General features: G+C 37.1%; 6 protein-coding genes and 1 pseudogene across 16 annotated transcripts in view; 2 read left to right on the top strand and 5 right to left on the bottom strand.

Annotated features, from left to right (window-relative positions):
* Window positions 1-37, bottom strand: part of LOC103710700 (protein REVEILLE 8-like) — a 15,334-nt gene extending 15,297 nt beyond the window's left edge. Inside the window, exon 1 of one of the 3 annotated variants that reach the window (XM_008796563.6) lies at window positions 1-37. This exon is cut by the window's left edge and continues 344 nt beyond it. The gene's annotated coding sequence lies outside the window, so the exon portion shown is untranslated. The other 2 variants (XM_008796562.6, XM_008796564.6) reach the window with 2 other exon arrangements.
* A 4,879-nt stretch (window positions 38-4,916) lies between these two features.
* On the bottom strand, window positions 4,917-20,743 carry LOC103710699 (uncharacterized). Of its 6 annotated transcripts, XM_088705697.2 has the most exons (13): window positions 20,458-20,743; window positions 19,917-20,205; window positions 19,723-19,821; window positions 19,408-19,631; window positions 14,918-15,090; window positions 14,565-14,670; window positions 14,096-14,409; window positions 10,175-10,567; window positions 7,580-7,664; window positions 6,568-7,493; window positions 5,970-6,339; window positions 5,396-5,512; window positions 4,917-5,240 (listed from the first exon to the last, which is right to left on the bottom strand). In XM_088705697.2, exons 2-13 carry the CDS (start codon window positions 19,982-19,984, stop codon window positions 5,224-5,226), a joined length of 2,892 nt encoding a protein of 963 aa, XP_088561823.2. In that variant the 5' UTR covers window positions 19,985-20,205; window positions 20,458-20,743; the 3' UTR covers window positions 4,917-5,223. The 6 variants fall into 6 exon arrangements, with proteins under 6 accessions (XP_088561823.2, XP_088561821.2, XP_088561824.2 ...); XM_088705695.2 differs by having other exon boundaries at window positions 5,970-7,493; XM_017843701.5 differs by having other exon boundaries at window positions 5,160-5,512.
* A 3,670-nt stretch (window positions 20,744-24,413) lies between these two features.
* On the bottom strand, window positions 24,414-33,073 carry SPO11-2 (sporulation 11-2). The gene is made up of 11 exons (XM_088705699.2): window positions 32,958-33,073; window positions 32,744-32,827; window positions 31,588-31,717; window positions 31,330-31,467; window positions 31,155-31,243; window positions 30,780-30,908; window positions 30,609-30,703; window positions 27,034-27,096; window positions 26,876-26,952; window positions 26,670-26,797; window positions 24,414-24,668 (listed from the first exon to the last, which is right to left on the bottom strand). Exons 1-11 carry the CDS (start codon window positions 33,036-33,038, stop codon window positions 24,534-24,536), a joined length of 1,149 nt encoding a protein of 382 aa, XP_088561825.2. The 5' UTR covers window positions 33,039-33,073; the 3' UTR covers window positions 24,414-24,533.
* A 2,248-nt stretch (window positions 33,074-35,321) lies between these two features.
* Window positions 35,322-36,456, top strand: LOC103710738 (septum site-determining protein minD homolog, chloroplastic pseudogene; annotated as a pseudogene).
* A 5,555-nt stretch (window positions 36,457-42,011) lies between these two features.
* LOC103710737 (mitogen-activated protein kinase 2-like) lies at window positions 42,012-51,399 on the top strand. Its single transcript, XM_017843699.5, has 6 exons — window positions 42,012-42,512; window positions 44,716-44,845; window positions 45,984-46,121; window positions 48,818-49,150; window positions 50,667-50,850; window positions 50,924-51,399. The coding sequence occupies exons 1-6, from the start codon at window positions 42,352-42,354 to the stop codon at window positions 51,094-51,096; spliced, it is 1,119 nt and encodes a 372-aa protein (XP_017699188.4). The 5' UTR covers window positions 42,012-42,351; the 3' UTR covers window positions 51,097-51,399.
* Window positions 51,400-52,751: 1,352 nt separating this feature from the next.
* LOC103710697 (putative polygalacturonase) lies at window positions 52,752-57,609 on the bottom strand. Of its 4 annotated transcripts, none has more exons than XM_089925848.1 (6): window positions 57,373-57,609; window positions 56,453-56,839; window positions 54,583-54,703; window positions 54,263-54,437; window positions 54,102-54,172; window positions 52,752-53,621 (listed from the first exon to the last, which is right to left on the bottom strand). In XM_089925848.1, exons 1-6 carry the CDS (start codon window positions 57,406-57,408, stop codon window positions 52,924-52,926), a joined length of 1,488 nt encoding a protein of 495 aa, XP_089781974.1. In that variant the 5' UTR covers window positions 57,409-57,609; the 3' UTR covers window positions 52,752-52,923. The 4 variants fall into 4 exon arrangements, with proteins under 4 accessions (XP_089781974.1, XP_008794778.4, XP_089781975.1 ...); XM_008796556.6 differs by having other exon boundaries at window positions 56,453-56,812; window positions 57,373-57,530; XM_089925849.1 differs by having other exon boundaries at window positions 57,249-57,456.
* A 10,567-nt stretch (window positions 57,610-68,176) lies between these two features.
* LOC103710695 (uncharacterized) overlaps window positions 68,177-71,705 on the bottom strand; it is a 4,025-nt gene continuing 496 nt past the window's right edge. The window contains exon 2 of the mRNA XM_008796553.5: window positions 68,177-69,521. Coding sequence (XP_008794775.1) covers window positions 68,442-69,113 — 672 coding nt within the window. The 5' untranslated portion in view covers window positions 69,114-69,521 and the 3' untranslated portion in view covers window positions 68,177-68,441. The remainder of the gene's footprint in view (window positions 69,522-71,705) is intronic.

Below are 71,705 nucleotides of genomic sequence, written 5' to 3' on the forward strand. Positions count from 1 at the left end.
CCTTCTCTTGGCTTCTACGGTTCACTGATTTATTAATATTTAGTTTATAAGTCCTCAATGTAGACTGTTGGACTGGTGGTGGAGTGGATGTGGATGCCCGAGGCTACCTTGTGGCGATGCAATCTCATGGTCCCACCACTACTGGGGACCATTTCTTTTTCCTTTTTCTTTTCTAGTTTTTGTTTTTATGCCTGCCTGGGGAAACGCTTTCTTCAAGGCATGGGATGCAAGTTTCGGTGTATAAAACTTCCAGCCCTGCAAATCATAACTAAACTAACCATATATTATGTATTTTTATTAACCATATTTTTATATGAGATGTTATATTTTGATAAATAATTGTGATTATGAGATTGAATTTTTAATAAACTATCTTATTATCCGATCTCCGTATCTACATTATACTAGAGTATAGGATATGAGATTGAAGGAAGAAATCCAATACTGAATTATGGATCGTTCGTTCACATATTATCTGTTGTGGTTCAAATTTGGCCCGAGGGTGACCACGCCGGAGGAGTCGAGAAAGCCGCCGTTGGTTGGAAGGAGAAGACGGAAGCCACCTCATGTACGACGGCCGCGGACCTGCACAAAGCTTCACCGGTGTTTTCCGGTGAAGGCCTTCCGACGATCAAGTTAGAGTGGGATCGATTTAGTTCAGTCCAAAAGAGGGTTCCTTAGAAGTTATCTGACCGAACTATTTATAGTTCTGGTGTAGAGGCTCAGGTGGCAGAGGCATTGTCGGCCCTCATCATGAGGGAGCGTGGCTCTGAGTCGGATGGTGCGCAGCTTTGGTTGGTTGGTGGCGTATAGTACTACCTGTTCTTGAGAACGGTAGGGTGTTGACAATCACAGCAGGGTATGGCCAAAGTAGTCAAGATGTCGTCTGACTGTTGAAAGCCGGCTATGGAGACGTTGCACGGTAGTGTCGTAATTACGGCCATATAGGTGGGCGTAGGCGCGCACATGGGTGCGGTCGTTGGCGAGGCCGAACTCGTTGAGAGGTCGCATCATGCGTTTAGCGAGGTCGGCTTGACGGTGCTGAGAGTAGCTCGACTTTCCGAGTTCCGAGCTGTGCTCGGTGGAGCGCTCCGAGCTCGAAGGTCGAGGCGTACTGCTGAGGTAGGCGCCCCAAGTTCGAAGGTCGAGGCGTACTGCTGAGGTAGGCGCCCCAAACTTGGTCGGGGCGGGTTGACGAATGTCTGAAGATGCCCCGAGCTTGGTCGGAGGAGTCGGCAAATATCTGAAGGCACCCCGAGCTTGGTCAGGGGAGTCAGCAAATATCCGAAGTTGGTGAAGCTTTTGGCGGAGTCCCGAAGTCGAGCTGACTCTGGACCGAAGTAAAAATTCAGCCGATTAGCGTTGACGTTTACTGGGCCGAAACTGGATAACCTTTTAGTTATGGGCTAGACGATCCATTTTTCCCCTATCATTATCTATTACGCAATATATGGGTAGCGTGTTTCATTTAATTATAAATCATTTATAATATTGTAATTGTTATGGAGATATACTTTTTTTTTGTTCCAAAATATCAACGAACCGATCCTTTGAATGTAATCTACAATTTTCGCACTGCTTGCATGCTGAAAATTATATTATTTAGAGACTAGGAATCTCTAAATTATATAATTTTTGAGTTATAAATAGTTTAGTGATACTAGATCGCTTCCAACAAGATACGAAAAAAGTTTCTCTCTCTATATATAGATACATACATGCATTTGCCCTCCAATCCTTCTCTTTCTCCTTTCAAAAAAGAAAAAAAAATTCTCTATCATCTTATCCTTTTCCAGGAATATAATGCATACCCCTTCTTTTGAACCTTCCTCCTAAAGGCGCCTAATTTCATCCAAACAAAGGTTCACTGAGTAATCATGTATGTGAGGATATCAATGCAACACAGCAGACATATAGATCGTATCGAGCTGTGTGCACTTTACTAGTGCCTTTATGAACAAATCATTCAATCAGGTGCATTCATATATTCTACTATAAGCTTTCAAGAGTGAAGCATGGGTATGGATGTGTGCATGCATACACGTGTGGGCTGCGGGCTCACATGTGTTTACTGGCCTCTATGTACGTGCACATGCATGTTTTAGAGGTATATCTAAAGCATTTATTTTGTATAATTTAATAAAATTTCAAAAATATAACGATGACCATTAAATCTTTATTTATAATATGTGCTTCTTCTCCCCTATTGATTAATGTATATCAATAAATGTTTAAGGATGCAGGTTCGATCTTGAGTGGCATCCCTCATTTCAATTCCTGAGCTATGGAGTCCCGATTCCGTGAGCTCTAATTCGATGTATCTCGAGGCCCAAGCTGCAACCTAGGAAGGGAGAGATGAATATGGGTAGTGGGTGGAGATTAGCCCCTATTACTATAAAGAAATCTAATATTAAGTTTGTATAATCATTATATTATCTAATGTAATTAAATGCATCTTATAGAATATCGATGGATGAATAGGTGTGGCAATTGGTTGGGTCGGTTTCAGGTTGGGTCGAATGAGAAAGTCGATAAAACTCAACACAAACCCTACCCATTTATAATTGGATTGAAAAATATAAACTAACACCCAACCTATTTATTTTACATAAACCCAAGGCTGCCCACCAACCTATTTAAATTTTCACTCATCAATCGTATCTATGACTAAAAAATTAACCAAAACATTGTGTTTAGAAATCAGAAACAATAATAATTACAATAAATTCAAGAATTTATAATCATGTAGGAAATTCTAAACCCCTATGCAATCCATGTATCTTATATAAATCTATACCCACCCACCAACCCACTTGAATTTTCACTCATCAAATATATATAGAACTAAAAAATAAAGCAAAATATAGTATTCAAAGACCATGTACAATAAAATCAAATTTTACTTCAAATATAGCATCATAGTTATAATAAAGTTAAAATTTAAAATATATTAAATTATAATAAAGCTCATAGCAGGGTTGCAACTTGGAAAGCACTAAGTCGGGTGCTCGAGTTGATGGCAAACTAAACCTGACCCAACCCGATGTTCGATTGGAATTTCTCTAATCTAACCCAGCTCAAAACCATTTTAAGCTAAATATTTGTTGGATCAAGTTAGTTGGATCGGATTTGGTTGTACCATATTAATCATCTTAATTAAATTAAATAGGAATTCTAAGATAAAAGAAATGTTTGAAATATTTTTGTTGCATTGATATTTGTTCAGTTAAGATCTGAAACATTTATCGGTTTTGATGGTACACTTACACATAATTTAATATAATTAATGTAAATGAAACATAAATGTAAATATAAATATAATTATTTATTTATTTATATATATCAAGTTGGGTTAGCTCTGGTTAGGTTTGAATTAGATCAAGGTCAGGCTTAAGTTGGGCCGACGGTCAACCCTAACCAAACCTTGATTGAGATTTGATTGAAACTTTTGAACCCAAGTCAAAGCATAATTTATAATATCTCAATCCAGCAGTACCCAATGAGCGAGTTGGGTGGGCAAATTTAGGTTGACCCTGTTCAAGTTGCACCTCTGGCTCAAAGTGGGCGAGTTCAAGTAAAGATCGCAGGTAGTTCAAAGCTTTGAAATTTGAGAATTTTTACCCTGCAATTCACAATCTTTAAGATTTAAAGAAGGTAAGCTCTCCCCAGTGACAGTTCCTCTACAAACCCAGCTGGTGGAAACCCTTATAACTTTGAGAAGATTGCAGATTCTGATGGGCCTTAAACAAATTCAGATTTTGTTACTTGAAGAAGATCGGATGCAGGTGTAATTAGCAGAGGATTTGCACTTAGCCTGCCAGGATGCTTGGATCCCACCTGGGTGCAATACCCCCCAAGGAAAGTGTTTGAGAAGAGATGAAGAACGAGTGGCCTGCTGGCTGAAATCGGATTCAGCTTTCCTTGTCTTCTGGATATCATGCATACCGATGAATGAAGCAAGCAGAGAAAGAGAAGAGTTTCCACATCAGAAATATTTTAGAATGACAGAGTCGGCAACTTCAAGCCCGACCAACTTCTAGCCACCCTGCTTCTTCGATATCTCATTGATGCCAGAAACTAGCATACAAACAGGGTCAGGAAGGTGATTTGCAAAATCCTGCAAAAATATTGAGATTATGGGGCCTGTGACCTTTGCTAAGATGCTTTCTTGTTTCAAAAAGCACAAAGTTTCTGTACAGGCACTAGACTTGCTTTTTATTGCTTTGTTGGATGCATCACCTGCAGTCACGTATGAGGTGAATTGTGAAATAAGCACAAAGTTTTTGTACAGGCACTAGGCTTGCTTTTTATTGCTTTGTTAGATGCATCATCTGCAGTCACGTATGGTGTGAATTGTGAAATAAGCACAAAGTTTCTCTACAGGCACTAGACTTGCTTTTTATTGCTTTGTTAGCTGCATCACCTGCAGTCTTGTGAGGTGCAAGCAAAGTCATACAATTGCTGATAGGTGCCGTTCTGAAATCTCAAGGACAACACAGACAGCAAATGTATCACCCCCAAGTACAAAGATAACAATTAACTATCTCATCCGATGAAGAAAACCTCTTTCGGAGCACACCCTAAATTTTGATAAAGAATCCTACATCTTGTGGTTAAATTTTGATCCCAAGGATGTTTTGATAAATGAATTCCAGTGATCAAAATGCAGCAGCATAGGCATCCCAGCCATGGACCGAACCTTCATGAAGGCATCCGACCATAAATGCTGATTCCCATCAATTTGAATTCCAGTTAAGAACAAGAATGAACCAGTACCTGGAAGCTTAATCCAGTCTCTAAGGGACTTGATCCATCAAAATTTGATATTCTATTTAGAACACGTCCCAAAGAAAAATGGCCAGATTAAAGAACTCGTCAGCTCAGAAACATGAAATGCAAAATTAACAGAGACCAGATTTCCAAAAGGGTTTTAGCATAGCATCAATGTTCGTACAAACCCAGCTGTTTCTTCTCACAAACATTTAAAAAGGCCTTTGCCCGTCATACTAAGCAAGTATATATGCTGAGACCAGCTTTTAGATCTGCATTCTAATAAGCTATCAACACTGAAAAACTCTTGATTGATATATACATGGGGACTTCGTCTCAGATGCGTCACCACCATATCCCTCCTATCCTTCTTTCACGCTAACTCTTGATTTTTCATTTTGATATTTGTTTTGGGAATGGGAAATGAGAACAAACCCAGACCTCATCCAGAAGCTATTTGAAATTATATCCTACACTACAGATTACACCAGCATTAGAGGGTAAATAAATTCACCCCGCATCCCTAGAAACAAGGGGTTCCACAAACTCTGAGGTTAACATGACTTGGAGCTCTTCCATAATCATCTATACCTGAAGTTCATGTCGAGGTCAGGACCAAAAATACCTGGAATATGACCAGCTGCTGCAGGGTGGATCTGCTTTGAATTAGCTCTCATTTCCATTTCAATCAGCCTTTCAAGCGCCTCTGGGTGACCACCCATACCAACCCCGGCAACAGCTCCTGCATATGGCACCAAAGAACAGGAAGAAACAAATCACAAAATGAGGAACAAATATAGAGGAAATGAACAGGTTGGTTTAGTTCACAGATAAAAAACATTCAGTGGTTCTGTTGGAAGAGTTATGTTGCTGACTTCTACTTGTCCATCTAAACAATGGAAACATGGCATTCAGAAGAACATAAGCCAAATTCCGGGCAATTTCTGTTCTTGTAGTTGAAGCTTAACTACAGGGATTAGAGCTTAGAAGGTGACGACTAAAAGAATCCACCACAACACATGGTGGATCATTAAATGATTTATCCCATCTTTTGCAACTGTAAAAACAGCAGCAACATGCAGATAAAGATTAATTCCAGCATCCGAATCAAGCTTCCACCAAAACCAGACTGAATGCAATCGATCAATCAAAAATATGCTGAAAACAAACAGTATCTCAATAAATGCAATGAACTTTACCTGGCATTCCCATTCCAAGGCCACCATTGTTTGGCTGGTGGTGGGGCATTGGAAAATTATGTACATTGCCCATCTCAGGTAAATAACCTGGCATGTGATTGATGGGATGAGATAGCGGTAAACCTCTTGGAATTCCCTGAAATGGGTATTGTGGTGGGAAATTTCCTGGAAGTGGCATGTGCTGTAACATCAGATGATGAGCAGCAGGATCAAACCGTGGATCACTAGCATTGTTGAAAGCATGATGAGGAATAACATTAGCAGGAAAAGGATGCTGTGGATCATGATTCCTATTAGCGAGTTGACCCAATTGCTGCAATAAAGGCCTTGGCTGATTCATCAGATGAGGTAACTGCAAAGATAGCCTACCCTGTAAATCATGATAAAGGTTATCAGAATCAACAACGCCAAACTGGCCGCGTAAATGAGGCAGGCCATCGAGACCAAGTGTTTGAATATGTTCCACATCTCTGGGAATATTGTTAAGCAATTTATCATCGAGTTCTTCCACAGTCTTTTCATGTAAGAGCTCCTTGGTATTATTTGCATTCATAAGGGGCAAAAGGTCAGAGGTTATAGTGTCCAAAGAGTCACTCACTGTGATCAAACCGTCCTCTTCTGGCAGGTGAATCTCCAGAGCTCCCTCTTCAGCACCGGCACTGCCAAGCTTTGAACCCTCAGTAGGAGAGTCTCTGTGATCTATCCCAGGACCCAGAATATTGTAGCCTCTTGCTTCCTGAATATGGTTTAAAGTAACCATTTGTTCTTCACGAACGGTCTTGCTGGATTGATACTCACCTGAACTAGAAGAGAAGAAAACATCTGTATGAGAAATTGGTCGTCCATGTGACAGAGGAGCCTCGGTGTCATTAAGCCCTCCAGCTGAACCTCTATGAACTGAGACTGGGGCTTCCACAGAATGGAGCTCATACATAGATTTTGCCCCAAATAATGCTTCTAGCATCAGAGCCTTCTCAGAACCAGGGACTCTTTCAGAATTGCTTGCAGTAGAATTCTCAACACCCCCAAGATTGAGATCCGTTTTCACATCTGAGATGGAGATTCTATCATAGGATTCCATACCTAACATAGGAGATGCCGTCGCATCATTCTTTGTTCCCTTCTGCAACAAAGAAAGAAGATGTTGGGATGCATGATCATCCATATTAGTTCCCTGATCTTCAGATTTACCATCTAACGAAGTCCCAGCTCCCTGTACAGAATGCCGTAAAGTTGAACTGCTATCTTTAACCTCAGCCAAGATGGACTGCTCAAGGTCCTCACACGTAAGCACAACAACACTTGAATCGGGCCTAGCACCTTGATTATACTGTTCAGATATCCCAGCTATAGAGGAAGTTGCAGGAGATGTAAAGAGCTCATTATTTTCAAAAGCTAAGCTTTGTGGGATATGCCCTGCAGCTTTGCCATTAGAAATTGCAGGTGTTTGCAAACCTACTTTCTCCTCATTGACGATTAAAGAGAGCAAGTCCCTGGATGAAAACTCTTCCACGGAATTTTTTTCTACAAAAAAAAATTGCTAAGTGTTAAATCAAGAGAAAAACAAGCTGTAGGGATCTTACAAGGTCTCAATATTTTGATAGCTTTACCTTCTTCAAGAAACCAACGAGCAAACTTAGAAGATTCAGATACTACAGGGCTCCATGTTTCCTCATATGTTTTGAGACCCTGATTCTGTAAAGCAACAAGAGGATTAGTCACTGATGCTCCTCATCATTCATCTATATGTCACCATAAATACATTTTTTCTTTCTTCCAATAACAGAATGTATCAAATAATAATAAATCAAATATCAATATGAGACTAGCATGCAAAGTTAGAACATTCTTAATAACACAGGAAAAAGAAAAGAATAAATTGGAAGCAATACTGTCATGAGAAGCAACTGGCAGGTAAACAGGTACTGTAACTGCAAGCGAACAGCCACTGGCAGTTTCATGGATTTGCTTTCAGGTTATAGAGAAACTGAGAAACTACTAGGCGAGGTAGTTTCCAATGTGGTCTCTACTTTTTCTGAATTGAATACATCATTACAGTACAGATGCATGCACAATAGCAAATTTCCAATATGAGGAAACATGAAAGCAAAATGATGATTACATGCAGGTGCATTGCATTTCTATGTAACTTTGATAACTAAAATCACTCTGAACTAACTTTACCCTACGCATGTGAGAACACACATGAGACTCTTAGCATATTTGGATCCCTAAACTAGAAACAGAGGAATTTTAAAAAAACTTGAGGTATGTAAACTATTAGAATTTTGACTAAATTTTGTCCACAAAGTAAAACTAATTGATAAAGGATGATGTACCTACATTAAGTGCCTGTTTGGTAGTAGACTGTAAACAATAATGCCGTGTAAATGGAGCTACATAAGGTTGTAATTCCAGTATTTCTATTACCAGATAAATCTTTTGTTTTATGGGGACTGCTTGCAGAAAATAAATAAATCTGTTTGATTAAATGTAGAAAAATGACTCTGAATCTGGCCGGTTCATTTATATAGACAATAATACATCAATATAGAAATATATAGTAATATATTAGTACCCTATATCAATAACTGATATATTAATTGATATTATTAATATATTTAAAGTACAAATCCGAACACAATAAGCATTCTACATTATTAATAATATACATGTCATTTTTTACTATACAATGATAATTTTTATAATATGTTCTACTCAACTCAACACAACCAAGCCTTAATCCCAAACTAGTTGGGTCGGCTACATGATCATTTTTATAAAAATATATATTTGAGATATTATAATACTATAATGAACTAATTATTATTGCTTTGATATGACAACTAGCACTTGCCCAATGACTGCAGTTCAACCTAAGGTCATTTTGGCCATTGGTCAAAATGCTACATTTGCCCAAATATGTAAATCAAGTTACACCGAACCAAAGTGGATTTAGGTTGGCTGCAATAATTGCAACCGCAGCACGTTCATATACAAGTTACCAAACAGGCCCTGAGTTCTATGCAGGATAAGAACAAATTGGACGTTGGACTATCAACTCAATAATAACAACTTGTGGGGAAAACTATGAATATTTTGAACAATTTGATGAAAGTTTAACTCAACTGCCATTTTCTGAAGCACTTATCGGGCAACAAGAAACAAAGAAAAAAACCAAATGCATCAAAATCTTCTTTTTTGCATGCACTAAAAGGAAAGAGTGGATATCGAAAAATAAAATGAGAGAGGGTAGGAAGGAATACTACGTTAGTTAATGGCAAACTAGGATGACAAAAACATTGATCATGAGCGAAAATGCTGCTTTCCACCTAACACTTCATTGAAAAAAGTAAGTTGTTTTAAGAAATAATAAAAATTATACTTAGAGAAAAAATATTATGAAAATTATAAATATAAAGTTGAAAAAACTACGAATATTCTAATGCACAAAACATCTTTGATAACAAAATACAGGTTAAACCAGCACCTTAATAGCAGATTACCTAACATTCCCAAACTAAAACAAGAGGAAAAATATAAGGAGGGATAGGACAGGTAAGCAAAACTATATATCATTAACAGGTGAGGGATCTGATGATTTTGCTTTTATTCATACATTTTTTAACTGCTAAAATCCTAAAAGAGATTTTTTAATGAAACTCTAAGAATTATATGAAAAAGTTGGAAAAACAGGTAGTATTTCTATTTTACAGAGCATCACCTACAGACAATTCACAAGTTCATTTAGTCCTTCACTAGCAAGATAGCTAGTTTGCCAAATTAAATTCTTACACCAAAAGCCATGATTACATACCCCCTCCATGACCCATCTAAACATAATAGCAAAATTATCCTCCACCAAATAGCTACTCAACTCGGTCACAGTTAAACCAATATAAAAGCACAGTAAACATGAATCTTCAAGAAACACTGAAGCTAACCAAGATTATAGAAAAGGAAACAGAAAAGTAGAAGCTTTGCTAGAGTATCCTCTGCTGAAATATTCATGATATAAACATCTACATGACAATAATAGTTAAAAATAAAATAGTTGAAAAATGTCCAATAATGACGTTCACCAAATTATTAGTTAGGAAAAGACTAGAAAGAGACGTATTAGAATGTAAAGCCATGACATTAGGTACTATGCTATTAGGGAGGAAAAATCACAAAGATGAGCTGAACAGAAGACATCACCATACCTCAACATAAGTAGGCGAACTTTCATAATTTTTTGCCAGAGCACTGCCAAACAACTTTTCCAGAATTGAGGTAGAATGATCCTGACCCACTGTATTCACAATCTCAGACTTTGCCTCTTTTTCGTTGGAAAAATCATTCACTCTATCATCTTCCCAAACTTCACTGACTTTCTGAAGACCAGATGTCATAGTGGCCGCATTTTCAAAACCAATCGAAGGTTTAACAACTTCCGCATTTGTTGACGAGCTTTCATTTACAAAGAAAACAGAAGTGTTCATGAAGCCACTTTTCTGCACATTGGCATTCATGCACACAGCTGACTGATTTCTTTTCTCTTGATCTTTATACATGCCATCTAGAGGAATCTTATCCCCCACAACAGCACTTCTAGCCTGAGAAGGTAAAGAGAAAACGTGCAGCATGGTTAATACTATTGACTAACAAACAAAGGGCTACACCTATTTACAGTAGAATAGGTTTAAACAAAACAATGTAAGCCAACTAGAGAATTCTTCTCCTTTCAATAAGCTTTAGGTGCCATTTTATCCAATGTATCATTCATTTAGCTCAAACTAATCATCTATAAGGAACGGCAGATCCAATTATTACTTGAAAAGGTTCAAATAGAAAAGAGCGAGCCACTAATGTAGTTCACTCACCAGCTGGCTTAAAGTTGCTAATGCTGAATATGCACTCCTAGCAAAAACCAATATTGATCCTTTATTTTCATATTATTAAATTTAAGGTAAGGAAACAAAACAAACTACCAATGAAGCATCCATTTCGATAAGAGAAAGTACCATGTGTGATATCTGTGCCAATCAGAGGTTGACACAGTCCCTCTAGTGTTGTATTGTCCCAAGATTTGAGGCACAAAAGGACATGGAAGTAGATCAAAGAAATTGCAGTAAGGACAAAAAAATGCTGCTTTACTTAGATAAATTTTAAATTCTTGATACTAGTGTATACATATGATTAGTACACATAAGTTTTAACTAACTCATAGAAATCTAGCAACATAAATCATCCTAGAAACCTACACCTTTTGCTATTTAAGACGAACATGGTACAATTTTAGGAAATATAACATACAAATTAGCATTATACAACTATGTCTACTTATTGACACAACCAAACTTAAATACTGAACTTAAATCTCATGGTAAAGACAATGGAAGGAACACAAAGACTTGTACATTAACAACACATTGTAGGTGCTGTACATATATTATTAGTGCCACAATAAACACATACTGGTCATGCCACACATGTAGCATCTCATTTACTCTGTGTTCCACATCATTGTGATGGTGATGAGCCACGACCAAGCCAGCCCAAGTACCAAATATCCATAACATTGGATGCATATGAAGGTGGTGGGGCAGCCATGGACCGGATGCATAACTGTGCATACCATTGATTATTTGTTGGCTATTGTGGTTTGAACCCATCATTTGTCAGCTACTGGATTTAAACTTTTTCGCATTACCATTTACAAATGGTTTTGAATGCATGGGGAGGTCCAAGTATATATGCAGGATTTGGCTAAGTCTTACATAAGATTTCCCCTCCTTGATCACGTAATCCTGCTTCACGGGTCAAGAATGCAGGGATTTGGCTTAACCAGATAGCAATTGTATCCTCTATAAACAAAGGAGTTTATTTGCAGAATTGCCTCATGGGGTGTACCTGAAGATAGAAGCCAGTTGCTGTTTCATTCCCATGCTGAAAATTTTGTTTTAATCATTACAACAGCCTAAAAAGGCAACGAATTAGCCTCAACCAAGGCACTCATTGACCAACTTGTCCCAATCCGACCCACCCACTGGACCCCTTTTGTCATGCTGCTTCCATATTCAGCCAATGCATCAACATTATGCAGCATATACCTAGGTAATATCCGAATCGATGATCTGGGCAATCTCAACAAATATAAATAACGGCTTGATTTGCTCCTTCCCGTCTATGAAGGGTTATCCATGTCACCAAGTAGCTAGGCTAGCCTTTTACAATCAAGAGCAAGCATACCCAACAACACCCATTTGGGCTACTTCTTCGGAGTCAATAGAAAGAGCACCATCTTCCACCTCAAAGGTCGCATGTGCATACCATTGATTATTTGTTGGCTATTGTGGTTTGAACCCATCATTTGTCAGCTACTGGGTTTAAACCTTTTTGCATTACCATTTACAAATGGTTTTGAATGCATGGGGAGGTCCAAGTATATATGCTGGATTTTGGCTAAGTCTTACATAAGATTTCCCCTCCTTGATCACGTAATCCTGCTTCACGGGTCAAGAATGCAGGGATTTGGCTTAACCAGATAGCAATTGTATCCTCTATAAACAAAGGAGTTTATTTGCAGAATTGCCTCATGGGGTGTACCTGAAGATAGAAGCCAGTTGCTGTTTCATTCCCATGCTGAAAATTTTATTTTAATCATTACAACAGACTAAAAAGGCAACGAATTAGCCTCAACCAAGGCACTCATCGACCAACTTGTCCCAATCCGGCCCACCCATTGGACCCCTTTTGTCATGCTGCTTCCATATTCAGCCAATGCATCAATATTATGCAGCATATACCTAGGTAATATCTGACTTGATGATCTGGGCAATCTCAACAAATAAAAATAAAGGCTTGATTTGCTCCTTCCCGTCTATGAAGGGTTATCCATGTCACCAAGTAACTAGGCTAGCCTTTGACAATCAAGAGCAAGCATACCCAACAACACCCATTTGGGCTACTTTCTTCGGAGTCAATAGAAAGAGCACCATCTTCCACCTCAAAGGTCGCACGGGAAGAAATCTATTCATTCATGGTTCGCTGTACTGATCTGTGCCACCTTGCACCGGGCGTACCATATGGTACCATGAAAGTACAGATATGGTACAGTTCGATACAGCGCAGGGACTGAACCAGCCTATACCGAGTGGAACCAACCAATTCTGTTCAGTATCCTGTTATCCCAATCTCTGGGGGTACCTTGACTAGGCACAAGAATAGGGTCTCCATATTTTGTGTCAATACAAGTGATGTACCACAACATAACGGACATACCAATATGTTACTGGTACTTGTACAGAAAACCTTGTCATTCGATAGATAATATTCCCCCAGAGCTATGCATGGATGATCACCATTTGCTAAATACCTACTGCTAAAGCAACACAATTATCCATCCCACAGTTTGTAATCTCTAGTTTGAATTTTTTATTTTAATTCCAACATCAGCGCATTTTAATTCCAATGTAAGTGGGAAGAGGAGAAAGAGGAGGAAGATAATCCACTATTTGAATTTTTCAGTGGGAAACCTCATTTGCAAATCTTCTTTTCTTACTCTTTTATGGTAAACAAAGAAAAATCCATAATCTAGGAGAACCACCAAATTTTACCACTTTCATGGTATATAATTTTCCATCTCCATTTGTCATGCTATTTGAAATCAAAACTATTGTAAAAATATCTATATTCTTGCGTTAGATCTTTCCCCCTTGAACATTGACCGGCCCTCTTTCAGCAAAATCCTAGCTGTTAACATCATCGAGTAAATAACTCTAACCCACAACCCACTTTAGGCATTTTCTAGCTCCAAAGCATTCAGCAGATCATATTGACCAGACAATTCAAATTGATAACCAAATATATCCACACAAATTAACAAATAGAGACTAAGCATAGCATGTAGCTTGATAATGCACCAGTCAAATGAAGCTTATATTCAAGGCATACACAACAATTACTGTAACCAAAAAACTATTAAGCAAAAATAATGGATAACTACTTACTTCATACATCTTTTTTCTAAACTAGATTAAATATTATGCTTAAGACCATCTAGTTGCTATCAGGAGAAAGTAAAGCACTCTTTTGATTAGTAACAACATTCTTAGTAACTCCAAAAGGTACAACTCTAATACCTCTGATTCAAGGGAAGTGCTTGAAGACTGCACAGATAGACTTTTCTCCACTAGTGCATTTGCAAAACCAGGAGGTACAAGTGGCCTAGATGCAGGGGCTTGAGGAACAAAAGAAGACTTAGAAGAATCATGCCGGAAAAGGGAAGATGTCAAAGAGTCATCGGACTTGTCATTTCCATTCATTGTGACTTGTTTGTCAACAGAACTCTCTAATAGTGCAATAATATCAGCATCAAGCTTTTCTTTGTTATTATAATGCTTTTGCTTCTCTTGTAGTGCTTTCTGTTGCTCCTTCCTCATTAACTCAAAGGATGCTGTACAAAATATAAAATGAAAAAAAAATTAAAAAAAGAAGTAAACATGTACTTAATTTTACTGGCTCATGTCTGAAAGTAAAAAAAAAATCAAAAGAAAAAAAGGATGAGAAGTTAAATTGGTAACAGTAATGTATATAGATTGAAAGAATTACATCTTCTCTTTCTTTCCTCCTCTGCTCTTTCCTGACTTGAACATTCAGCAGAACCAAATGTTTCATCATTACAGAAATCACTGTCTTTTCGAGGAAAAGGCATAGCCTGGATACAAATTTCAAAGCATTAGCCTATAAGAGATTTAGCAGATATGTTAAACCCAAACTACTTATATTTCTGTAGCATTACAAGCAACCTTGAGACAGGACCAAAGGCCAATAAGGTAAGGATCAAAGACAGACAGGAAGAGATCAAAGACTGATAGGAAGAAATCAAAACAGAAATCAAAACAGATAAACAATAATAAAAATTAAAACAAAGATTTCAAACTCATAAAATGAAATGGGTGAACCTTATATGGTCGTGGGGGCTGATAAGGTTCAGAACTCTTATTGAGCTGATAATGATTACTTCCCCGAGCCTTTGATTCTGAGTGTCTTGGAAATGCACCACTTCCCAAAAGTCCATCATGCTCTGGATGTTGCCAGAAACGTCGAGATGGGTTTCCGGGTCGCCTATCAGCATCTGTATGAGTCAAACAAATCACTCAAGTGGCAGAACCCACTGAAATTCATCACAAAGAAGGAGGAGCATGCAACCACACAATAATGATGCAACCCAGATGAAAAGCCCTGAAAGCAGTATGATGCATGTCAATTAATATAAACATCAAAACACATGCAGTATGGATATTCTGATAATTTGACAGCGCTATTACTACAATCTCATACTGTTTTCGGCATGACTGCATAATTCTACAATTCATAAATAAATGTGCTGGACTTAATATGAAAATGCATCATATTCACATTCTTTCCTCTTGTCCCTTTATCTTGTACTTTTTTTTTATCTAATCAATTATTTACTTCCACGTTCTGAAAATGTGTTCATTGGCCAGAAGCACAATCTAAGCCATTAAAGGTTAATGACAAGATTGGCCAGACATTTTATATCAGTTGTCAACCTAACAAGAAGCACTAAAATCTGACGCTAGTATATAACCAAGCTCTTCAGCCCAATAGGGGGGCTGACGACAAGAACAGCTGGTGGGAAGGGTGACCCACCATATAGTCACAAGTTAAGCTCTTGCAACCAACGAACAATCCCATGGAATGCCACGAGACATGAAAATAATCTAGTAGAAGAGGGAAAGTGAAGAAGTTTGATGTAGAGTAATTTCTTTCATATCAAAGGTACAAATTATAAGCCAAAGAATCATTTACATGCACTCTTTTAAAAAGTGATCACTAATTCAAAATTCACCCCAGAATTTGAACATCAAGTCTTTATACATGTTGCCTTACCTTATTTCACCTAAGAAGCCAACATAACCCACATTTTAGTTGCTTCGCCACAGATCCTTCTTTCCTAATTGCAGTTTATGTATCCAAATCTAAGATTAGATTAAGACTGAAAACTGAACAGGTTCCTTTCCCTACTTATTCATCATTTTCATCATCTTGTTTTTTTTTTTCTAACAGAGCAGAGCAACCAAACCAGAACCTGAACCTATTATATTGGGTGAAGCATATAGATCAAGGAACAGTTCATCAAAGTTATGCAAATGTTTTACAAGCAGCACTCAAACTGACATCAACAATCAAAATTGCTGCCAAATTCCTGTAAAGGAAGCTTTCGGCAAAAAAGGGGCCCATAGTAAAACCTAGATGAAGTATAGACTTGTGCAAGTGTGGAAAAGCCCTTTATATTTTTTGATGCTTGAAAAGAGTCTGAACAAGGGTTGGACCACTTTAGATTAGGAAATACATTTTCCTTTAGGACACAAATTATATGCCAAACAGCCAAATAGAAACACTAGTCTCAATTTCATGATCCTAACAAATTGATGTAAACCCTTACTGAAAGCCTCATTTGAGACCCTTAGACGAACAAATTTGATAGAAATCCTTCAAAAATAATCAAACATTACCCCTTTCTACACTTAAACTTGTACTTGATCTAGCATGACATTAAAACATGCGATTTATCTAGGGTTTTGAGTCATATTAAGAATGGTTTGGTTTCTTCCTGTGTTAGAATAACTTAGAATAAGTTTTTGATTAGATACAGGCCAAATTAATTCATGTTTCTTTGGCTTAATACATATCGTCCATTTATGTAGAATGAGAAAAGCATATTGACGAGTTCTTGATTAAATGATTATATACTTGGTGGACCCCAATGTTCTTCTAGCGGATCCAAGTTATTTCCTTTTCTTCCCAACTGTCTCTTGTATTTTAAACAATGCCATCATGAACAATAAGTGGGCTCCCTGGATCAGTATACCAGAGTAAAACACGAAACACTCATATGCATAAGACTTGGGAAGTGATTACAATCACATACAGAGAGCAAGATAACCTAAAAACACATAAACAGGTCAATCCATCCAATCCAATCACTCAGGCAATCCCAAACAACTTAATGTCGCATATTTCTCAGTTAATTTAACTCGATGACTAAACATATATCACTTTCGTGAATATTTTTTTATAAAGAGTCATTGTTTTCTAGAAACTTGGTTCGGTAACTATTTCAACTGTGAGCAATCACACACCCTCATGTGTTTCAATACAAACTCATCATCATAATCCAAAGAATCCACTCATTCGACTACCCATGCATTAAGATCCAGAGTATATCGAGCAGCGGAGAACTCCAAAAGAAGAGATTGAAAGACATGAGTGATTGTTCTTAGCTGCACATTAAAGAGAAGCTAATACCCTCTAGTTTCTAAAATGGCTAGTAAAAGTACTTGTTGCATATTTGCAATAGTCTCCAAGCTGCATTCAAACATTGAAATGACACTACGCGTTCCATCATTATCCACCATCACATATGAAGTCATTGAACAACTCAACTCAAAAAAGCATCCTTCAATTTCATCTTCCACAATCTCTCATTTATAAATTTTCTCTAGCACTGCAAAGATGAAAGCACCAGAATCAATGACTCAAATGCAGGGTTTATAAACTTTTACGACTTTTCCGATGCAAACTCTTAGTAGCCTATAAGGGTGTCAAAGCATTGATCAAAGAGATGTATTAGAGCAAGAAAAATGAGCTTTGATGGATACACAGAAAACACATAGTTGTTGCATAAACATCATCTAAAATCATATTGTTATATAGTATAACACAATTACTTATTAGTCACAAGATTCAAGACTTACTATTATAAGAATTAAAAATTAAAATGACAAAACAAAATTTATTGTTTTCCAAGATTCATGGTATGATTAAAGGTACTTGATACAAGATAAACCATAAAGGGCATAAGAAGCAAAAAGCAGACATGGTACGAAATAGGAAGAAAAACAAAGGTTGCCAAGCAATAGGTAACTAGATGATAATTATTCAACCGAGAAATATATTCCTAATACCATTAGAATCTAAAACTCAGTTCAACATGGAATCAACTGTTAGCTTCACCAAGCAAGATTTTTTTTTTCCTTTTCACATGGATACACAAAGAGAAGTCCTAAAAATACAAAATTATCCATAAACATCTTAAATATAGCAACATTTTCAAAAAGCTAAAAAGTGCATTGCTCTACAAAATAAAAGTTACTAAAAGAAAAGCAATATGACAGTCCCAACGACAATATGTTTGTTTAAGAAGTAAAGTATGAAAAGTGGGATAACAGTAGCTATTCAGCAATATGAAAATTGCTTTTTCCAGGATAAGACAACTATAAAATTACCCAAACATCATTAAAAGATTTCCTTCAATTGTTTTAAACGTCACATATAATTATCCGCATGAATGTAAGCATGTGTTTTTGGAACTTTCAATAGCCGCCATTCATTTCCTAAAATAACAATGGAAACTCATAGTTTTAATTAACTTCAGTAATGAAAGATGGTCAATAGCATGAACATACAAGTGCCATAATGTGGTGGAAATCAAGATTTGCTATGCCGGTACCGAGACCCATACCAGTTGCCCAGCGGTATGGTACGCAACCATATTGTTCTGTTTTGAGCATGTACCGATACAGCAGAGGTGGCGAGAGAGAGGGAGAGAAAAAAGGAAAGAAAGAAAGAAAGAAAACGAGCGGAAGGGAGGGAGAGGGAGGAAGGGAGAGAGAGGGAGGAAGGAGAGAGGGAGAAAGAGAGAGAGGCGGAGGAAGGACGGAGAGAGGAGAGAGAGGCCAAGAGAATGAGAGCCAGGGGGGGGCTTTTGAGCCCCCATCTCCTCCGAAGCATGAGAATGGGGTTGGAGCCCTTTGTTTCGTTTCGTGTCGACTTCACTTTAAAAAAAAAATCAAAAGAAAAGAGGGGCAGAAACCCCTGTTTCATTTTGAAATAGGGACTCCACCCTATTCTCGTGTGCTATGTGCTGGAGATGGGGGCTCGAAAGTCCCCTCTCTCCCTTCTCTCGGCCTCTCTCTCCCCCGCTCCCTCTCCCTCTCTCCTTTCCTCTCTTTCCTTCTCCCACTCCCCCTCCCTCGCCGATTTCTCGAACTGAGGGATGGAATCATGCCGGTCCACTCTCGATACAGCTCAGTATGCCCCAAACCGAGCGGTTCGAGGTGGTACAACAATCCTTTCTAGAAATACTTGAATATGAGTGACAACCAATCATACAAAGTTACCAATGGTTACATTAAACATATAAATGTTCTAGATTTAGCTATTTAATTAAACTTATTTGATTACTTGTACCAAAAAAAATATGAATATCTACTTGAAAAGAAAGAAATGAAAACATTACAACATCCATGTAGATATTTAATACTTCTGGAAAACTACTACGCAAGCATCACAACAGAAAAATTCTCATAGCACATTTGTGAAGGAAAACTTCATCGATCAACAGTAATGTCCACAACCAACAAACCTTGCATAAACAATTCACGGTCTGACTGAAAGTCCCCGTCTCTATCACTCGAACCAGAGGAACGGGTGTCCCACCTCCCTGAGCTTCCTCGAGAATAACTATCTGAACCATCCCACCTATTTAATGGTAATGAGGCATAGTCATTGTGGTTTGAACCCTGCAAAGGTAAGCCTCCTAGACCTCTTTGCCGCTCAAGTATGCTATTAGAAGCATCTTCAAGTTCACTGCTTCCAAATAACAACAGGGGTTGAGCCCAAACCATTTCAGAGTGCAATTGACGATCGAGCACTTAACAGAGATTCATTCAAACTATACCTCAGAATTGAAGCATCAAACCCACTGGGCAACTTCTTGCAAATATCCAAGTCACTGAGCGACAAAAGAAAATCTTTGGTGTAGGATATTTTTGACTGCCTGAGTCCCGTTGCAAGAAAGCAAAAACAAAGGGTTTAGCAAACAATATCAGTGCATTAAGACAAGCTAACAAGATCTAAGTCAAAAATACTTACTTTCGACATTCAGATATACTTTCAGGCAGAGATTCTAGCACCAACTGCTCCTCATTCTCCAGACTCATTCCCAATGACAAAATGCACAAAAAACTTATCAACCAGAAAGGCAAAACCACTTTCTAGATGCGTGCCAAAGTTCCAAGTAGCTCAATTTCCTACCACTACCTTCAACCCCAGAGATTTAACAATGCCAAGTAAAAAGAACCCAAACAAAGCAACCCCTTCTTGCCAAAGCCTAGGAAGTGAAATCCACAGTTCCGTACAGCGCGCTATTCAAAAACTATACCTAAAAACCATCCACAAATAGCACCGAAATATAATCACCAATTAATCATCAGAAACTTGTTAAACAACACACACAAACATAATCCTCTCACAAAGAGATATCAACACGGAAATCTAGAGATTTATCCCCTGATACCATAGAATCCAAGAACAAGGGCATGGATTCTTGGAATGAGGGTTCAAATACGAAAAGGGATTCTTGTCTCAAAACCCTAAAGATTTCGGGGAGACAAGCGGAGAAGAGAGGAGCTACCTGAGTCGGAGGGCGAGAAGGTTTCCAAGGGCGACAGCGATCGACGAAGCGGGGTTGAGAAGGGCTTGTGCTCGAATCGTCCAATTTCCGCTTCCGATCGAAGATGAGGGAAGAGAGGGAAAGAGAAGGCGAGAGAGAGAGAGAGAGAGAGAGTGAGAGCGGGGAGAAAAGAGGAGAGAGGGGCGCGGTCTCGACTCGCCTGGACTCCGTCTCGTCTGACATGAGAGAGAGGGAGAGAGAGGACCATTTTCTTACCGCGAATTTACAGCTGTGCCCTCCTCGTTTTGGGGAGCTTCATCTCATTAAACGTTTATTCATTTATTAAATAATAAATTAATTTGCTTCTAGTTATGACAAATACGTATGCATATGTTGTAATGAACTTTGGAAAAAAGCGTCATGGACACCTTCCTCTCTCTCTCTCTCTCTCTCTCTCTCCATCTAATTAATCTATACTGCTATAAGAATAGGAAACTTAGGAACCATTTACTTTTAATTTTTTTATGAACATTATCTTTTCTTTTCACATTGTAATTAAGGGGGAGAAAGAGCGAGTCCATCTCTTTGCTGTTTTTTTTTCTTATCTTACATGGTGATAGCACACTGAGTAGTTGGTTTCATTTTATTTTTATTTTTTTAGGAGAGACCATTTACTTCTTAGATCATGTTATCCCCTGCTTAAATATGTGCATCATACATGCTAAATACTATTTTTTATGATACATAATCTCAAATTGTTTCTTCGCTTTGAAAGATGTTAAATTTAAGAGTTTTTTTTGCATGAATATCCTCCTAAATATCGAATTTTATATGAATACTCTTTCAAAATTAATATTTGCATGTATACTCATGTAAAATACTTGTTTTGCTATTCTACTTTTTTTTTATTCTCATTTTTGCATCTGTACTCACACCATCTAATATTGTTAAAAAATTAACCGTTTTAAATTAAAATGACTAAAATATTCTTAATGCTTAGATGTGCAAAAAGAAACATTTATAAGACGTTCGTGATGGAGAACAAAAAAGTAATTTCAAAATTTTATTTTATTTTTAATTAAAATAAATATGGTTTTTATTAACAGTGTTAGAAAAACCGTTATATTAGGGGCATTTGTGCAAAAATAGTATTTTATGATGATATAAAAATAAATATAAATTTTAAAAGGGTATTTACGTAAATTTAAATTTATAAAAAGGTATTCATACAAAAAATTCTAAAACCAACTCTATATCTAAATGGTGGTTTTGCTATAACATAGCTATTCCAGGACCATTTTAGTAATTACAAATAGTTGTGTATATAGAATAAAAGGAAGGAAGGGGTAGAAATATCCATATGGCAAGTATTTTTATTTGCAAACTATAAGTTTTTTTACATGCAAGATGTTCGATTTGGGTATCCTTTATCTTATTCCTAAGAGGCTTACACAAAGTAGTTGATATATGTCCAAACTCCCATGATGGTTCATAGCATATTCATGAGAAGCAATAAAAAAAAGGTGACTTGAGAAGGATAGCTTGATGATAGCCCATGTAGCTAGATATTAGCTAGCTAAATAGTAGTAGTGTTCAAAGAGGTTGCATCCCTTGGATTATGAGATTGTTGCACAAAGATGTACATACAAAATAGCCAAAGCATCAAGATATGCATACTAGAGCAAGTGAATGGAAACCGGCACATATGCTCTAGCAAAGAATATAGGCGTAGCTTTGGGCCGCTTGAGAGGGTCTCGCTTTTGCAAGCCGGCAGCTAGGGGCGGAGCGCATCAACCTGGGAGAGACTCGACCACTGTGATATATTGGATCTGAGAGGAGAGGTCGAGGGGGGATGCGAGCCCTTTCATAACATTTAGCAGATATTGGGAGGATATAGCACCTTTCAGGTTGTGCATGCCTACCGGGAGGCAAACCGAGCTGCCGATTAGGTGGCTACTTATGCGGTGCAGCATTCCGAAAAGATCTCTTGGACTCATCGAGGGGCCTTCCAGCACCGTTGTGGCAGGTTCTTTCTTTTGATTCGATTGGCTACACCTACACTAGAGTAGGATGAGTAGTCGGTGTATCAAAAAAAAAAGAAAAAGAATATAGGCGTATCTAGATATTTTTACCCACAATCTCCCACACATCCAATATAGATTTCCTGCATTCATCGATCTAGATTTAGATATGACTATGTGTCAATTATGAATATTAAGTCTAATCAATTATTAGATTTACCTTTGAGATTCAACCTTTTTTATATAAGACAATGGACACTTACGAAGACAAAAATTGAACTATCAGTAAATTAATCAGTGGTAGACCAAGAGATCTTGGGTAATTTCTTACCTTAAGGTTTATAGTGGAGAAAGGATACCCACCCATTATGCAGCCAATGAAGAAATGGAAAAAAACTATACCCTTTGTTTATGCCAACAATTCAACAACTATAAGCCTACAAGAATAATGCACACTAGACCTCTTGGCATCACATATATTGGACACTTTGTGACTCAATATTCATTGACACATACTTTTCTGATTGCTTGTATCTTGTTCGAATCCATCTTCATTCAGAACCATGCATGATTATCCCTTATTTTCAGATTATGTTCTCATTTCTTTCCATCATTCCAGTAATATCCAAATTTGTCCATATATCTGATCGAGAATATGAATATAGGTATTTGTTTATCTAATCTGTATTGATAGTCAGTGTGTGTGCGTGTGTGTGTGTGTGTGTGTGTAGTCATGCATGGTTATGTGCATATTATAATGGATGTTTAATTAATTTATCTATCACTTATTCAGGCAGTATAGAGTAAGTGGTAGCTCCAATTGAACAATGACCAATCTGAGTATGGATATTTAGGCTTAGCATGGCTGGATCCATTTCCATCCTACTGGGGAATTCACCTTGCCATTTACATATGGTATATAACCAGGTGCACCGCAGGCATCAATAATTACCCAGTACCCAAGAATCTAATAAAGCTAGAGTATCTTTGAACTCACCATAGAAAATGAGATGAAGAGGACTTTGGATGTTCAAATTACCTTTACATGATGTGTGCCCATCATAATCCCCAAAGTGCTAGTTTTCTAGGCCTGTTATTTTTACACGATAGCTTCAAGGGAAATAGTTGGCCTGACAATGAAAGATTACGAATAAATAAATTTGCTTAAATGAACGATACTTAAATACCCCCATTCCAATGCATGGGACCGATTGCATTAGGTATCTTTGTAAAGTATCACTAAATACTTGTTGGATATACCATGAAATGATACATTTTGTTAATTTTATTGCTTGGAGAGTTTGATAGATGTTTCATTCCACAAAAGTACAAAACAAAACAAAATAAACAAGAACTGTTGTTATTTTGGCTTGTTTTCGTCTTAAGCAAATGCTTATAAGGTCTTCTAATACAATGTTAGAATAACTCTGAGAAGCCTCTTTGCTCAAGCTTTGAGAAATGTCTTGTACCAACCCATGTGTCTCAAGTCTTCTATGGCTTAAACATTTGAGGATGGCCTTTATCTGTAAGTGTGATATTACTGCTATTCAGCTCATTGTTTCCTGTTGATGATGTTACTCGGTATTGCAACAAAGAAAACATTGTCCACAACATTGATCTCAACTTCCAATCATCAAAGGGGCATAGCATTATGCCATATTTAAGTAACGATGAAAAATATTTAAGGGTTAGAAAGTAAAGCTAAATAATTTTCTTTTATCATGACTAGCAATGACGAGCACAAGATAGGCAGTCACCTACAGCTTGTTGTATCTCATACAACATAATCAAATTTGAGAACAAAAGAGACTTATTAATGGGAAATAGTATAAAAGCACCTTTCTTACAAGCAATGAAAGCAATTAAAATTCTGACAATGTGTTTACCATATAATATGATTAACATGCCTAGCTTCTAAGATCCATCATCTAACCGGTACTCAACTGATTCCTCTTCTCGACATTAACTCTCAAATAAATTTTATATATTCAACCACATTCAAGTCAAAAAGAGAAAAGAACAGTGCATTCTGATGCCATGAAATTTAAAAGGTAACCACAAATTAGCATAGTTTCATCAAATATAATCGGATTGTACAATCTTCCCTGCAATATATTTCCCCAAGAAATCAAAACCATGGCAGTACAGAGCCTCAATTTCCACCTTGTGGCCCATCTCAACCATCATTGTCAACTCTGCTGCATAGGGCTCCTTCAAAATAAACAAATTAATGCCATTAAAATCATTTTTAGCTTTTAAACAGCTGAAGCAACATCTGAAAAATCATAATGTCATAAGACTTCTTGTGAGTTACTTGCAATGGTAGCTGTGCTAACTTAGAAGGAATTTTACATTGAAATTAAAGAATCTGTAGAAATTTATGGAATATATCCCATATTTTAAAACCAAAAATATATAGGACATTGTGTTTTCAAAAAAAAAGTGTTGCAATATTGAAACGTAAAATACATCCAAAAGGGGAGGTTTACACTGAGGTTTATTACTTCTGATGATATAGCATTGCGATTGCTGCAAATATATTTGCAGTTTACCCTTCTTTTAATCAGATAGTTATAGGTTTGCACTCTGGCATTGCCCAACTAACCCACATCTCTCCCTTTCAGAGAGGCTGTTGCTGCTATATTTGTTGAATGCTGTCCCTTAAATTTCTAATCTAGCAAAGTGATGGCTCAACGAAAGCATTATGCAGTCACCATGCTTTACCAACTTTATGAGATTAGATCAAAGACAATGACAGGGACAAAAACAACAGCAACAGTAACAAAATAACCGTTTGCAACAGAAGGTCAGCACACTGGGGAATAGATCTTTAGGCGAGGCAATGGGTCCAATCAGAAGCAGTGGATCATACTAGAGATCTGAGTACTCGAGTAGGAAGCCAGTCCACAAGATCAACAAAAAGCTTGGTTGAAGGGAACATTCATCGAGTTAAAGAGTCAAGAAAAATACATGAGTGCTGCTTTCAGTAGGAACAGTTCGTGTTTGTACTGACACGCTACTAAAGAGAAATCTGGCTACCCTGTCATGAAAGTGTGAAGCACTTTTAAGGAAAAGAGAGGCTGACTTTGACAGTGGGTTAGGAAACTCTAGAATATGTAGGTTCCTTTTATCAAATTTGAGTAAATTCTTGAAAAGTAATATGCAAAAACAATACAACTTGGAAGAGACATATCTTTTGATCTCTAAATGACAGCAAACATGTAGCTATGTGGTATGGAGAGGTGCATGGCACCGTTATCTGGGACTAAATGTGCAAACAGTGATAAATTTAATGAAGTTGTTCCATGGTTTAACGGCAAATAAAATAATCCTTAGCACTTGAAGGGCACATAATAGTATGAGTCTCCTCTGGAATATTTCATCAAAATGAAAAGGATGACCTCTGACATGTAATAAATAAATAAATTTTATAGTTAGATGAGTGTTAAAAGAAAGATGTATATGGTTCTTGACTATAACAATTATACTAAGAATTCCTAATCAATGAAGTCTAAATCTTTCAAGCTGTTCTAAATCCACACTATGTTTCTTAAACTCTATTATAATTTCCAATTGGTACATATAATGTCTCCTCAGTGCACCATATAAGAAAAACCTCAGTTCTTATGACATGCCAATAATTCAGAAGAGAAATTAGAAATAAATGTATCACGAAAATATTTCAAAGAATGCAGGTACTGTAGAAAGAAGTATGTACGAAAGGAGACAATTAAAGTGAGGCCAGCTGGAGTAACGGAGACCATTGTCCAGTCAAGACATTATCATCATCGGCAACGAAACAAAATTTATGGATTTGACATGAATGGATACAAAGCTGATTTTAGGAGCTTAATGAAGACTAAAACTTAGTCTTTAAGCCTTATAGGCCTTGGTCTTATTCTTTGAGCGATTAATGAGGGCCATGTAGTTTTTATTTTCTTTTTCATATTAAGTATTCTACTTAGTCAATTAAAAAACATACTGCATGGTAGAAAGCAACAACAGAAACAAAAAGACAGCCAACTTTTACACATATTAGGAAACCAGCAAGTTGGGATGCATAGTGAGTGTAAATAATTAGAAGCCTGGGATTTTTCATGTGAGATTTATAATTTATAAGATAAAATATGCTCTAACTTCACCTATACTATTTTTAAATATATGTAAAATATACAATATTCACTAAAGAGAACTCTGCAATTAATTGTCTACCTGCAGCAACTTAGATGACATCAAGCTTTTGGCTATTTGTAGATCACGCGGCTTCAGTTGGACCAATGAATGTTGAGGTACAAGCTGCAGATCATCTCCTCGTAGTCCAAGCCATTTAACATTGCAAGCTGCAAGAGAGAACTGATAGCCACTTATTTCATCCCCATCTGTATAATTTGATTAAACATGATCTATGGAGTAAGTACCATATCTGTATGATTCCAAACCCATAGTTGTGCTTCCAAACTTATAGGTGCATAGTATTGCCAGCCCTGCTGGGTTCCTGCAAAAACCTTTTGTTTATTATATGTCAAATGATTCTGGTATCTATCCCATGGCACGGTCAAAGGGCAAGGGGTTCCACCAATCCACCAATGCCAAAACTGGCAAGTCTGGAAAATTCTGGTTTAGTCGATGTAGAATAAACCTGTTTTATATTAATTATCATGAAAAACAATCAGTAGTAAAACATTTAGACTGTCTATCAAAGTCAAAAATTATCAATAATAGAACTCATACTTTCAAGCAATGATACTACCCAGAACATTAATGACTTACATAAAAGTGCTGAAAGTATAGCATACAGACATAAATATTTTGCATGCACCTAAACATTAAATTCATGATGTGTATGTGATGTCCAGATTATTGAAACTCATCCAACATTGTCCTGGAAGCTCCATGTCTCTGACCCAAATTGTGATAGATCTGCACCAAATTACAGACAAATAATAACTTGCTTTGCACATCTGGTTGATTCAAAGTAGCCTAGTTCTCAGTCCACTGTATGCCAATTTGCCACCCGTAGTGAAAATTCTTGCTTACGTTTAACCCCCTATTGTGCTACATTTCTTAACCATCATATTCAAATAAACAAGATTGGACCCTGATTATACACTAGATACAACCAGAATAGGAAATTATTGATATCCTTATGTTTCGGTTTATCATAATCTACAAGATTATTTCCTCAACAATGTACCAATCATGACATTGTACAAGGTGTCAATGAATTCCGAATGGTGCAGAGAAATTATTGGCAGCAAGCAGCAGGATTTAGCTGATCCTAGAATCTTATTGGAGGAGAAGAGAAGGTTAAAATAGGAAGAAAAAAATTGTATCTTTGCGTTTTGCAAGTTCCACTGCAAGAAAAAACAATACCAATTCATAAAAATTATAGAAACACAAAGTGGCCATAACCCAGGAGTTGCACTCTTCTTCCACCAGGAGGAAGTTTTTCCCCCAACACCTCAGAAGGTGTTTCCAACTTTCCATGGGTGTGAGGCACGAGTTATTTACATTGACCGGAAGATTGCCACCTTTTCTTAACAATCCAAGATTAACCATATAGTAGGTAACTAGGTATATTTTTCAAGAAACCCATATGTTAGGTTGGTTGCTTGCCAAATGATAACTATCAAAAGTAGATCAACGAGGCACCATTTTTTCAAGGTAACCTAAAGAACATCCCCATTTGATAAAAAGCACATCATTGTCATCTTGACTCTAGAAAAAATGGCGCTTATAGAGTCAGCAACAAATATCCAATGAATGGTTGAGGCACTTGTAGATAGATACGGACCAGGGAGACAATGTTTTTAACAGTATGATTTTCATGAGCAAATCAAAGCAGAACTTGTTTTGTTTCCCTTCAAAAGAGGCAAATGGACCCAGAGTTAGAGAACGTCAACAATGCAACAGTAGGCTTAGCAACAAGAACATCCCATGAAAAGTTTGAAACTCTTACCAACCCAAACAGGACTAGAATATTTCAACAAAATGTCCCTACATTACGTGTCAATTTTAGCAGCTCTAAGCTACAGAATGAATCAGTTGCAAAAATATGTAGTTTTATATCTGTGTAGTAAAAGCAACAGATGTTCATCATCTTCATGCAGCTAAACTACTTATCCTCACATAAAATTTCTTATGGGCTGAATCAGAATTGAGTTTAATAAAACAACCATGTGTTTTCCCTAGCAACATGACCTGTTGTAATGCATCTCATGATTCAGTTTGACATTTCAATTGTCAATGGCAAAAGATCTTCTTAAATGATGTGAATTCCAGTTATCCAAAAGTGTGATGGCAACATCCTCTTTAATATAAAAGAGTAGTTTGTTACTAAGGAGTACATTTGTTTCCAAACATTTTAGCTGCCTCCTTACATATCAGATATGTTTTACTGGCGGCAAATAGAATTTTAACAAGGACATTAGTCCGATTTTTTGCTTCAGAATAAATACGGTTCATGCATCAGTCTAAGAGGCTAACTTCGTATGTTAGACATCTTTAATAATAAGTTTCTATGTTTTCCTTCAGAAATAACATTGTAGTTTATATATTCTAAATCACTTCAAAATCCCTCCAGATAGATGAAGCTACCTTGCATTTGTAAGCGCTGAACTTTTTCCCATCACTTCATAACACATCTATTAGATAAAAGCCATTTAAACCTAACTCCCACAACATAAATCCTGACTAAGACAGTGAGCTACCTTGCATTTGTAAGTGCTAAACTTTTTCCCATCACTTCATAGCACATCTATTACATAAAAACCATTTAAACCTGACTCCTATAACATAAATCCTGACTTAGACAGTGAGGACTTTACCAAACATAACTGTCCATTTTGATGTTGCATGATGATCAAGTCTTGCAAATGTCAATTCTGTCCATGCTGAACAATCAGGTTATGAGATCTGTTGACTGTTAAGGGCACGAGACAATTTTAAGTAAACATCCTGCTCAATTCCTTTTCTACCTAATAGTGCCCTCCATAAAAGCCTGTACGATAAGCTCAACTACAACACTTCACCTATATTGCCATCCACATGATAGTTCAAACAATAAGCTGGACTAGGAAATTTATATAAAAGGATCAAATCTAACCTACTCCTGACCAAGGCACTAGCATCAATCATGTGCTCTAAATTTAACCCAGTTTTCTTAGCATCATCTAAATTAAAGCTATTAACAGCAGATTTGAAAAAGAAGGTCAGCATTGGAGAAAGTATTACATGTCTAAATGGAGATCTGGACCATGAGTGATGCCCAAAAAGCAGCATACTTTTACTAAAACAAAATTTGAATACTAAATCTTTCATACTGTTCGCACTTCCCAGAATATATATATATATATATATATATATATATATATATATATATATATATATATATTATTTGGAAAAAAATAAAGCTCTAAAATTAATAACATAATCCAATACAACCTGCAAACTTATGGCACAACAAAAAAAGTATTTTGACATTATTCGTCCCAAATACTATTACTAAAGTTGTCAGCATTATTCCCACAGCACGTTTATTTGCAGTGAGCACAGAGTGAAAATTCCATCAACATAGTTATAATTTTAAAAAAAGAGAATCAACAAGCAGGATCATTTGTAATCTCGCAGGATAAATGTATTTACATTTTTATGTTCTGAAAATAAGCATTGAAGAATTACATCCATATGCAGGAAAATTTGTTATAATCATACCTCATGGCCATAGTTTTCACATTCATCTTTTACATGCATAAAAAATATATCAGTTTAAGTTAAAATTTTAAGTCACCTGCTACTAGAAATTGATATGGGTTAAAAAAACAGGATATCATGGTTCATGATATTATTAATCATGTTATCACCGAAACAATAACAAAATTGCTTTGTCACATCTATATGGCGTGAGGCTTAGAGATGAGAAAATGTTCTTAGCAATGTCTATCCCTAGTCAACAAGAGCTTTTTCAGCAACTCTCCACAACTTCACTAAGTTTTCATGTCACCAGTCCTCTCTTCGGACCTTTAGATATATACATGCAAATTTCTATTTGTAGTATTTATCCCCATTGCACATAACTGCCAGCTTAAACAAATTCCAATGAGATAAATTAAGATAGAAGTAGCTATAGCTTTTGTTTTGCTGGCTGGTTACCTTGTTGCAATGTCAGGATATCCTTTAGCTGTGATCAGAATACATGGTATCTGATTGAATAGGCCATCTTCAGCCAACCTTTGAAAAATTGCATCCTATTCAAATCCAATTATCAAAATTAGCTGGGGAAATTGATTGAGATCACAGGTAAACCATAGAATACTAAGCTACCTTCTCTACTATGATAATAAATCGAGCATCTGAACGGAAAACCAGTTTGCTCAACAAATTTAAGTCTCCCGTTATGACATGTCCAGCTTGTCCAAGCACAGAGCAGTCAATGATCTCTTCACCTGGCTCCTTGGTTTTATATTTCATTTCAAACTAATCAGCATGTAACCCATGTGATGCAAATGAAAAGGAGAAGAAATTATATGTGCATTCAATAGCCCATTTAAAGTAATTGTAGCACCTCGTGATTTATGTCAACTGCAATTTGCATTTAGAAAAGATGGACATGATCCCCCATTTACCAACAAAAGGGTTTACATATTATGTTCACTGAAAAAAAAGAGTGACAAAATTTTATCTTAAGACACATTGCACCTGCAACAGTAAGCGCCCAATGATCGCACCTCTGCTGGATGCCATGATACCTAGACTCCGTCGAGTGCAACGAAGCAATGCAACGACATCTAAAATTGGGTAACTGATGAAGTTCAGCCAGGGCATAATTTCATGACCACAAAACACCGCCAAGAAAGGGGAAGGAAATTATAACCTTGCACTGTTCTGTTGACTTGACACTGAGAAGTAAAGAATTCTGGCGAGTCGCTGAGCAACTTATAAAAGAGCTCCCTCTGGGTGACTAGCTTTCCGTGATGCAGAACCCGAAAACACATTTCCATGACCTTCCACACTACAAGTGCATGCATGTCCGTTTGCATGCAATAAGACAAAATAAGCCCACCAAAGCCTAGATAAGAAGCAAACAGGAGGAAAAATGCTCAAGAAGGGGAACAGATGTTGCTCCCATTACCTCTAATGAAGGCCTTGGCATCATTGGCTCTTGTGAGAGACCTCATACAAAAGGAATGAGAAAGGAAGACTGAGGAAACATCACTCAACAGTCCATGACGTAGCCAACTATTATCTGACCTTCTACTAACCTATTGTACCAATGAGGTAATTATGCTTCAAATCATGATTAGGGTAACCGCTCTGGGAAAACTTGTGCAGTATGGTAGGCTGAAATGTCAAGATTAATTTATTTCATGCAAAATCACAAATTTGGCCTCCAGAATTACTCAGCTGAGAGTAAGAGTTAGAATATGGGATATGGAGAAAATTCAGCATAAAGTTTGGAAAGATTCCAGATAATTGAAATTTTAATATTAAAGGAGATGAAAATTTGTGAAATTATCAAAATTCACATTTGCTGATTCGTGTAAAAACAAACATGGAAAGGAAACAGAAGCAACAGAATATTAGCACTGCCTCTGCCAACAACAATATTGACATCATAAATGTGTAATCCATGAATGTTCTACTAATAAATCATGTGCATTTTTTATCATGAATTGTTTTGATAATGAGAATGCCAGAATAATTCACAGGATTGCCTGGCCAATGAAATATTTAAAAGCAATTTAAGAGTTCTTCAACAGTATGGAGCATATCACTTATATAATTTCTTCATACTATACAAAACGAATGAGTGATGTGGTACTCATAACCATAGCTTCTGACTGGTTTGCAAAAGCATCGATGCAGTCACAGTTGATATATATATAGAAAGTAGAATTAAGGGATCTTTTGCTTCAGATTAAAACCAATTACATAGCCAATAACTTGAGATGGCAATCAAATATCTGTTGATCCATAGGTTATTAGCAAGGAAATAATGTTTTAAAGTTTAAACTACAAGATGGACAAATGTTTAGATCATTTCATTTCATGATACGTACAAGAGCAGAGCAATAACGCTAGAGTTGTAAACATAGCTTCCTATTGCTTCACAAGCATCAATACAACCAGAGTTCTCATAAGAATTTAAACTTGGCAACATGAAGCTGGCTTTGCTCGGTATTCCATTAAAATTCAGTGCAATAAACAATCAATTGAACTAAATTACAAGCTACCGACGTTCATCACCACAAGAACCATTTTTGGAGGACTTGAAGGGGGGAAGAGACCAGAGCGAGAGCGGGGATAGCGGGGGTCGGGGAAGTGAGGATCTTGAGGAAATTGAGGACGGCGACTTCGATTCTTGCCCGCACCTGGAGGCGATTCAAAGGGAAAAGTTAGGATTAATCTAAAGAGAGACGGGGAAGAATAAAATGGTGGGGATTCGAGAGCGGCGAATCGAATGGGAGAAGAAGAAATCGAAGAGAGGAACGGATCGAAGACTTCGGAAGGTGAGAGGATCTCGGCGGAGCAAAGGCGCTGATCGGCGTAGAAGAGGGAGGATTTGAGGAGATCTGGTTCCATTGGAGAGCGTTCGAGTTTCGTCGTCTCGGTGCCCGCCAAATGACCGAGCTTGTCGATTTGGAGGGAGATCTCATTTACGTCGGTATTTTTTTTTTATTATTTTCTTGGTGAAAAAACGCATGTGGTTATTACGGATATTGGTTTAAACCAAGATTCGTGGAAGCAAGCCGTTCCGGTATCGATTCAAATCGTGCCGAACTGATACCAAACCTAGAGTGCCGATTTATGAATTGGGGCACACCAGGCTCCAAAATCGGTGCGAATCGGTCGGAACTGTTTTTTATTGGAGAATCAATTCTAGTCTGATTTCGGCTCGGTCGGAACCGTTTTTCATTGAAGAATCAATTTGGTTGGAGATCGGATCGGCTCGGTTCGAGCTACACCGGCAGATTCGATTCGGTTTAGTAATTTTTAATTTAAACTGAGCACCTAATAATTTCTATGCATCTATACAACTATACAATTAAGGGTGCAATAGATCGGATCAGATCCTGAGTGATTCCGATCCGTTCCGATTTTTTGTTTGGATTTTAATTTTGGACTCAGATCCGATCCGGTTGAAGATTGGATCGGATCGAATTGGGTCCGAATCAGATCCGAGTTAGTGTTAGGTTCGGAACCGGAACGGTCCAATTTATTGTGCTTTTGGAAGTGATTTTGAGCAAATCTGATTTGATCATATCATAATTATGGGGTGTTGGGTGACCCATGACTTTGACAGACTTGCGATTGACCTCTAGTCAGATGACCCATGACTTACTAAGTAGTCTACGGGCCAAATTTCATATCACAGCTCCCCTCTCACGAGGACAAAAAAAAATCCCAGACCTTCTTCCAAAATCCAATTCCATTGCAGAAAACTGGCACATGACCCAAATTTTGTTCAGTGTTCCCTCACTTTCTCCCTACAAAAGTTAAAAGAAACAAAAACAAAAAAACAGAAGGAAAAAAAAAACCAGCTGCCGAGACACCAGAGGTATCAACAGTGTAATAGATCGAGAGAGAATCCAGACAAGCCGAGGTTTCTTTGGATTCCGTGAACCTATGCTTATTGCTATTCTTCCACACTTGAACCCTAGTCCCCTTAGGGCTTTTCCCCTCATGCCTTGAAAATCCGCCATAAATTAACTTAAAAATGACCAATAACACAATCTACACACATACACGCACAAAAAAAAAAAAATTCTTTTTTGTTTTTCTCCTTTCTCTCTCTTCGGATCCATTCGAGTTGGATTGGGTCCGTTCGGTAAATCTAAACCCGTTTCTGAAAATGATTCGGATCCAATTTTAGAATCCAACTTGGACCTGCAGGTCTTAAAATTCGGATCGGATCGGATCTACGCAGATCGGGTCGGACGGATCAGATCACGGATCGACCCAACCTATTTACAGCCTTATATATAATACAAAAGTTAAATATTAAACATAAGTTTTTTTTGATTAAGCTCGTCAGCTTTGCCAATAGTCTTGAGTCTGAGCTGTTTGACGCAATAATAGAAAGATACACAATAAAACATGTATCCTGAATTGTCGTTAAAAGAGTCTGTGTTAGATGGTAAAATTTCTAGAAAACTTAGATGACACCCTCCCTCCTCTATAGCCAAATATTACTTATATCTTGACATAAGAAATTTCATGTTTAAATGCATGAGATATAAAATTTGTATCTAAGTAAGCACCTCATATTAGCTACTAAAATCAACTAAAATTCTGTATGCGTGACACATGTGCTTTAATCTAGGTCTCGAATCAATTTGGAGGCTTATATACTAAATAAGAAAAAAATGAGATAGTATATCTCTATAATATAATGAGTTTTTGTTTTTTTTTCTTTATTTATAGTGCCTATCGAGATTCCTCCAACATGATAGGTCTAAAATTCTTATGTGTTGTATGTTGAACTTGGATAGATTTATGAGAACTAAAACTGAACTTAGTATTGGAACTTTTTGTTTATTCTAAAAAAAATAAATATTTTGTAGAACCATCTTATGCTTATTATTTGTAATCAATATTATTGAATGATAAATTAATTTAAACTTAAGTTGGTAAAATGATTTAATAGTTAGTATAATAGTATCTTGGACGTATTGCTTTGGGCATTTGTGGTTCTCAAAAATTTTGGCTTGGATGATTTTCACATATAAAACCTCATTTGGCTATATATATATATTTATATACAAGTAGATTAAGACCGGCAAATGATTCGCCGAAACTCTGGATTCGGCCCGAGTTCCGAAATCCGGTCCATTTCTAGCTTCGCTCTCGCCCCAAATCAAGTCCCCCTCTCCGTCCCTTCGTTCGTCGCACTCTCAGCGGCCATGGCTTCTCCTCTTCCCTCGATCCCCCGCGCCGTCTCCTCCCTCCACTCAATCCTCCCTTCTCCCGTCCTCCTCGGCCCCGAAGCCTCAGGCGCCCGCCGCCGCAGGACTCCCGGAGCCGCCGTCTCCGCCACCTTCCAGTGGAACCGCATGCCCCAGCTCGCCGGCGAGACCCCCCGCGTGGTGGTGGTCACCTCCGGCAAGGAAGGCGTCGGCAAGACCACCACCGCCGCCAACGTCGGCATCTCCCTCGCCCGCTTCGGGTTCTCTGTCGTCGCCGTCGACGCCGACGCCGGCCTCCGCAACCTCGACCTCCTCCTCGGCCTCGGGAACCGCGTCCACTACACGGCCGTCGAGGTCCTCAACGGCGACTGCCGCCTCGACCAGCCCCTCGTCCGCGACCGCCGCTACCCCTCCCTCGAGCTCCTCTGCATCTCCAAGCCCCGCTCTATGTTCCCCCTCGGCTTCGGCGCCAAGGCCCTCACTTGGGTCGTCGACGCCCTCCGCTCGCGCGCTTCGGGCGCCCCTCACTTGGTCCTTATCGACTTCCCTGCTGGCATCGACGCCGGATTCATCACCGCCATCGCCCCTGCCAGTGAGGCCGTGCTCGTGACCACCCCTGACCCGACCGGGTCACTGGCCTCCTCGAGTGCGACGGCATTCGGGACATCAAGATGGTCGTTAACAGGGTCCGCACTGATCTTATGAGAGGGAAGGACATGATGTCGGTGCTCGACGTGCAGGAAATGCTCGGCCTTGCACTGCTTGGGGTCATTACAGAGGACTCAGAGGTGATTAAGAGCACGAATCGAGGATATCCTCTTGTTCTTAACAAGCCTCCAACGGTGGCTGGGCGGGCATTCGAGCAGGCTGCGTGGAGGCTGGTCGAGCAGGATACCATGACTGCAGTGATGGTCGAGGAGGAGCCCAAGAAAAAGGGCTTCTTTTCCTTCTTTGGAGGGTAAAAGGTTTTAAAGTTTTCCAGACTTCTATCATTTGGGAGCAGAGGATTCTGGATCAGGGTTGATTTGATGCAAGCCACGGGGGACGGTCAGATTGCAGATATGGTGAGCAAGCATGATAGTGCACAGTTGGTAGGTAGGATGACTACTTGTCTTTTTCTAATTTTAACTATTCAAGGTGATCTGATTCTTTGTTTGAAATCTAAAGCGGGTTTGTATTTTGCGCTAAAATTCTAATGCCAATAGTCTTGTGGTTTTTTGGTTCTTGTTACAGTTTTTGGTAATTCATCATAGTGTAGTGTAATCAAATGATTGAAAAGGATGGTTTTCTTCCCCCTGATGTGTTGATTTTATATTTTACTTTTAAGACAAACCATACTTAATCTCCCTTTTATTAATGGAAATGGATCTTCTTATGTAGTTCTAAGATTGATGATTTTATTGTCATGGGTTTTTTATGTGGTAAAGCCTATCAATTTGAGCATCCTATTGTACTATCTTGAAAAAGGGGGGGAGCAATGAAGAAAGTATCTCATTGTAGCATGGAGTTCCATTTCACATCGAATCATTGAAATTTTTCTTCTTTTTGAGCGCATGTGTTCTATTGGCACTAAAGAAACACATATACAAAATGTTATTTGCAAAGTTATGTTTGCCGAAATGCTTTAATCTTCAACATGCAGTATTACTTTAATTGCAGTGCGTCATGTATGATTATATATAGATAACTTGTTTATATGGTTCCAATCGGAAGAGAATTTCATTTTCCGGATGGTGGATTGTATGATTTTCCTTTTCATGTGGATTAAGGTATTTAGTTTGTCTCAGGTTTGATTGAAGATTTAGATAGAACAAATCAATTGTGACATAGTAGTTTCCTTTTCATGTGCTCTAATTGTATGTGTCTAGAAGCACTTTTTGAAGTAATATACATCTTATTACTGATTCTATTGTTTATTTATCTGCTAATAATTCCAAAGCCATGTTTAAAGTTTATGCATTGGCATACAAACCTAATTGCGATATAAGGAAAAAAAGTATTATGTTTGTGACATGTTATAAACTATCTCATTAGGATAAATTTAACAATCCCTTGAGAGTACATTAAGCTTTGGTAGTCCATCCTTAAGATACAAAGAACCTTTGTCTTGCCTCCCTAACCATTGCACGATATGTGAAATGGTCTAGAGCAAGTCTCACCTGTACTCATGTAAGAACAAGTAAAGAATATTTTCCATTAAGATTGAGATGAGAGGTGAAGAGAAGGTTCTCTTTTATGTCTTCTGGTTTGTGAGTTTAGCTGGTATATAACCAAAAGTTCGGAGAAGTGGCTGTAGTATAAAAGCAGCCAGGGAACCCTGAGCACCTAGCTGGTAAGAGGGCGCTTATGCAGTTCGAGGAGGAGGAGGAGGAGCAGGTGGAGGAAGAGGAGATAAGAAGTGGAGAAGGCGGAGGAGGATACAAGAAGGGAAAAAAACTAGGCTCTGATGTCTGCTATTTCTGCTTCTTCTTGTTATCTGTAGTTGTTCCATAGCCCTGAAATCTCCTCCCTTCTTCCCAAGTTTAAAGCAAACCAGAGCTTCAACTTTTGATTGAGGAGCTACTTGAGCAGGATTGAACACTCTTGTTTCGCTTGACTCACCTATCCCAAACTGTCCTGCACAAGCTATGCACTTGGCCCAACCCAAACTGCATATGTAGGTTCCAAGGATTATTTCAGGCAGCCTAGGCTCCTACTGTGCATTTCCATAACAACTAGAGCACTGCATTTGCCCATGCAGCAGCATGGAGTACTTTTTCAAACACTGATTAACAATTCTCATTCAATATTACATCTCTCCCAAAAGCCAAATTGTCACAACATCAACCAATGACTGTAAGAAGGAAACAAATGGGTGAATATTATGATGATCCTTGAAGGATAATACCATAATGTACTGACTGTTAAATCTTCAAGAGCAAATAAGACTCGAACAATAGAAAGATTTCAAAAGTGAAATTTGAAATAATTTCAAGGTGAATGTGTTTTAAGTGCATCGGCACCCAAACTGGTGCCTCAAACTAGCTTGTCATGATGCATCTCAGCTTGCTTGATTTGCATGCATGTGAAAATGTTTTTTAATCAAAAGCCAAAGGATTCAACTTCTAGAATCCTTTATATCTTTATAAGGCTGGACAAGTTTTTTTTTTTCTAACATAATGCAGGGATAAAGACATAAGAAAAGGTTCAAAGAAGTATGGTCCCTCCAAGAATTAAAATTCGAGTTCCTTCTTGTAGTTTGAACTTGTAGAAGAAACCCGAACCAAAAGTGGTCAATGACAGTAGATAGCCCATTCGTGTTTGCATACTGGTCAGATACACAAAACAACAGATGTTCGTAAAATAACCAACATGCATTACTATTGAAACTCCGACAATCTTAGGCAAGCCAAAAATTAATTCATGGGGATGGAGTGCCAAATCTCAATTTTTACTCTTGAGGGCATTTGCAAGGCACCTTGAACTGAACATCGTTCTTTATTGTTGACTGATTTGCCATAAATTTTTAACATCAACCTAGGTAGATAAATCATCATAAATTTGGCATAAAAACCAATGATCTTCTTGCTATGAGCATTACTGACTTAGTACCCAAAAATTATTTTAAACCATATCATGCCCTAAACTATTTACGGATATGTATAAACTTTTTAAGTCTGCTTAGAAATCAGAAGATAATTTCCAGTGTCATAGCAAAATCCTTTATTTCTAATCTGATGAACTCCATGATGTGAAAAGCTAAGGAACTTCGATACAAACAAAAGGAAAAACTCTAGCAAAATGCAGGCTTTGAGAAGTGCATGACTTTGACATTAAGGTGGCTGAAGAAAAATCTTTGTTACTCAATATCATGAGATTCAACCTATTGAATAAGAGATTAATATCCTTTATGTTGCTCTTAGGAAGGGAGTTCCTCATAGGTTTATGAACTTGATTCTCCCCTATTTGTTGGGTTCATCCTGCTGCATTGAACTTGTGTATGAATTCACCTGGGATCATTTTGCTGCATGTAACCTTTTTTGAGCTTGGATTTGTAATCAGTGTAGATGGTTTAACCCACAGAATGGTTGTGACAATATTGCTCTTTTAAAACTTGCCCTTCATAATGCAATTAAACTCTTGTAGCTTTTGATGCAGAAGAATGTCCTAGACAATGCAAATACTAGGAATCTACCAATAGGGCGTCCGAAATCCACCGAACAATGGTAACTAAACCCGCGGAATCCACCAACAGGGTGTCGGAATCCACCAACAAAAGAAAATATGAGGAAGCTCTCAAAATTAATCAGTCTTACAAGCGTTTATATAGGTAAAGAACCAAAATATCCCTATAGAAAAGACGAAAGTACCCAACAAATAAAACATAAAAATCTCTCTCTCTCTCTCTCTCTCTCTCTCTCTCTCTCATAATATGTCACCCAGCTAAAGTGTCACTGGGTGGGCTGCCCTTCCGTGCTTGTGACTATACACATGTCTGATTGATGATCTGTAACTGGTGTGCGCACCAACTCTTCTGAGGTGGGAGAAACTCGACTCAGTCGAGTGAGACTGTAGGCGGCTCTGGTAGTACTTCAATATGTCTGAATCAATCTGTTGTAGCTCATCACGAGTAATCTACGTGCTATCGGAATCTAGACGGTCTCTCCATCGGACTAGAAAATGGTGAGCTCTTATTTCAGTAGTAGATATTATCTGTTTATCGAAAATAGCATCTATCTTTTCTTTTCGTATGGGTGGAAAAGGGGAAGTGTTAGGGTCAAAAGTTATAAATTTATGATCAGAAAAGCCTAATACGCTACTTAAAGAAAGTTATTTGATCCATTGCACTATACTAAAATCCTAGTAGCATCTATGCTATGGTTGAGAAAATTTGGTAACTGTAAATTGATATTCACATACCTTAGTGCCTAACAAGATCTTCTTCCACATATATGGGATTAGTTTCAAGAATAAAGGCACAATCCATCAAAGTTTCAAGAAATTTTATGACCCCCACTCACACTAATGGCAACCCTTTCAGACTTCTACTATGTAGGTTTCATATAATTAAAAATTTATCATTCAGAATTTCCAACAGGTGAGAACCTTACACTTGGAAGTGTAATCACAACTTTTAACCAAAACTAACAAGAAAAGAAAATTCATACTTAATTAAAAGCTCCAGCATTTCATCTTACTTTAGATGAGTTAAAACTGACCTCTCATCATCACTTTTTACTTCTACATCAGAGTCATAGCCACATGGCGGAGGAGTTTGTCGTTGGCGACGATTGCCGGAAGGCCTGTGGGAGGCGGTAGACTAGGGCGGAGAGGAGATCAATGAAAAGAGGAGGGCTCTACTGCCCTTGTTCAAATCAAGAAGTCCGGTCGGGTTGCATGGGCCAAGTCTGCAGATCAGGTTTGGTTCGGGTTGTCGGGTGCGGATTTTGGATCGGGTTATCAGCAGTTGAAGGGGATATAAATTGGTTTTATATATTTGTGGATTCATCCTAAGCTTTTAATTTGAACTTTTTAACTGTCTGAAATCCAAACCAAATAACAAAATATTTAAAAAAAATATTAAAGTTTTTGAGCAAGATTTACAGTATTCAAATATCAAACACTTTAGTTGCTTCTCTTGACTTTATAAAGCTTGCAATATTTCATTTTGAGGGCATATGCAGTTTCCATATTTTATTTAGCAGTATTTATATTCGCTTTCATGTATTGGATCCACTTGTCTCAATGGGCATATGGGTTGGCTTCCATAGCAGATTTGAAAAAAAAAAATTATTTTATTTTTTGGTAAAAAAATATAGGAGATTTTGTAAAAAAAAAATCTTATCAGCATTTGGATTTTATAGTAAAGAGGCTTCATATTTAGGATTTATAGAATAATTATGCCACTAGCCTGAGTGATAATTGAGGAACAAAGTAAGCTATAAAGTGATGAAAATTATAAAATTATTTTTATAAATACACATAGTAGAAATTTGATGGTTCAGTAAAATCCAAAATAAGATATTTCTGCTAAGAAAAAATATTTCTGGACAAATAAAAATTGCTGATCACAAAAAAAAAGAAAAAATAATATTATTATTTTAAATCAACCTTCTCTAATGTGCTTTACCAATTTGCATTTATGAGAAATAGCGTTGACCATAAATCAAACTTCGAGTCTAAATTATATATTTTTTTAATTGAGCTTTGAGTTAAATCTATTTAAAATTTATAGTGTCCAAGTTCTACACACGTGGCGCCGAAAATATTTTGGTGTGTTTGGTGGGTCCTCACAATATTATTTATTTATAAATAAAAAATAATTTTTTTAAGCTCGAAAAAGATTCTCAACAACCCAGATTTAGACTTTTCTACCGATCATTATCTGCGACAAGCACAGAAACTTTTGGTGCAAGAAAGAGGAAAAAAAATCTTGCAGCATTTTTTTAATCTTTTTAAGCTAAATAAATTATTTATATAAATTATTTTTAATTTTTTGGTAGTTAACGAGATAAGTTTTTGGGTAATGCTGACGAGGCCTCTCCCACGAGAGCCGCCGTAGGGGCTGACGATTCCACGGACTGCCACGTTTACCTCCCTTCTTATTCTGCGTTTCCGCTTTCTCGTGGGGTCGGATCCCGTTCCCATCCCAGTCCAACGCGCAAAAGGGGGAAACTATATGTGTAGACTTTGAATACCGAAAAGTAGTAGAAGAAGAGGTAGAAGAGCAGCGAGAGCGATGGAAGAGAAAAAGAGACGTGGATCGATGGAACCCCAGCTCTCTTTTCACGGGCTTCCACCTCCCAAGCCCTCGCCTTTTTCTCCTCTCCCCTCTTTTCCTCCCATCTTTTCCCTCAGACCCAGCGCCTTCTCCTCCTCCCCATGACCTCCTCCTGCTCCTCCTGACCCCCTTTCTGGAGCCCAAAACCCAGAGAGAGAGCGCGCGCACGAGAGAGAGACAAAGAGAGCAGAAAGAGAGAGAAGCGAAGAGGTTGGTGGCGACGGGGAAGATGGAGATGGGGTCTGGCTCCGGGGAGGGGCACATCAAGGGCGTGCCCACCCACGGCGGCCGTTACGTGCAGTACAATGTGTACGGCAACATCTTCGAGGTCACTGCCAAGTACGTCCCGCCGATTCGGCCCGTCGGTCGTGGGGCCTACGGCATTATTTGGTGAGACGATTTCATCTCGCTTGCAATCCTCCTTCGATTAATCGATTAATTAACTTGTATTTGCATCTCAAAATCTTTTCTTTCTGGCATGCACATCAAGTTTAGGTTTTTGTACTGATTCTGATTCGGATATCAATTAAGATTCTGTACTGGGGAATTAATTCTTTCCTTACATAGGCTTCTTTTCTTTTTGTGGATTATTGGTCATTTAACTGAAGTAAAAGGAAGAGAAAAAAAAAAACAATCACTTTTTTATTTGTTCACAAACGCTTGGGTGTTGTCCAGAAATTTTAGAAAAATAATCCCAAGAAGAGTTTACTAGCGTCCTCTGGTGTTTTTCCCGTGATGATCAATGACTTTTTTTGTGTGTGGGGGGGGGGGGGGGGACAACTTGGTAGAATTCTTCAGCTTCTACTCCGGTATGAGTTAAGTTAAGGGCCACGAGGCAGGCCTCTCCTTGTCTTGGTTGCCACAGGTGACTTCAACTTCACAAGGTTTACTTCAGGCGAAGTTATAGGTGTGATGCGGATGAGTTTGGGATTGCAATCAGAGAGCTCGATTTGGTGGACCTGCTATTAGAAGGTAGGGGATTCATCATGTCTTGATCATGCCCTCATCTCTTTGAATTGGAAATCCAAGTTTCCTAGGGGTCCTCTAGATTGCTGCCTAAACCTATCCATGAGCTCAATGATTGGTTTTGTGAAGTTGTGGTTTCATTATGAGGGAGATGAAGCAGTTTCTTTTGAGAAGTTTTGGTGTTAGGTGGAGGGTTTCACCTTTAGTTAGGGACTTCTGGAACTCAGTCCTTCTCAAGTTCAATCAGTGTTCTTTGTTTTAATGATTACTTTAGATGTCTCTAGAAATGGCTAAATGATTGAAAAAGAGAGGTTTGAAATATCATCAAAACTAGACTCTTCAAAAAGAAATGAGGATACATTAAAGAGACCAGAGTGCTCTAGAAGGCTGAGCAGGCCAGTCATATAGATGCAAAATTATATCCACAGCAAATGCCTGAAGTTGGAGGAAACACTCTGGAGAGAGTGATCTAGGGTCTTGTAGCTTTGTAAAGGGGACCTCAGCACTATTTGCTTTGGTAAAATCACAAACACCATGAGGCACTTCAGCACCATTTGGAATGTCGATCACGAGGGAAAATCAGTCTCATTGGATAGAGATCTTCGTAAGTCCTCCCTCCTTTACTCGCAATCTTCGCTATCGCCCTATGCTTTGGATTAGATGTTTCTTGATGTGCTGAGGTCTGCAGCTTGGATTTTAGAGGGACAGATCTTTGTGCCAGTTAGTTCCTGTTATTCTTCTACCAGGGTTTTGTCAATAAGAACATTTGTGAGCTCCTCTCAGTCTTTCTTCTAGGGGCCAGGGTTTGTCGCATTTCACCCTCATGGAAAATGGTCCTCATTCCTAAGAAAGAAGATGCTGCTGGGTTTAGTTTCAGAATATAGGCTTATGAGACTCCTTAAGGGTGTCTCCAAGATTTTCAGCACAACTTCTGGCCCTGGTGCTGCATTTGGTTGTTGAGTCCTCTCAGTCTGCCTTCCTCAAGGTCAGGACTAGTCTAGCTAGTTATAGACTGTGTAACAAGGTTATAGGAAGTTGTCCTCTGGTGTCCTCAGAGAAAGGTCTCGAACATTTTTCTTAAATTAGACCCAAGAAGGCTTGTGACCTTTCTATGCTAGAGGGTTCGCCAACAGTTGCTAGCTGCTAGAGGGCTTAGCCCAAATTGGACAAGTTGGGTTTTGGAGAGCAATCTCTTCTGAGTACACGTTCATCTGCAATGGCTCCACGGGCAGCGCTCTCCAATATCGAAGGGGGCTCAGGTAGGGACACATTCTCTTGTTGTTGTATGCTTTCTAGTCATAGATGTACATAGCCTCATGAAGTCTAAAAGCAGTGGCCTTCATTTCTGGGCGGGAAAGTATGATGGCCTCTCATGGAGTACGTAGAGCATTTCTTGTTTATATTACTCTTTCCTTCTTTTCCACTTGAGCCTTTCTTTCTTGTTTAATGTCTCTCATAAGAGATTTCCTTGTTTAAACAACTCCTATTTGTAAGTAATTTCATTACTCAAGAATTGTTTCCCGTTATATCCACTACACTGAAGAATTTATCTTTAACAGTTTGATCCTTAGAACTAATGGTTAATACTCTGTAGACTGAATCACCTTTTTTTCTCCTTGTCCTGCAGTGCTGCTGTGAATTCACAGACAGGCGAAGAGGTTGCTATTAAGAAGATTGGCAATTCATTTGATAACCGAATTGATGCCAAACGAACTTTAAGAGAAATAAAGCTTCTTCGTCACATGAATCATGAAAATGTGAGTTCAACTTACTGGTTGTAGTCAATGTAACATCTTTTAGCATCCAACTGATCCTTTTGAATCATGCTATCTATTTGATTAGTAGCAGTTTTATCAGTTGTAAATTCTTCCTCAACATCATTTTTCAATTATTGTCTTTGTTACCAGTATCACAGGGTTATGAGGTAAGGATTCATTAACAAAGACTTCGCAAAGTTGCTTGACTGCATCAAGCTTTTAGATAACAAGCATTAGGCATTGAAACTGTTGATTTCTCCTCTTCCAAGGAAACTATTTCATCATAGCATAAAATTGTAAAATAATACCATGAGAGAAAACACCCTGCCTGTATTATTTGTTAATTAAATGCTTATGCAGTGCTGAAGCATCTGCATAGAAATTGTTGGATAGTCACTTCTATGATTTTGCATACTGCTTGCCAATGCGGGGATAGGAGTCCTGTAAAGATGCTCCTCTGTGGTAATATGTGGTAATATGTCATATTTTTTCTGCTGGTAGTTAAGAATACCTCTATGTTAGGCTGCTCCTTTTGAACATGATCATTCTTTTTGGCTATGTTATTTTGAAGTAGCCATGTATTAAGGTCCTTAGCTGTCTCCATGTTTCTTTGTTCAAACAACTGCTAGCATAACTGTAGACACTCTTGCAAGGGTAGATTTCTGTAAATTAGAGTTCTATAAGGTTATCATTGTTAAAACAATAGAAACTATATAGCTTTTATTAGTCCTGCTACAATCTATTCAGCAAGTTTCTGTTGGAGGTGATCTTTTGAAGAATTTCTAGCCATCCAGAATTTATGGTTTCACTGCAGATATTTCATCTTCTTCTTCAGTTATACTAATTTTCCTAGGTTTGTACTGCTGTAGTTTGGAATATATGTTAGATATACTCGTGCCCCCTGTGCAGTGTAATGAGTTTGATCTGGTTTGACATCCATCTTACTGATTTAATGGTTCTTTTACACTTACTGTTTCTAAAATATTTTTGTACGAGGGGTTTCTCTTTATTCATGATTTCTTTGTATTCCTTGAACAACTATTATCCTTGCCTTATTGTTGGAATTATTTGTTTATGTGCTAGCTCCCCTTTATAGAATCCATACATCTTTGACAACTTGATTAATTATTGGTCACAGGTTATTGCAATAAAGGATATCATACGCCCTCCAAAAAGGGAAAACTTCAATGATGTCTATATTGTTTATGAATTAATGGATACTGATCTTCATCAGATAATTCGCTCCGACCAGCCATTGACTGATGACCATTGCCAGGTTTGGCGCTTGCAATCTCTCTGGTATTTATTCTTGCATACTTAAGAAGTAGTTCCATAAATGCATAGTTGGACTTGTTTCTTATTTTTCTTGTTTCGTAATGTTCGTATATCATGATTTAAGCGGAAATTAATTTTGTGTACCATGTCTTTAGGTTACTGGAAGCCTATTATCTATAGCTTTTACATGTCCATATTGGTCTTCTGCACAAGTTCATACAATTGCCCAGACACAATTTAAGTGCCCTAACAGTTCTAGACTCACTTGCTATTAGTTGATTCTAACCGATCCAATTATCATGAAGAAATCCTCCTACCCCAATTTTCACCTCACTCAATGTCCAACCAATTTTTGCTTTAGGGCATCTTTAACAAATCCATATCAAACCATATAGGGAAGATAGAGTTTTTCAAAACCTTTTCCCAAAAAAAAAGATTTTTTAAATAATCCAAGATAAAGCCATCCAAGTGTTATTGAACATTGACGCTTTTCTTGGATTTTTGGATGGTCCACCAAATCCATGGTCTAAACTTACTTCTCTGTTGGATAATTATTGTCACTACTTCTTGCTCAAAATAGAGGGTGGGTCTTGGTGCAACAGTAAGGTTGCTCTACTGTGACCTGGACATCATAGGTCCAAAATGCAAAAGCAACCTCTCCACATGCGAGAATAATGTTGCGTACATCTGACCCTCTCTGGACCCTAGCCTCATGCAATGAGACACCTTTTACTTCTTGCTAAAAACATCACTATTTCTTGGTGATAAAATTGAGTAATTTTGTGTGCTTGTCTCTTTTAAATAAACATGATTGTTTTAAATTATAAATTAGGAGCAATTCATCAAAGAATAATTTTACAATTAAATATTTATAGTTTTAGCAATTAATTTTGATATTATTATATGTCATAACGATTATGTTATTCAAATATAAAAATTTAACCATATTATTGATTTTATTTTTCAAATTTTCATCGATCCTTTCTTTGTATAGAATTGGCGACATAAATTTGATATGGAGGCATTCCAAAGGATTCGGAATGCATGCAGGATGAAGTTAAAATGCAGGTATTGCTTGCATTATTTCAAAGGAGGCAAAATGTGCAGAATGGTTAGGTTTAGATGTCTGGTACCCTTCAAGAGGTCCAAGATGTATGCTTGGGTTACAAGATATCTTATAAAGCACAACAAGCATTAGGAATGTCCTTTCACATGCTTGGAACTGTATTCCTTGCTCTTTGGAAGAAGGCTACAACATAAAGACCCTCCAGATGTCCTTGAATACTCCTGTTTTCAGATTTCTTTTTGAATCAATGAAGTCTGTGTAAATAATTCCTGTTTACTTTGTTTTTTTTCTAATATCTGAATAAAAGATTCCCCTAAATCATTTGCCTTTTTCTTGCATGATGCTAAATTTATTTTCTGTGGTCCTTGTTACAAGTCTGAATCTTTATTTTATTACAGTAGAAGTTGCTTATAGTATGAATCATAAGTTTGATTCTCTGTTAGGAACATATACTTTTGTATTCTATTTTCCTTTTCCCTTAAGACCTGATTAAATAAGCCAAGCCAATCAAATTTACTCAGATATTTTTTATATGTTGGTGGATCTGATTCCAGTCTTATTTCTTTTCATTCCTTCAAGAGTTCCTTTGATTGTTTTAATCTAGTAGATTTTCTCTTCCCTCCCTCATGTATGTTTCTCTCATAACACTGTTAATCCAGCGTTGTTCTTGTTTAACAACTTCTGTGAGTATCATGTCCATTATTCTATCATCTCATCCTCTTCAGATTCTATGCTATAGTCAATTTTGATGATTCTGCAGCAAGGCTGATCCTTATTTTTATTCTCCTTTTTGTAACTGTTTCAAATCTCAAAATCTTCATTGTTTCCTGTTTAACATAACAGTCTTTGTTATGACTGCTGTTTTCCCATTCCAATCACCTTGCTTTTTTAAATTTATCCACCTGCTTCCATGCTCTGACTTTTTCATCGAATTATTTCTATAGACAAAGTAAACACAAGTTTTTTTCTGGAATCTGTGTTGCATCTGAACTGCATGTGAGCTGTTTCTGGAATTTATAAAATGTGCATGCTTTCCTTTTTCCTTTTTTTTAATAACTTGCTTTCTCATGTTTTGTTGCTTTTCTTTTTTCCCCTCCTCATCCACCATTCTCATGATTTCTTTTTTGGAACTTTTGTTAAATTGCAAGTTGTTGCATTTGTGAATTCAATCAAGAATGAACACGTTCATTTGTTCTATTCTTGTCCTACATTGTCAACATTTTTTACCTTAGTCGATCAAGTTTAGATATCTAGAGTGTGTGGTAACCATAAGTCTGAGAGGTAAAAAATGAATTATTTATCGTGGTTGTAGAGCTTTCAATGAGGTTAGCAGAGCTTGTTGCCACAGTCAGGACTGCCAGGCTCTTCCTGAAGCTTTTATTTATATATCCATAAGATAATTGATATCATCTATTACCTATTTGTGGTTTTATGGTGGTGTTAGGGGTGATGTTGCTATTCTATTTGCTATTCATTGAAGCCTTTTGTAATATTTTTGGCTGGTAATTTAAGTGATTTAGGGCATTGTGATCTTGCTGCATGATAATACTCTCTAGAATATAAGCATCAGTTATCTTTTACTGTCTTGCAATCTGATCATGCATGATTTTCGAATGCAATGCACTTGGCAGTTTTTCCTTTATCAGTTACTTCGTGGGCTGAAATATGTGCATTCAGCACATGTCTTGCACCGAGACCTTAAGCCTAGCAATTTGCTCGTAAATGCAAATTGTGACCTTAAAATAGGAGATTTTGGACTGGCGAGGACAACTTCTGAAACAGACTTTATGACGGAGTATGTTGTCACTCGTTGGTATCGGGCACCTGAGTTGCTTCTTAATTGTTCAGAGTACACTGCAGCAATTGATATTTGGTCAGTAGGATGCATACTTGGTGAAATCATGACCCGAGAGCCACTATTTCCTGGAAAAGACTATGTTCATCAGCTAAGGCTGATAACTGAGGTATGATCTTGAGATATTTCTATGCATAAACCAGTTTCTATGGTTGTTACTCTTAGATGAATTTCCAGCTGAACAATAATGACATTTATCAATTCATTCAATCTTATGGCAACTTGGTATACATATTGCTCAACAATGATGTTTTTCCTTTGGTACTTCAGCAACTAGACGGTCTTCTTTCCCTCCCCCACCATAATTGTTAGGTTAAGTTCTTCATTGTTTTGTTCTATTTTTTCTATTTATAACTTTTTACTATTCCAACGAAGATGCATTTATATTACATTAGGGAAGCCATGTCAGTGCATCATAAACTACAGGTCACCAATCAAAAGCAGACCTCTGGCCAGCATCTTGGACATCCATCCATTTTTATTCAGAATCTATGAGCATAAAAGGGATTTATATGTTTAAATTTCAAGTATTGGCAAGTTCAAAGAGCATGTTGGCAATATGTGATACCTTTAAGTATTATCTGTGTCACGGTCTACTTATCAGTACATAATTTTCAGTCAGATTTACTGATTGATAGATATCGTATACACTGCATCTGATTTTTTCCCTGTTCAATGTGGCAAACTTGGTTGGTTTAATGGACTGACTTCTTGATTATTGCATTTTTGTGTCGGCATTGGTATATCTAAAAATGTTGTTAAAATAATATATCATGTCTGATATACATTGATATATCTAAAAATATTGTTAAAGTAAGATATCATGTCTGAAATTGTATTTCTACAAGTAACCTTATTGACTGTTTATTTTCTAGTGGTTCTGCTGACAGCATCTGACCTATCTTGAATTGAAATTTGAAAAAAGAAATATATGCTCTTGGAACAAGATTGAGAAATCTGTTTATCAGACTAACCAGAGTGCCCTGATATGCATATTTTCCCATGAACTATGATACAGTGTGTTGCACGCTTCCATGGTTAACCATTATCCATTTATAAGTTGAAATCTGTGTGCAAGTTTGCTACTCCACATCAGTACAAGTTTGTAAGCATGGAGAGGTGTTGTCTATAATATAATTTCAGGGAACTGATGACACTATAGTAAAAGAGGCACAATCTAGGAAGCATTTCTCTTTGCGGTTTCATGAGAGTGAAATTCTATGTTGATAACAATCATGATTTTGGTTTATTCATGCTCCTATTGTTAAACATTGTGACAAATTAAATACTATTTTTATGGTTAAATTAGTTCTTCGGTTTTTCTCTCTAACTAATAGAGATGTGGTTTAAAGCTCAGCAAAACTCAACTACCTAAATTCCACTTACAAATCATCATACTGCACATCTGTATCTAGATCTTTAGTGTAGAGTTAACTCTCTCTCTCTCTCTCTGTGTGTGTGTTTGTGTTATCTCCAAGCAAAAGGCTTGAATAGATTGAAAAATTTCATTTTCAGTGTGCCGTTTCTACCTCGCAAAATTATTATATGAAAGCATTCTTCTAGCATTATATAGAATGATGCGATGGATAAGATTAAATGACATTGTGTTCTATCATTTTGAAAAGCTAATAGGTTCACCAGATGACTCAAGCCTTGGGTTTCTTCGAAGCGATAATGCCCGAAGGTATGTGAGGCAGCTCCCCCAATACCCAAGTCAACCATTCCGGGCTAGGTTTCCCGATAAGTCTAGTGGAGCTGTTGATTTATTAGAGAGAATGCTAGTGTTTGATCCAAGCAAGAGAATTACAGGTATATCAATATTTTAAAGGTTTCTGTTCTAATTTGCAACATATAAAATTTTTGAACCATTGTCTTCCTGCAGTTGATGCTGCTCTCTGTCACCCTTATTTGGCATCTTATCATGATATTAATGATGAACCTGTCTGCCCGGCTCCGTTCAGTTTTGATTTTGAACAGCCATCATTTACTGAAGAAGACATTAAAGAACTCATCTGGAGGGAAACTTTGAAATTTAATCCAGATCCTGTGCACTAGAGAAATTTTCGTGTATGTGCTATACATTGCTGAAGGTAATTGATAGTATTTGTAACTATGCTTTGCCCTTTGAATCAAAATTGCTGCCCAGTATATAACAGTATGGGTGAGTGGCCTGAAGCCAGTAGAAGCTTAAGTCATCTACCCATTCTACTTCTAGTCTGTTGTATTGTGAGTTTGAAGTTGAGCCAGAGCATGAGAAAACAAAGGTGACTCGATATTTCAAAAAGAAATCCATGTTGTATGCAGGTCTTTGCTTTGGACTATTTATTTGAGAAACAGTTGCTCTTTGTGTTAGAATTACATGGAAATGTTATGGTGCCCATATGCTTCAGCCACTGTTTAGAAATGTTATTAGTCCGTAATCTTTAAACTCTTTTAGAAGATTCTATTCATTTACCTCAAATCATTGGCAGGGAAGTAGATAATTAAGTTTTTTGGATTATCCTGTCTTATATTGGCCATCTTTTCTCCTTAATTAGTCTTTCAGCTTATACCATGTTATCGTAGATGTAGTACTTCGAATTGGGAATTGGTGTTTGAAGAGAGGCATAGGAAATAAGTCTGCATTGCGTCTTGCTGCTGTGGAAAGTTTAATGTACAAGTATTGTGAGTTCCCTTGGTGAAGCTCCTGCAGTACAGCAGTCAGAATCTTTGTAAATTAACTTGTTTATTGGCAAATAGCTTCCAATTAATGTTGTTCTAGATGATATTTGGGGAGAGAAAAAATGTGGATGTGCAAGTCAATTTGACAGGAAAACGAAAAGAACATTAGACATACTATTGGTTGATGAGATCGCAAAAACCCGTAGTGATATATATACGTTGTCAAGAATTAATCTTCATCAATCACGCCAAATAATTCAAATAACTTAAATAATAAAAATGTGATGGCATTTATTCTTTTCATAACTTTTTGTTTGGTTAAATGGGATCATAATCATCCGTAAAAGAGGGATAGAAAGTCATGGAAACGCTTGTGGATCCTTTGGGAGTTCACTTTACATGGTAATACTTGAGTTACAGGTGATGCGCATGGATGATGATCAAAAGATTAAGTCACTGTTGTAGCCCTGAGACAACCCTCCTGGAGTTTGCATTGTATACAGATGGAGTAGATAGAATAAATTTGTGGCAACAGATTGTTTAATCTCTTCATATGGCCTTTATTGTCAATATAAGCTAATGCATTATCTTTGTTTTTTCTATTAATAAAGAGAAGTTATTTTTGACAAATTATTTTTTTCTCAAATAAAGAGAAGCTAACAAATTTGATAATGGACATGCTATAATAAAACTTCATCCTATACATTTGATACCATTCTGGCTTTCAAGGAGCAACAGAATATTTGATTGCACATTCTTGTATGAACTACGAAGCTTTTCCATTACCACCTGAAGAAAAGTATGAACTCTGAAGCTTAAATGCACTAGTCACCTCAATATCTGTATCAACATTGTATTGCTTCACTAGGATCTCCTTGTCAATTGCAGAGTCTTTCTTTGTTCAATATTAATGTAGCATTTCTATCAAAATGAAGGTGAAACCCCATCCAACTAATAATATCATGGCATCATGCATTTTTAGCATACAGTCCTCTGGAATCAAGTTATGTGGAAATATTATAAAACTTTGAAATTTAGGAACTCAGATCTAACACACCAAGGAGGTATGGATTACTTATGAAACCTTTAACATCCACATAACAAACCTTAAGCATCAACAAGCTAGAAGCACACAAAAGCTCTGCTGCTAGCCACCATTGTACATGAGGATTGACTTGATAAAAACTATATGAACCATATGCAATGCAACCTCAAAGATTATTAGCTCGTGTATGAGCACTCCTCGAATACTATATCATCAATAGGTAGTCTGTCGGTAGGGAACGGGCATGGCTCAGCACCGGCACCCTGATCTGGTAGTGAAGCACAAGGTGTAGGACTCACTCCCTTAGACACACCCTCAACATCAGTGCAGGTCCATGACTGCTTCTTTGCCTTTGCTGCTAACTGGACTGTGACATTAGAAATGCAAATGCCTGTAAATGGCGCATTTGAAATGCCCTCCAACCTCGCTGCTTGTGTTACATCCGTGGCAACGACATCACTGTAACTGATCCCTTTGACAACTGGAATGGCATTGGGATCATACTTGTTATCAGGGTGGGACTTGTAGCTTCCAGTCATCCAGAACACCCACTTCATGGTGTTGAGATTCATCCCCCTGACAAAGATATCTTTCACATATGCTCCCCTCCCAACAGCAGTCTTGATTCGGACCCCAGACTCGGAATCGATGGCGGTGATATCCTCGGCCCTCACGTCTTGAATTCCACCTGACATCTCGCTCCCTAGAGCGATGACGGCACTGGTTGGGGAAATGCAGGTCAGCCTTCGGATAATGATGTGCTGGCTTGGCATTCCGACAGCGATGCCATACTCATCCCAGCCACTCTTAATGGCAACGCAGTCATCGCCTGAGACTATGTAGCAGTCCTCAATTCGAACATGGGAGCAGGAGTCTAGCAGAAGAAGAAAAACTCATAAGAAAAGCTGAATCAAAGCTTTTGTCTATATGACTGAGTTTTCTACTGAAACATGTAGAACAAACAGCTTTAAAGGAATAGAGGAAAGATTGGATATTTCATTATAGATTTGAACAGCTGGTTCCTAAGGAACAATAACTTTAAGCAAATTTTCCTGCGTTTGGTTTTATAGAAGTCGTATTCATTGGCATACATTGCTTGAAAGTCTAAACTAAGGCACACTAGCTGAAAATTTCTACAAAGCTCCATGACTAAGCTAAGATCATGCAAGCATCATTACTCGAAAAATGGAGCACTATGGTCAATTCAGCGACATCAATTATCAAAAGTCTTAACTTTCTGGGATCAGCTTTATAGAACCTTAACAATGCATTCATACTAAGGGCTACCTCCAGCATCAATGCAAGCTAGAGTGATGTAGATTACCAAACCAAATTTCCAGAACAGCATTAGTACCTGGGTTTATCCCATCCGTGTTTGGAGAACGGACTGGTGCGAGTATAGTGATGCCCGAAATTACAATGTTGCTGCAAAGTTGAATTATTTCAGTTACAACCATGGCTTCAAAGAAATGTTCAAATGATGGTTTCAGATTTGGTTTAAGAAAGTGATTAAACCTGCTGTAGACCGGATGGATGTTCCATGCAGGAGAGTTGAGCAGTGTAAGATTGGATATAAAGATCTGGTCAGTGTGCAATAGTTCGATGAGATACCCGCGTGTGTATTTAAGTTTGCCTCCATGGAATTTCTGCCACCAGAAAGCCCCCTGCCCATCAATCGTTCCATTGTCCCCTGAAATTTCGACATGATGCATTGGCATCAATGACTCTAATTTTACTCTTGGTATTACAATTATATACTTGTTAACAATTGATAATTTGGAAGCATATGACAGTAAAGTAAGTATCGAAGAACTAGTTTGATGGTTATTGCATACCTGTGATAATTACATCAGTGAGGTTAGATCCTCCAATGAGGCTGCTGTATCTTCCACCAGCATGATCTCTTCCTCTCCCATATGATGGCAGGGGATCAATGACTGGCCATTCACTCATATCCTGTGCCAACAAAAATGAAATTTCAAGTGTCTGCTTTTGTTGAAAATTCAAAGTATAGCAGCTTAATAAGAAATGAGATGAGATTAAACCTTTCAACAACAGAAGCAGTGATTGACAAACTACAGAAACTATAAAAAAAAACCGGTACTTGATATTACTGGTCTCAACATCATAGATATTTTTCATCTGAAGAACTACTTAACCCAGCTTGCAGTTATCCATTGCATAAGACATTAGCTTTTCTTGTTACTGAAAGAAATATATTTTCTAATCAAGTACTTCATTGAACGTGTAAAAAATATGTGTATTCTTTAATATATGTAAAAATAAGCGGTTTATTAATCTTTCCAACAAACACATCAGATTTCCTTGGAGGTCCATTCAGTAGAGTTCTAAAGTTGTGGTTAGAGTATTTAAGCATTTAATCCCTATTACAATTTGATGATAACAGCACCACATCATCTTTTAGAATATGTTTTGCACTTGAAGTATTTTGGCCTTTCAATGGTTCACTTCTTTGTGATGATTTTATCCAATTGTTTGCTTATGTTTCCTTTTTCCCTTTGAAATTTTTGCACGAAGATACTTTATTCAAAGAAGAGCAAGTATATACAGAGCAGAATAGTCATAACCTAGCGAAGCCAGAATAGTCATTATTTGGTACAAAAACATTAGTGATGCTCTGGCAAAACATGGTAAATCCTTCAGAAATATGGAGCTATGTTCGAGACAGGCATTGAAGGAGAATTCGACACACAATTTTCACATCCAAAATAATGACAACCTTCTCCGCTAAAGAAATAAATTTTCTTACTTAACTGAATGCATCTTAGAGCATCCCTGTCCACATCAATCCCTACATAGCTACCTTCAATCATATTCCTGCTCATGATTAAAGTACTAAGAGCTAACTGATTGGTTAACATAGACATATTTTAGCTTTTGGAGATAATTTATTGAGGGGGTAAACTTTAATGTTCATCAAAATGTGGAAGAAAATTTTGAACTCAAAATATACAAGAATATGAAGATGTTAAGCAATATACCTAGAGTGCATAAATAAACAACAAATATCATAGAAGAAGCAATAATAGGAGAAAGGAAACTCCCAACAACAAGTCGCATCTGATTATTAAATAGATCATTGAAAAAGTCTCATCATACTTCAGACATAATTGAATATCCTTTATGTATGATCACAATATTCAGTTATTATGTGTTGAGTCATTTAGTTGGTGAAGAAGTCTCGATTATAATTTTTTTATAATTTCTGTGAAATCACTCTTCAGATGTTCCCATCAATCGCTTTTTTCCAGAGACTATTTTCTTAGAAAGTATTTTTGTTTTAATAAATATTTTTTAAAGCAACAACATTAAAATGATAATTAGCATTCAAAGGTTTCTAGTATTAAGTAGTAAGAAAGATTTGGAAAATTATTTAGTTTTTTACAAGATACCTTCTATTCTACTATTACAAGATTGGTCTATTTGCACAGATGCATCATACATGTCAATAAACTAGACTAATTGAATGATGTGAACTTGTGTCTAGCCACAACAAAAGGCTTCGTAGCTTTTATCTTTGTAAACTTCCACAGTTTACATGACACAGAATGAAACCAGATTATTACTTATCTTGATGAAAATTATTAATATTAGTTATTAATATAAATTGTGGAAGATGGAACATTAAGGGAAGAAAAGAGATGGAAAAAAAGGGGGAGGGGAGGCGGTGACCGGAAGCCGGACCTGGGTGGCGAGGATGACGGCGTCGCGGTGGAGGAAGAGGGTGAAGGAGTTGGTGAGGTTGAAGGGCCCCGTCAGCCACCGCCCCGCCGGCACGTACAGCATCCCGCCACCGCCGCCGCCGGCGAACTGGGCCAGGTGCGCCACCGCCGCCTGGAAGGCCTTTGTGTTGGAGGTCTTGCCGTCGCCGACCCCGCCGAAGTCCGTCAGCGACGCCGTTTTGGCCCGGCAGCTCGTCGCCGCGTACTTGAACGGCCGCATCACCCCGCCATCGCGGCTGCTGCCGGGGAGCTGGACGCTCCGCCGGGCGCATTCCGCCGTTCCGATGGATACCGCCATTAGTGAAATCCATAACGCCAGGGTCTGGAAAGAGGTGGGAGGTATGCGAGTCTGAGGAGAAGGACAGAGAAACAGGGGAGAAAATTAGAGAAAGAAGAAGAAGTATGGGATTAGTAGTTTTAATTTCCTGGTTCTTTTTTGTTTCTTTTTTGAAGCATAGAGAAGAAAAAATGGAACTTTTTCTCTACGAAAGACTAAATGGGATAGATAATGGGGAAAAATTACTTCTTTTTAAATTTTTTGACTGAAGATCGTATTTTTTGAAAAAAAAAAGATCTGTTTTTCGTGAAAAGAGAGGAAAAACTAGAAGTAGGAGAAGAAGAAGAAATGGAAGGAAACGAAAAAAATAGCATTTTTATTAAAAAAGAAGGAGAAGGAAAGAAAATAGTAGCTCTGAGAAGAAACTGAAAAGAAGGAGTGAATGAGCGGTGCTGATAATGAAGTTTATAAATTTCCATACTTTCTCCATTGTTTCTCTAAAGGATAGAGGAAGAAGAACAGAGCTCTTCTTCTATGGTAAGCACCATAATAGTTTTGAGGCTGGAGAGAGAGGAGAGAAGAGGGGGAAATGTGGAGGAAAATACTTGGAGTGAGATGCTACTGTGCCTCTGCCACGCCATTTGTGAAGAAACGGAGAAAGCAGCAGCTGCGCGCAGAAGGCGAGATGCAGAGCACGAGAAGGACAAATGGAGGGGTTTTATAGCACCTCCCAAGTTAGGAAATTGGCGTTACATTTTGTCTCTCAGCAAATACTGATAATTGTAATATGAGTATTTCTACTAATCATCTGTCTTGTTAGATTTATGTTGCAGTTGATGATTGATCCATGCAGAGTTAATCCTATATTAATTATATATAAAATATATCTTAAATATTTATATAAAACTAAAAAATTTAAATGATATTTTTTAGATAAAATTTTAAATTGTGACAAAGTATCGGAACAAAACTACTTTGACATTGCAGTACAAATTAAAATTGACGATGTAGAAACTTAAATGAAGAAAATATGTAAAATTCTAGAATTATAATAAATACTTAAACAAAATATATGTTTCATCTTTTTAAAAAGTGATTTATTTCTTATGCTCCAATACTGCTTGACTGAAAAGTAATGGAATAAGCAGCTTAAGTGACTTTTATTCTTCATTATTTCTCTTCCAGACCAAATGTAACTCTTAAGTATGTAAGGATTAAATATAAAACAATAATCAAATAAAGGATTAAGTTCCATTATATTATGATAAAATTGCTATAAATTCTTGTATTTTGAACTTTTGCTCTGGAAAGAGTCACCAAGACTAATAAAAAAAAAGCTCCAACTCATTCCATTCATGCTTGCTTCTACATTCCTGAACTAGCTCACAAGTGGTACAATCTGTTGGATTATACCCTTACACAATTTTAAAATAGGATACTTTTCTATTACAAGATTCTCGCAAAAGCCATACATGTATGGGTTGTATTGATGTACCATTTTCATTTTATCATCATCTTTCTTTTACAAGCCAACAAGACCCTGTGCAAACAATTGGTGTCTTTCTTCTATTTCAGAAGATCATGTATTCCGGGTATATTATTGCTCATTATGCTGACTAATCAAAAAAAAAAAATCTTCTTTTATTAAAGTTCAATGTTAAAATGATAAATTTGCGAAATTTTGTCTCATGGTATAGTGATGTGGTCCATTCACTAGTGGTCTCATAAAAAAATAGTTTTTTTTGATACAGTGGTTTCTCACGTTAATCATGTATGAGCGCACTCAATAAAATTAGAAATAAAATAGCTTTCTGAAGTTATTATAGCAACTGAAATCCATGTCGACCTCCTAATGTCAACCAAGATTTATTAATCACTAACTTAGCTTTCTAAGCTGCTTCATTTCTATCAATATTGTGCCCTCATAATGCTTGATGGATGGTCCAAACTCTCATAAATCTCACCAATGATGAATTGCATCAATCCCCTCTTGATATATCCCACTGAAAATAAAGTTCATAAAGAAACATCCAAGATCTAGGAGGGTAAATGTTCATATCCAAGTACAAGAGGATACTCCATGCTAAAATTCTATTTATTTATTTGGTCTTTGCCGCATGACATAGATTTTGTTTTCTTTTTATGTGGGTTCATGTGTGAGAGAGAGAGAGAGAGCTGCAGGCCCGTGAGCTTTCATGTGGACCCGTGCCATGTAGCTCACGGGCGGGGTATCAGAACTTTCAATTGGGGCGGCTCCCACCACCCACTTTCCTTCACGTGAAGACGGGACGGAGAGCAAGCGGCCAAAAGCACCAAAGCAAGTCCAAGTTACTCAATTATATGCCCTTCTATGAAGGAAAAATAAACAAATCAGCAAAGCCATACCCTAAAGTGGATTCGGGTAGTCTTTTTCATGCAAAAGAATGATATATATATATATATATATATTTTACAATATTAACCATTGGATCGCATAGTAATTATTTCGAGATCTATGTAGATAGATTAAAATAAAATAAAATGCTTTAAAATTTGTGCAAAGTGCAATCCAACAAAGCACCAACTTAGGGTACGTAGTTGATGTCCATAGGTGGTATCAAATAAGTCTAGGATTGCCTCAATGCACAATGCATTTCAGACATTGCCTTGCAGCTAGGGTAAGCATTATAGATATAAAAAATTATATTTTTTACATTGCATAAAATTAAATGAAACATGCGAACCGTACTCTAAAGTAGGTTTGGGTAGTCTTTTTCATGCGAAAGAATGATTCTTCTTCTTTTTTCTTTTTTGCATTATTAACCATTGGATCGTAAAGTAATTGTTTCGAGATCTATGTAGATAAATAGAAAAAAAAAATTAAAATACTTTAAAATTTGTGTAAAGTGCGATGCAACGAAGAACCAAACCAGGCTACATGGTTGATGTCCATAGGTGGTCATCTAACTTCGAGTGAGGTTTTTTACCCCGCCACCAAAATTATAAGTGTATGTGTGCATCAAATAAGTTAGGATTGCGTAGATAAGATACATTTCTTGTAGCTAGGCTAAGCATTGCCTTTGTAGATATAAAAAATTATTATTATTCACATTAAATAAAATGAAGTGATACGTCCGAACCATCTCTTGTTCTCATGAATGTGACTACACCTAGTTTAGCAGGCTAACATGGTTTCAAATTAACAGATGTTTACTTCCTAAAATGAGAACACCAGGTCTGCTACTCTCTTAGCATTGTGATGCCTAGTTAATTGCTACATTAAGATGGAAGGGTTGTAACTTGGAAGGTCAGAAATCCCCTGCAACCTCTGGCAGTTGGGTTAGTAGTGCAACTATATATGAAGGTCTTTTGTATATATGCATATTTCAATAGACTGGAAGCTATATATATGAAATTATTTTTCCATTTTAAAACATCCAAGATGTTGCACCAGCTAGAAAAATATGCAATGTGTGTCGGTTGGAAGAATTTCTTGAATTTCATAGGAGATTTGCACCTATTAATACAATTTAGTTGGCATTCCACCAACTGCTTCTCTCTCTCTCTCTCTCTGTGTGTGTGTGTGTGTGTGTGTGTGTGTGTGTACACACGCATGAAGCTAATGGGCTACATGACAAAGGATTTAACACATCCCTCTCCCCTCATCTTCCTAAAACTTCTAACTTTAATGAAAGGCTAGGTTTAAATCTAATCTATATTCCATGCGACACATCGAGCCATCTGATTTGTTAGTTAAACAATAGGGCTTCCGGATGATTTGAGGACTTTAAATTAGTATAAAAACCATGTAATTAGTATCAAAACCATTGTTATGCTAAGTCAAGTGGTTTAATGATTCGAGAGCTTAAAATTTTGTGAAACCTAGGGGTTCCAGATGCTCCTCCATGATTGTGACATACAATTTGGATCAATCAGAAGATCGAGGACAAAGTAGCTGGACAAAGGCAAGTAGCCCTTCAAAACTATGGTCGAGGACTAGTTTAGAAGGTAAATCACGACGTATCAAGAGGCTCTTCATTTAACAAAAAAAATCAATACGACTAACATATACCTCTAGCCATCTAGTTGTTAATCGTCTCATCATTACATGTAATTATTTAGGTATGTAACCTTGAAGGTGGTATTTCTACCGTAGTTATTAGGAAAAGAAACATACAAATCCTTCTTTTGATTCAAGATCCCCATAATTGTTCATTACCTAGTGCGGTCACTTCATTTTCGCATTACATGGTAGTCGCTGCTAAAGCAATAGAAGATCGCTTCTTAGTTTATTCTTATTCCACCTAGATTAAAGAATATCTAAAGCTATGCACCGCGTTTTCTAGATAACAACATTCTAGTATTTGAAACTTCGAGTGATCACCAACTTATAAGAAATTATTAGGTTGATCCGGTTCACCATAGATTTAGGATAAAATCATTCTATTTTTCTTCCTCTTTCTGTTATGCGTAATAGCAACACGACGTAGGATAATTTCATCCTAGATCCATGATGGATTTGTCTGGTCCACCTAATAATTTCTCTAGCGGGTGGGCCGGTTAGAAATGGGTCCACCAACTTTATCCTATCCACCACTGGTCTTCACATGCGCACATTTCGGTTGGAAAGCAACAACCTACAGACCCACACCACATATAGTCAAAAGCTAGGTGGCTACTTGGCCAATAAAACCTTAAGTCAAGACCCATTTATCCAGTGCGTGCACGCTTGGGATTATCCAATCCTCTCTTTCTACGCGTGTGAGGAATGGGGCACTTCATATCTATTTCTTAAAGCAAAGTAACAAACATCCACGCCATCTTTTGCGGGCAAGACAACGGAATTTGCGGTACCAAGGCTCGACCACAAGGGGATAAACTTTTTCTTCTTCTTCTTCTTCTTCTTTTGTTAAGTCGGGCAAGTCGGACTATTCAAGTCTGAACATATCCAATAAAATGAAAAAAACAGAATATCACGAAATGCCCTAAGCAAATCCTCTTTCTGGATCCACAAGATGCTACCAGAGTGATTGACCGCATAAGCAGCCATCCAGTCCACAGTACTGTTGGCCTCTTGAAAAATGTGCTTGGCCTGAAAGGCCATCCCATCCCCGCTCATCGACGAAATGTCCCAAAGTAGGGGTGGTCCCACGTGTCATCGACCAAGGGGGCAAGCTTTCGGTTGCAACACATCACATGTCATCATTTACCAGTGTTACCTATTTCTCTCTATTTGAGGAGCACAAGTTGGCTCCATTAGCAAGTGGGGAGTAGGTGAAAGCAAAAGCTAATGTTGGAGGAAACTGTTTTTATATAGACTAGTGGAAGCATATATCTTTTTTTTTTTTTTTTATGTTCCTAACAACAATTACAAGGATTCGTAGTATTGTATTTAGTGTCAAGAAATTAGAATTATTTCCATCTTCCTTGAGAGTCATAAGCTACCTTTGTCGACATTTCTAGCTCTTGAGACTTTGAGGGCAGAATCTATGGAGTCATGATCATGAAAATGATGGGCATTCCAAGGTGGCAATTAAAATTTCCCATAAAACATAGCATGAAAATCTTAAATGATAAAGAATTCTCATCTAGTACCCTAAGAGAAGATCTAGTTAATTATTTCTTGTATAGAGTTGCCTCTTCCATCCGTGACACTTATCTGCACTGATGACGGTCGTGAAAAGCATATAATAATAGATTTGAAGCTTGCACCATTGTATGTTTAACTAATAAATAGGTGTATAGGCTCGCACCGTGCAGTACCGAGCTTGTATTGACACAGGAGATTGTGGAAGAGAAAAAAGAGAGCGAGCGGAGGAGGGAGAAAGAGGGAGGGAGGCCGGCGGAGGCTCACATTGGTGCAGATGGCAGAGGCCGAGGCCGGACCCCTGTTTCGAAATAGGGATTCGACCGCTAAAAAAATTTGCGATTTAAGGCCCTGTTTGGGGGAGCTTTTGGAGGGCCAGAAAGCACTTTCTGGCCCTCCAAAATTACTTTTAGATGAAAAACTGTGTTTGGTAAATTTTTCAACAAGCTGTTTCAGCTTTTGCGGGAAGCTGAAAACAGCTTTTGGGAGGAAGCTCCAATTTGGAGCTTTTGGAAGGAAGCTGTTTCAGCTTTTTTGGAAAGTTGTATTTTTGACAAAAATACCCATATTAAAATAACATAATTACATAGTTTATCCCTGTATAAACCTAAAAATCTGCTGGAGCCAAGAACCCAAGCCGTCAGACTCCCTTCCGTAAGAAAAGGTATTTTTCTTTTCAATTTTTATATGCATCTCTTGAACCACATTTTAGAAGAAAAAAATTTTAATCCTTTTCCATACCTTCCAAAATCAATCTATTGTTTTTTTTTATCATCAACCTCGCGGCCCACGCTGAGGTCCTCCTCGAGCGTGGACCACGAAGAAGAGCCCCTGGACCGCGGAAAATTATTTTATGGGAAATTATTATGAAAAATTATTTTATACTAATAATTATAATATTTTATACCTTTATTTTTGTATTATACTATAAATACAATATCATATTATATTATATCATAATACATTAATATGTTATGTTAAATAATTTAATATTATGTTATATTATGGAAAATTAATTTATACTAATAATTATAATATTCTATACCTTTATTTTTGTATTATACTATAAATATTATATTATATTACATTACATTATAATACATTAATATGTTATTTTAAATAATTTAATATTATGTTATATTATGAAAAATTAATTTATAATAATAATTATAATATTTTATACCTTATTATTGTATTATACTATAAATATTGTATTATATTACATTACATTATAATACATTAATATGTTATTTTAAATAATTTAATATTATGTTATATTATGAGAAACTAATTTATACTAATAATTATAATATTTTATACTTTTATTATTGTATTATACTATAAATATAATATATATTACATTATATCATAATACATTAATATGTTATATTAAATAATTTAATATTATGTTATATTACCAAATATTAATTTACTCTAATAATTATATTACTATTATGCTATATTAACATAATATTATTTTATATTACAATAATATTATACTATATCGTATATTTATGTATTAATTTATGTTATGTTTTATTATGTTCTGTTGTATAATACTATGCAATGTCCTTTATGGTAATTTTGTCATATAAAAGTACTTTCTCAGTTTGTTTACCAAATACAAAACAAAGTACCACAGCACTTTACGAATGTAGTTACCAAACAGCAAACAGCTTTTTATAACAGCTCTACTTCAGACAGCTCTACTTCCAACAGCTCTACTTCCAACAGCTCTACTGCCAACAGCTCCCCCAAACAGGGCCTAAGTGAAGTTGGCAATGAAACAGGAGTCCAGCCATGGCCTCCGCCATCTGCACTAGCGCCAGCCTCCGCCACCCTCTCTCCCTATCCCTCCCCCTTCCTCCCACGCTTGCTCTCTTTTTTTTCTCTTTCTCCTCCTCCGGCGACGGCGTTTCAGTTTTGCTGGAACCGTCTTGGTCCACCGCTAGTACGGCTTGAGATGTTTTGAACCATCCTGTTCGGAACGATTCCGCCAATCTTGATTCTATGTTACTGTCAAAAAATTTGGAGTTCATGTCTCTATAAAAACTTAAACATCATGAAATGTTTACTTAATTAAGAGTGTGCTCAGTAACAAAATCTCTTTCATGCCCAAAGTGCATGAGTACCCGAGTAATATTGTCATCAGGGTGACTTGGTTACTTGATTTGTCGCAGCAGTTGGCACCAATGATCAAGATAAATCACATATTTGAGTGGATTTAATCGATTTGGAAGCAACTCACACAAAAAAAGTGTCAAAAGGTTCGAGCTCATATATAGGTGAGGCAAGCGTCCCATCTAAGATCAGAATATCAACATATTCAGGTTCAGTTATGAGTCCCACAATACTAGATGACTGAACCTAGTCAATCAATCCCATATAACTAGATTTAATTGGCCTAACTAAAACTAGTTCAGATATATATGGTTTGGATCTAGTCCCTTGTCTGGCCAAAGTCGAGTTAGCTTCTAGTTACTTAGATTCGCATGCGTTTTTGGTGATCACTAGTTTGGCATTAGTGGGATGTCGGCAGAAAAAACTGATCAAGCTGAGATATTAGTTTGCATTGGAATCTGGAATTGGTGCTTGCCCAGCAGTCAAAGTCTATTAATCTGCTTATCAAAGATCAATTCTAGTTTGAATGTTGGATAAAAGTATATTTTTAATTTTTTGAATCTAGATAATTTTAGTGCAGATTGTTGTTTCTTTCTTTCTTTTCTTTCAAAATAATAGCTAATATTTCATCTAAAAAAGAATTTATAATTGTTAAATATTTAGGTTGATTCTATATGATATTTTGACATTACAAAATTAATCAAGATTTTAACATCCCGAGCCGGCGACATCACTCGAGGTCGAGGAATCTCCCGATTCTTTCCAACTTTTCCATCTTCGGTATCAGCAAGAATAAGCCAATACTTTGGTTCTAACTTGGCATCGACTTTATGCAGATAGTTATTTATGATCCGACCTACCAGCCCAACCAACAACCAATCCGAAAGTAGATTTGGGTTGATATAAGTGGGTTCGTCCTAATTTGTCCATTCAGGTTTATCATCTAAATTGTTTGGACCCATTAAGTGATTTATTTATCTAAGAAATATGTTGAATTTAGTTTTGGATTTTTGACTGGTTAATGAACAGGTCAAATTCAAAATAAAACCACCTCCAAGTACTAAAAATTGTTTCCAACAAGTTAGACCTAAGTTCCCAGTGGGCACACAAAACTTGCGTAAGAAAAAAAAAAAAAAAACCAAGATGAACCTCAGCATCATAAAAAAGAACTTGATTTTGAAGCGGGCCGAGTTCTCTCTTCTTTTTCTTTTTCTTTTTCTTGCCCAAGAATGGCATCACAATGGATCACTTTGATGCTCTCGCAAGTTCGGTTTGATAAGATCCATTGCCTTGCACAAGTAACAGGTAAGTTTACATGCATCTTGAATACATACTACTATATAGTTTCCAAGGATAAAACGGCCAAATGCTTTTTCTTCCTCTTTTTTTTTTCCTTCTTGTAAAAATAGTCTAGTTTTAAGATTTTCAAGCGCTTTTGCACCTGACCCAATGGATATATACAGCAATAATTAAAAAAACATGCACATCCAGCATTTGGCAAACATTTTTCATTCAATTCATATATATATATATATATATATATATATATATATATTCAATATAAAAATGCCATTTAGTCATGCAGATAGAGTTTATTCATCAGGATTAGGAATAAAGATGTCCAAAAATTTCAAAATTGAAGCATTCGCACAGCAAAACAAAAGGTAGCCCAACATATAAGATGGAAAGTGAATTAGATCATTTTTTGCAAAATTTCCAAATTATTTATCAACTAGGGAAATTTAGGCAAAAAGACCTCATTTGTTCTATTTTTGCACATCCAAATAACTTTTCCTTTTTTATTTCGAAGTGGCCTATTCTGAAATTTTTGAATGCTTTTGCCTTTGTAGATACTTTTCAATATTAAGGACACATGCCGTCGTACAGAAATATGTTGATTCAGCTCCACTCAAACATAATATCATACAGCTATTCACTTAGGAGCAAAAGTTCTCACCCTTTATATGCTATGCCAATTTTTTTTGCCAACTCCATAATCACTCAGAATATTATTATTATTATTATTAGGATTTTTTTGCATGAATACCCTCATAAATATCGAATTTTGTATGAATATCTTTCTATAATTAATATTTACATGCATACCCCCATAAAACACTTGTTTTGCCATTCTGCCCTTTTTTTTATTTTTATTTTTGCATATGTACTTATGCTATCTAATGACGTTAAAAAATTAACGGTTTCTAATTAAAATGACTAAAATACCCTTAATGGGTAGACATGCAAATAGATCGCGATCCCAATAGCAAGGTAAGAAAACAGGGACAACAGCATAATTTTAAAATTTTATTTTATTTTTAATTAATATAAATATAATTTTTCTTAACACTGTTAGAACAATCGTTATATTACGGACATTTATACAATAATAGAGTTTTACGAAGGTATACATGTAAATATCAATTTTAGAAGAGTATCCATGCAAAATCTGATATTTAGTAGGGTATCTATGCAAAAAATCCTTATTATTATTTATCGGTATGCAGGGGCAAAGCACTCCCCACAAACGGGCGTCGTGCTCAAAGCCTCAAAATCTTAAGCTAAAGGTGTTTTCACCGTTACTCTCATATATTCTTTCCTTTTTTTTTAAGAAAAGGACTTGTCTTTTTATTTGATTATCTTATAAATTAAATGATTTTCCAGATATAAGTAATCAAATAATAAAGCATAGAATTATGAATAAAAATTAAATTGCATAACAAACAATTCAAGGCCATAACCATAGGGAGGAATCCTCATTTCTTCTACAAAAAGGTCCCAAGATAAACTTTAAATAATTGTCTGCACAGAAAGAAGATTCAAGGAACATCAAGCTTCTAGCAGATTTGTTTTCCATGCATATATAAATTCATGTTGAAAAGAATTATTTCTATATCACCCATCAGTAACACATGAAGCCAAGCTTGGATGTAAAAGATGGATAAAATTTACAGCAAAGGTGGAGGACCAATGTTAGTTTTAATCTACGATTTTGAGTTGATAGCTGATACATAAGCCCTCCACTAATTTAAGCAAACCATGAGCTTGCTGTTTTAAAGCAAATCATTAAGAATGTGGATACAACAACAATCGATATAGCTTGGTCTTACGAAAATCTAAAGACATGAATATGGGGACTAACAAACTTTGCCACCCATTGACATACTATGATAAGAATAGAACAAGTAATGAATAAAAAAAATTGCTTTGAGTTCATCATATTTATATAAAGACATGCAGAGATTGCATGTCTGCATTCTCTATTTAAGAATGAACATCATAAACCAAGGCACGATCGGAGATCATATACCAAATACGGGCAGGCATCCATGGAGTGTGGACATTGGTGTTTAGATTCCAAAGGCTTGATGAAGGACACGTCCTATAAAAGCATAATCCCAACAGCATCTGATTGACGTGTACCTAGAATCCGATCACTCCTCAAATGACTTACAAATCAAGGTATAACAAAGCTATCAAAATTAAAACAAGGGAGAACAAGGGTAACATATGAGTTACTTCAACAGCAATTTTTTCCACTAAATACAAGGACATAGAACTCCAGTAGCTGTATCACATAAAAACTCATACATGTATAACTGCGAGAGGTCATTGCGTTTTAGATTTTCTCATCTTAGCAATCAAACCATGTACGTGGTAAGTGTCAGAATGCAGTATTCCTAAAATTCACCATAGAAACAAGAACTTCAAATGAGGATTAATTAACAAAACAAACAGCTTATAACGGACTGCATATGATATACCAATCTTATTGTTCAATAAGAAAACACAAGAAGCAGGTCTTTCCTCAGCGTTCTTAAACAGCAGACACGACAAACTCCTTCAGACACAGACACACCTTAACACAGACATTTCATAACAAGACAAGGATATAGCATCAGACCAGGAAGATATTTATCTCACTCAAAATGGATGAAAACTCATTTGGGACAACTATATACAAGTCCACATATAGCGCAGTTATAACTACCTGTAAAAACGAACTTTGTTACCCATGTTGCTGCCTCCCAGCATCCTATTGATGACAACAGTTGCCATTCCTTGACCAGCAAATTGTTCGTTATATGGATCCTCTGCAATTTGAAGTGATGAGACTGCCTGTGCTGCTATATGCCCCGCAGATAGATCTGCTCTTTGACATGCATCCTCATAATATGGTGTTTGGAGTTGTCTTGCATGCACCGCAGCAGGTGGCGACTGTCCAAGCACCCAATCATTCCACTTCCATTCAGGCCCATATGCATCAGTTGCCCATCCCAGTCCCCCAACAGAATATTTTGCAAAATTCTGATGACCCATGAAAAGGTCAAAATTGCTAGAGTAATCCCTAGGATTGTATCTTCTATTATTGTTCAGCACGAAATGACAGGATTCATCTTTATCTTCCCCTAGAAGGACATGCAGAGCAACAGCCTCAGCTATTGCAGCACCTTCCTCATCAAGCCGCTGTTGTTCTTCTTTCTTCTTCTGTTTCTTCTTCTCCAACTCAGAGCGTATGGCTGCTGAGGTTGCGAGCGCTTTCTCTAAGCGCCTCCTTTTCTTCTCAGCCTGCTTGAGGCGATCCACCTCATCTTTGGCCTGCTTTTTCTTCCCTTTCTTCAGGACTGCACCTTCTTGACCACATCCAACTTTCTCCATGATTGCCTATCTCTCTAATTACTGGTCTTAGCCTAATATCTTCAAAATGACTACTAACAAAATAGAACCACTTCCAATACCATCTTACCTAAACTTTCATAAGTTACTGAATTCTTCTTGAAAAAGGAACTACTGCAACAGTTACCACAATAACAATACTACACCCATTCAGGTCTGAAGGAGTATCTGATTTTGCGAACAATGCAATCCCAAAAGGAAATGACAGGAGAAAGCAGGAGAGAAATATGATAAGCCCTAACTAATGCTTCTCTTGTGGCTTTTCTCCCAGTCTTCTTGCAGCCCAGACCGCCGCCCATCTTAATAACACCAAAATGTACAAATACCAGATCTTAACAATAAGACGGCAAGGGTTAAATACTCAACTGAACAGCTCATATGGCTTTCCTACTGCATACAACCAAAAGAATGTAAACATCAAATCTCCAATGAATACAATCTTCCACATCACAAAATTTTCAATGAAGTAGCCTCATGTCATATTGTAAAAATAAAAGAAAGATATCTTCTTAAAATGATTGTCCTCCATATGCAAGCCATCAGGCCTACCAGACAAGCTAGGTCAAATAGATCGAGCTACTAATTTCACTTTCTTATCTCTGCTGTACAACAACTCTTACAAGTCAGACAAGCTAGGCTTGAGTTTTTATTTTAAAAAAATTCAAATCAACCAAAATTCCATCTGCCGTGACTTGAAATACTGGTCTTTGCTTCACCACTGTTAGATACAACAATGCATGCTTCAACTAGATGCATGAAGGGTTCATTTAACCAAGTTGAAATGAAAAACAAAAAAATAATTGTCTTAGAAACCTTAAGTTTAGCTTGAATATTGTGAATGGATTGCTCTGGGTTAATTAGATGAATTACTCAGGGAGCTACGGAATATTTTATGCAAGCACGGTGAGCTCGGGGTTCCAAAAAAATATGAACAATTATTTGGTCCATCTTCTATGAAAGAATTCAAATATTGAGCTCATCACATTTGTAACCAATTAGTATCAATGCTAAAGGTCCATGCATCATAAGAGATATTATCGTAATTCACAAAAGCAACAATGTATATGTATCAACAATCAAGCATTAACATATTATTACGCTATTCTAATCATTGGGCAAAAAGCACCGAGAGGAGCTGGATAAAAAGGAGCAAAAAGAACATGGTAATCATAACAGATAACATGGACCAACATCTTCCTCCCTAGGCTAATCCTAACCTCTTTTTAACATCATCCCAATCTATCTTTTCAACGCTGAAAATTAAAGGTGGTATTACTTCCTAAGACTCCACCTCCTTCCTACTAACCTTCCCTTCTGGGGCACAATAAGAAAAAAAAATCAACAATACAATACCAACTTCAATCCTACAAGTATAGAAGCAATGATGATGCATAAGATAATCATATGAGCACCAAACAAAGTTGTAGCTGAACTCATGAACAAAATCCACAATACAAAGGAAATTAATGAAAGACGAAACAGCCAAGAGAACCAACATAAAGAGACCAAGAACAATACAATCACTGAGATACCATGACGCACATAATGTCAACTTAAGATCAAAGAAAGGTATTATCAGACATGGACTCACATGATTATCGAACCAACCATGATTGACTAATGCCTATCCATGATTCCATCATGCATCAGCATCAAGCAAAAGTAGAAAAGCATGTTCAATTCTATATATTGGGCATTCTTTTTAAATAACAGCTCCTAGAAGTTAGCCAAGCAAAGTAAATTTTGGCCTCGATTTATGACTCATTTTTCATTTGGAGACCAAATTGCAGTCACTGTTTGAGACCTAAAGTACTTGTTTCATCTTTATCCCACATGAAAATTTGGTGTGCCTCAGTAGGACACATCCTTTGAAGTTCTTGAAGCCCCTAAGAAATTCATGTTAACCGGTCTTATGGAGTGGAAATGCTGCAGAAAGACCATGTTGCAATGAATTTCTGCAAAAGCAATGATATCAGGTCCAACCCCTATTACCAGAAAAAGACTGAATACCGCTCTCATGCTGCATGGCATAAGGAAATTGATGCGATCCACAAGGTCAATGTGATTCATAATGGACTGTGGTATAAATACCAATTGCTAATTCATGCAAAAGGCCCAGATTTTTTTTTTCTTGTTTTCAGGGTAACGGTTTGGGGCTTATAACATACTTTCTCCACTGCAATTTTCACTTCAGTCCTTCACTTCCTTTGTTTTGCTTTTCTTTTCCCCACTGAATCAGTGGATCGGATCAAGCAAAATATTCTCTGACAAAATTTGGATTACTATATAGTTAGATAGTTAGTTTCTTAATTCTATGGTAAATTCCACATATGCTATTTTTCCTTACCCCTTCTCATTGAGCTTTTCCCACCAAAGCTTGAACCATGAACAAATATATAGGAATCCTCACTTTGTCCTGCTGATTTTAAATTAAATCCAAGTATACTTAATTCTTCAAGATCCCAACTTTAAGCACTGAATTTGTCTGAGCATCACAGTTTCCACATCGAATTGTTGTCAAAAATCTATTGCTCAAATATTTGACCTTCAAATCCTACCTTCACTCCTCTGCAA

The sequence above is a fragment of the Phoenix dactylifera genome, chromosome 10, assembly GCF_051530095.1.
Source record: "Phoenix dactylifera cultivar Ajwa chromosome 10, Ajwa_hap1_PhDact_Kaust_v1.1, whole genome shotgun sequence".
Classification (NCBI taxonomy): domain Eukaryota; kingdom Viridiplantae; phylum Streptophyta; class Magnoliopsida; order Arecales; family Arecaceae; genus Phoenix; species Phoenix dactylifera.

Coding starts and splice junctions, on each gene's coding strand:
- LOC103710699 (XM_039115542.3), bottom strand. CDS start 19,984: ATGAGTCTGGAGAATGAGGAGCAGTTGGTGCTAGAATCTCTGCCTGAA. Junction 19,822..19,916: donor AGTATATCTGAATGTCGAAA/GTAAGTATTTTT, acceptor AACGGGACTCAG/GCAGTCAAAAATATCCTACA. Junction 14,410..14,564: donor GGAGGAAAGAAAGAGAAGAT/GTAATTCTTTCA, acceptor TATTTTGTACAG/CATCCTTTGAGTTAATGAGG.
- SPO11-2 (XM_088705699.2), bottom strand. CDS start 33,038: ATGGAACCAGATCTCCTCAAATCCTCCCTCTTCTACGCCGATCAGCGC. Junction 26,953..27,033: donor GTTTTGGCATTGGTGGATTG/GTGGAACCCCTT, acceptor AGGTTTTTGCAG/GAACCCAGCAGGGCTGGCAA. Junction 26,798..26,875: donor TTTGGAATCATACAGATATG/GTACTTACTCCA, acceptor TCTCTCTTGCAG/CTTGCAATGTTAAATGGCTT.
- LOC103710737 (XM_017843699.5), top strand. CDS start 42,352: ATGGAGATGGGGTCTGGCTCCGGGGAGGGGCACATCAAGGGCGTGCCC. Junction 46,122..48,817: donor TGACTGATGACCATTGCCAG/GTTTGGCGCTTG, acceptor TGCACTTGGCAG/TTTTTCCTTTATCAGTTACT. Junction 49,151..50,666: donor AGCTAAGGCTGATAACTGAG/GTATGATCTTGA, acceptor CATTTTGAAAAG/CTAATAGGTTCACCAGATGA.
- LOC103710697 (XM_089925848.1), bottom strand. CDS start 57,408: ATGGCGTGGCAGAGGCACAGTAGCATCTCACTCCAA. Junction 56,840..57,372: donor ACAGTAGCATCTCACTCCAA/GTATTTTCCTCC, acceptor CCTTCTCCTCAG/ACTCGCATACCTCCCACCTC. Junction 54,173..54,262: donor ATCCATCCGGTCTACAGCAG/GTTTAATCACTT, acceptor TCAACTTTGCAG/CAACATTGTAATTTCGGGCA.